The sequence below is a fragment of the Parasteatoda tepidariorum genome, chromosome 4, assembly GCF_043381705.1.
Source record: "Parasteatoda tepidariorum isolate YZ-2023 chromosome 4, CAS_Ptep_4.0, whole genome shotgun sequence".
Taxonomy (NCBI): Eukaryota; Metazoa; Arthropoda; class Arachnida; order Araneae; family Theridiidae; genus Parasteatoda; species Parasteatoda tepidariorum.
Window position 1 is genome coordinate 59,845,762 of NC_092207.1, and position 61,733 is coordinate 59,907,494.

The window sequence follows — 61,733 nt, forward strand, 5'->3', positions numbered from 1 at the left end:
TCATGCCTAAACCAGTTATAGAATTTAAATAATTAACTGAAATTTTCGTCGCTTCTAGGTATTGAAAATCTGATCGGACAGGCCTGGTACCCTAGCACCTCCATAGTATAGTGTTTAAATAGGACGGTAAGTTGATAATAACCCTTAAGAAGTGACAGCTATAGATGGTCTGAAAAAAAAGTAATTAAATGTCTTGATGCATCCCCGGAAATTTATTTTATGACAACGTGCAATTATATTAACTTGAAAAAGATTAAAGTACTTAAAATAATTTTCCAATCATCTTAAAATGTTTTCATTAAATAGTTCTGTTACAAAATACTATTTTCGTACACGTGAAATATAGGATTGGTTTAAAAAAAGTGCAACATACGAATCTTCTTCCCATTCATTTATTGTTTAAAGATAAATGTCTTGAAATTCGATGAAAAAAGTTATAAGAGTGTTAATTATATTTAAATAGAATCGTATATTACATAATTAGTGCATATAACATTAACCTCTGTAGAACTGAAAATTACAGAGAGATTATTATTCTCACATACAGAGAAATGTCAATTGCTTAATCCAATATGCTAACTTTCTTTAATTATTTGCACTAATTATAAATAGATTTATTTCTTGAGTTATTAATTTGACTTATATTTTCCGAAAACTTACTTTTTAATTTTAAATATGAAGCTTTCTTAATAAGGAGAGAATCAACAAAATATCTTAAAAGGAATTGTAAAAATGGTTACGTATAGTTTGAACCTTTCAAATAGTTTTCTCAGTGCTATTTTTATGAGTATTGAACACTATTACAGTACTCATAAAATATTTTATTCATGTTTAAACTTTTGATGCAATTACTTCCTTTTTAATGTTTAGTGAATAGTGACACCTACAATAGAATAGTGAAGCTTGCTTTTGAAATTAACAAACAAATTTAAGTCTTTAGAGATAACCCAAAGATTACTTGCCGATAAAAATATTTTTTTAATTTTACATTTTATAATCGTCGTTGAACAGTCGAACCAATTTTTCGGGCTTACGACTACTAATGTTCAACTCCGTAGTCTTGTAATTTTGAACCCAACCCAGAAGGCAAGGGAACTCCTGGATCAAGTATTGGGAGAAAATTGCCTTCTTGGAGAACTTTTTCATGGAACTAACCTGCATTTGCGTTTCATGGAGAGGATGACCACGAGAACCTCCCACCGTCAGCCTGGCAGTAAGACATCGGTGCAAACCGGATGAGGAATTCATATTGACCAGCCATTGCGGGATTTGAACCCGGTTCACCTAATTGGTAGGTGAACTCTCTATCCCCTGAGTCATCGCTGCTCCATAAAAACATTTTTTAAAAAAATATTTATTAAAGATTTAAAAAGAGTTGGTTGGACTCGAATAATTATATGAGATTATTTATTTTGAAGCATAAAAGGTCGCTCTTCTTCTCTCACCTTCATACTTTTAAAGTATTAGTTTAGGTTATCGTAGAGTAAAGTTTCAAATGCTGAAGGAAAAAAAATCCAATTTCAAGCAAATTACGCAAACAAATTAAAAAGCAAAAAAATTAGGATAACTCAAGATTACACAGTGAGTTAGTAATCCTGAAATAGTTTATTTACATTATGATTTTTTGAAAATATATTTTCAGTATTTGAAACTGCATGGTTTAGCCGAACAGACTTTTCTCTGAACTTTAAATGACCAATGGTAGTGAAACAGAAAGCGTCATGAAAAGTTTCTCTCATAGCGTCCTCTTGTTCAGTAATATCTTTTAAAATATGATGCATTTTTAACGGTAACAAACCATGTTGGATTTAAAATTCATTCGAATTCATTATTAGAAGTTGTTTATTTAATATATATACAATTAATAAGTTGTTTCATCAAATATAAGCAGCTATATTTCAAATAAGTGCACACCCATGTTTAGAACAAAATTTATTTTAATCAAGATTAAAAATTGTGTAAATAAATATTTTTTGATGATACTTTAATCTGTTATAGATCATTGTAGTCAACATGCTAGGTACAAAAATTTAATTATAGTTTCCTATCTAAATGTTTTAATAATGTATTTTTCTTCTTAAAAGCCTGTTTGTAGATTGTAACAAAAAATTAAAAAGCAGAATTACAAACTTAGGCTTTTTTAAACGAAAGTATTGATTTGTTTTGACAACTAAAAGAACTCCTCTGCAACAAAGTATTTTCAAAGTTCATCAATTTACCTAAAGCACCAACTCACGTAAGCCTTTGGATAGTTGAATTCTTGTATTTATTTTCATACTCCTGATCCTAACAGTAATTAGATAGAAAGTATATGTTTTTACTTTAAGATGGTCTGGAGATAATGAACACAAAGAACTTAAGAACTAAAAGAAATACGTGAGGGAAAAAAATGAAAAGAAATAGAAAAAGGTTTCTTCAAAAGGAATTTCTGCAGCTTTCATTCCATTACAGATTTAACATTTCAAAAAGTATAGCTAAATAGTAATTTTTAACTGAACAAACTTTAGTAAAACTGTTTAATTAAAACGTATTTTAAAACTAAAAGTAAGCATTGTTTTTCGAAAAACATAATTTAAAATCACTTATGAAATCCTCCCAATAGAACTAAAGCTTAGAAATCATATGAAATTCTAACGCATAAGGTATTCTAAATGGAGTTTCCAAAATTATTTTGAAAGAACTCTTCCTTGAAACTAATTCGTAAAACAAGTCTTAAAAATTAATAGTTTAATTTTTCTTATCAAACGCTGTTAAAATTTTGTCTGAAATTATTAGTTTTGACGTAATTAGAATAATAAAGAAATTTCGTAATCATAAACTGTGTTTTTCGTCCGTGAAGTGATCTTTATAACCAATAAGCCGAAAGTGTTGACTTATTATTGATAGAGTATAAAAGATCTTTTAAATACCCTAGAAAACAAAAGATTTGCTTCCCTTCTATTATCTTCTCTTGGTCTGTGATAATATTTTAAATAACTTATTAGATAAATCTGCAATAAACCTTTTAGTTCAAAGAAATAAAACCCTTTTGGAAATTTTAAGTTTAGTTTATTTAAGAACCGTTGTCCATAAAAGTGAACGAAGTAAAGCAGTATTTATAATTTTAATCATTAATCTGGAAGAAAGAAAATAATTTTTTTTTTAATTTTTACATGAGTAACATGAAAAAAATTAAACTGTTGAACAAAATAAGAGTGTTTTTTTATGTCTTTTTGTTCATATTTTTGAGCCATTTAATTCAATTAACATAGTAGCAAAAACTGCCCTCACTATTACACAATTAACATAAAAAATTGTTCCTACTAAAAGGGCAATTTCTTTTTCTTGTTTTTTTAACACTTAAGAGTGAAAACAATAATTTCCATAATTATAAATTTATAGTCCCGCTATTTTCCCATCTAATGTATTTTGGTAATAGAGAAATCAAATAAAACAAATTCCACTTCCAAATAATGCCAATTAATACTTCACGTATAACTAATTATTTAACACTGCTTAAGTTATTACTTAAGACAACTTAACAAAATGAATAATATCTATTATGTTGCCGTTTGCCAATAGAAAAAGAAATGCCCCAGTTCATGGTGACACATTAGAAAAATATATATACATAATTTGGGTAGGGTGAATAGTTAATTATACGTTATGTATATTTATTTAGAATAATTTTGTACTTTTACACATATAGAAACTTAATGACAAACTAATTACTTAGTTTTATTTTTGATTCTTTTCTAAAATGGGTGTGGAACTTTTAAACATGAGCAGTGTCATGATGCCGCAAACTGTCATACCAAATATTCGTAACTGAGCTTGCTTTTTTGAAAATAACATGCATATATATTATACGATACTCAAGTTATGACTTGAGAGGTGCGTGAGGAAGTAGTGCAGCACTTAATGGAGCATTGGGATGAACTTATCTCACAACAGAGATGGAATTAAATTTTAATATTTCTGCTGCCCACTATACTAAAATATTGAGAACTTTTGCGTAATTTAATCACTGGCAGACAGATTTTAAATTATTACTAAATTCAACACAAAAAGAAATGAATGGCAATATTGCAATATTGGCAGGCATTTCTTGAAAATAGTTTAAATGGAAATCAAGATCTCAAGCAAAGTCGCGGGCAATAGCTAGATGGAGAAAAAATGTGGTTAATACATTGTTTACACCTAATTAAGGTGTTAGGATTGAAGGGGGGGTTGAAGAATTAGAATATTTAAATTCAGCTCTTCTGCGAAATTAGGCTTGGTTACCATTAAAGTTAATATGTGGTACAAGATAATTTTGAACGGAGACTAAGCTGGTCACCAAAGGCGGCCATTAAATGTTTAGTATTGTAATTATTCATAACTATAGTTATAAGTCTAAAACATTTATTTTAAAGGAGATAATTTAGAAGCCTCTAAGTCAGTGGATCCCACTTGGTGTTCCATAGAGCTCTAGGGCTCCGTAGACGGGTCACAGATGTTCCGAGAGTTTATATTTTTTATATCAGTAATGATTTTTGAAACCTGTAATTATATTCATATCTGAACCATTGTTTATTTGATGTTTTGATTATTTTTCTTAATTATTTAAGTAAAATGCCTATAAAAAACAGCAAAATTTATAAAGAAATGCATCAGTATTTCTCGTCTAACTTTTCAATTTAAAATAAAATGATCGAATTCAAGAATAACGAAATATGTTTCACCGATAACTATTCTTAACGTTTATAAGAACTCTTTTCAAAAACTATAATTCAGTTCATTTTATTCATGTTTAGCTAATGTATGCACCAAAGAAAAGAGTCCTGCGTTTTTACTATTTGACATAAAATCTATTTTTGCAAGACGTTTATTGATAAAACGATTATTAATAAAGTATTCCTCACATTAAATGTTATCAAAATAATTAGTAGTCCTTCTTTGATTAGTATATTCACTACTGCTATTAAATTTTCTTTATATATTTGGGGTTCAGCTCAAAGATGTGCGATCATTTAGAGTACCGTAGTCGTAAAAAAATTGGGAATCGCAGCTGTAAGTCACCCAAAAGCAGTGAACTTGTGCTAGGCAAAAAATGCTTTTTTTAACTTTTTTTTACAATTTAGAGCGAAGTTTCCCAAAACCCGTTAAAAAAGAATTGTTAAGATATAAAATCTTCAGAATCCAACATTTCAATTTAAAAAAGATATCGTAGAAAAACCTTAAAAAAATAAAAGCATAAGAAGAAAAAAAGCAAGGAAGTAAAAAATATAAATACTTTTTTATCTATGATTAGTACAAATAGTCTTCGATGAAGTGGATAACTTAACTAGTTATTATAAAATCGTGCGTCTAAAGAAAACTATGCTCAAATTCGTCCTATTTTCTAGACTGAACTGTTTTAAAAATCGATGTTTTATAATTTTTGGAAAATGTATTTCAAAATATGCGGGAACCACTATTAGGGAGTGATAAAAAAATTTAATAATTTTTTATTCTACATTTTGGTAAATACACTGAGAAAGAAAAAGAAATGCTATTTATAACAATAACAAATGCTCTTTGGGTTTGTTTTTTTTTTTTTGTAATGCATATGCATTCATTTTAATATAAAAGAAAAATGTAAATCACACAATTTTTATAAATAGTTCCTCGATGTGTTAAGAGACATTTTGACTAGTTATCACAGAAATGCCATTTTCTATACATATAGAGCAGCAGACTATATCAATTGGTTGGGAAAAGACATGACAGCTCGCAACTTCAATTTTGAATGTTGAAAAGAAGAAATGTTTCAATTTTCTTACCTTTTTGCATGATTTATGCATAGCCTTGTCAAAAATATTCAAATAAGCATCTTTTCTCTGGAAGGTTCTTACTGCGAGAGCATTTTTACCTTTATTGTCTCTCTCTTTTACAATATTCGATGATGTTTACTTTTTAAAAAAAAGCAGCTCAAAGTAGAGTAGCTTTTAAATTTTTACGACAAAATACTAGAATCTCTCATAATTGTCAACTTTCAAGTTTGTTAAAAAGTAAACCGAAAGATGAATAAGTAATCCATTGAAAGAAAAATAGATGTATGCATTTTTTCAAAAGTAATCTTTAATGCTTATATGAAATATGATAATTTTTATTTTCAGAAAAAGTATATCCCCTTGTTAAATCCCTTATTCTGATGCTTCATTTAGTGTTAATAAATTTCAACCTCATGACGTCACTCATTCAGATGCATATTACTTTAGAGTTATTTAGAAAAATGCCAAGCGGATTTAAACCTTAACGAGTAGCATACTAAACAAACATTTCTTTTTATATAAACTGCCACTGGTGTGCAAAATTAAAAGAATTTTCAGACATTTTTGAAAACAGGTTTTTATAATACAAACAAAATAGCTATTCAATAGATGTAATGTATAGATACCCAGGTAACACAGCGATATTATTTAACATCAGTTAGGGGGAATGCAATACTGAAGTGCTAGATAACGTAGACTTCTTAATTTTATCTAATAATATTAGAGCTAATGTTACATAAGATTAAATAATATTGTATCTAGCATTCGAACTTTTAAAATTATTATTTTCTCGTTTTTTTTTGTCAAAGGTAATTTTGTCAAGCATTATATATGTTATGAATAAATAAAGATTTTATATGAAAGAAAACAATAAATTAAAATATTACACGAAAAATAATTTTTACAAATGCAAGATATTATTAAATGCTACTTCGGTTCACAAAACTAGAAAAATATTTTTCTAACAGCTGTTGTCAAGGTTACAAGGATTGTTTACACCATCTTGAGTTGCCAAAGTCAGGGATTCCAGTAAAGGCTTGGTTTCTTAGGACAGGACGCCGTCAGCTGGAAATCAGCGCTAACCTCTGATTGGTCCATTTGTGAGTTTGATAGTATGCGTCATCGAACGCTCATCTTGAACTACAATTGCCGTCCAACTCAACTGCAGTTGGATTACAACGTGACGTTAACCACAGAAGCAATGGCGGACAACATCCAACAGCACATTGAAATCAGCCAAGATTTTGATTTTGACATTAAACATAGCTTCTTCATTAAACATAGCACTCTTCATTTAACTCAGCTATAATGTGTTTTTTCTTGGACAAAGTCATTATTTGTTCTCTAAAACACTGGTCGACAATAACAAAATCAATACAAATTCAAAATAAATATTTGTTTACGTTATTAACGCATGCGCAATGAGAGATAATGTCTGCGTAGGACCGACTGCTCACGCTGAGCTAACAAAAAAGTATTTTTTTGGCGTCAGCTCTACGTTAACTTTCCGCTGACGCCCAGATAAGGTGTTAGTTCTAAGAAACCAGGCGTTGAGCTAACAAACCAGTATTTTGTTGGCGTCAGCGGGACGTTGACGTCCCGCTGACGCTGAGATAAGGCGCTTGTCCTAAGAAACCAGACCTTAAGACTTCTTGCAACCTTTTTTTAATAATTTTGCGATTTGTAAGAGATAGCACGAATTAAATTTTTGTCTCACGTGTTTAACTTTTAAAAGATTTTAAATTGTTCTAAGACCATATTCGTATAATTTTATAATGAAATAACTATATGCAGTAGGGAACGTTAATTAAATCCTATACCGCAATGGTCTTTTCATAACTTGCAAACAGACTATGTAAACAGACTTTTGTTTTAAAACTGGAAATGCAATATATAAATCTTGCAAATACAATACTATAATGTAAGCACAATGCTGTTACAATACTATAAAATAAGACTGAAATAAATATAGCACTATATAATGATTAAATACAATACTGTTTTAATTTTCAAAGTGAAAAATATAAAAAGTAAGCAACAAGTTTAACTGAAAATAAAAAGTAAACAGAATATCTTTGTAAAATCAAAATCTCAACTTTCAATCGTTCGTCAAAATTCTAATCTTCAAGAGTGTAAATGATCACAGAAGAAAAATCTTGCATTGTTGCGTAGACAACAGTCTTAAAAACAATATTTTAAAGTACTACGTGAAAAACTTCAAAGAAGATTTTTGCGTTGTACTTTTAGCTAGATCTTAAAAAACAATCGGAAAACAAGGCTTTACGCTCCTTTATTTGCTTTCTCTAGCATGAAACTTTCTGCTTAAGATTTTTTGTTTTGTTATTTATTAATATTTTTTGAGGAAAATATCCTTTTCGGTCTTATTCCGTCTTATTTAGAAAAAGGTTTTCGGAATGTAATTCTGCACACCTCATCATTACACAAAATTACAAAAAATGCAAAAATAAGGTTTACCGTTTGCTTATTTTTTAACCTAAGTAACAATATTTTCCTTAAAAAAACTTTAAAAATTACTTATTTATTTTTTAGAGTGAAATACTTGAAACTCCAGTACTTTTGCTTTATTTAAAAAAGCTTTTTTACAGCAAACCTTTTCATTACTATAAAAAGAAAACTCAGACACATCTTTGCAAGGTTTAATGCCTTGTACGAATCAATTTCTCGGCATTTTTCGGTTAGTCGGACTCAAAGAAATTCAACGATTTTTTTTTAAATTTTTTTATATGTTTAGAAAAAATTAAACAAAATAAAATGAAAAGTTGGATAAAAGTCTACATTCCACTAGCATCCGGCTAACCGAAAAGTACTTTATTCTCTAAGTGGTTACATTCATGACACAGTGTGATCATCAGAGACACCTTCGCAATAATATTTGATTTCTGGTAAGACTAATTAATATTCGACGTAATTTCCTGAATAAGAACATAGTGAGAGATCTGTATATTATTGAATAAGGGTCGATAACTAGCCCGCTCCCTTTCTTTTGTTCTGTAACCAGCATGTTACGTAATGTAATGAATGAATGTTACGTAATTTGAATATAAGATAAATCATGTGCATTACAAATGTTGAATGGGCGATTAATTTAACCTATCTTCAAACCAAATTTCATTTAAATTGGTTTAGTGGTTCTGAAAGAAATAATGTATGAAATATGAAAATTCTCTTCCTTATGAAAACCAGTGCAATATAATGAAAAAAGATTTCTAACAAGTATCACCAGACATACTTTTTTCTCTTAGAAATATTAAAATAAAAGAAACCACCGAGGCTTCTTATGGCTTCAGGTCCCGATTGTTTTATCTCTTTTTAAAACCAGATGAATGATGATAGATACTGAATAATAGCTTCAATTTTATTGAAGCTATTCAAGTTTGTAATATTTATTTATATTTATAACCGTCGTTGAACAGCCGACCCAGTTTTTTAGGTTTACGACTATTAATGTTCAACTCCGTAGCCTTGTAATTTTGAACCCAATCCAGTAGACAAGGGAACTCCTGAATCAAGTATTCGGAGAAATTTGACCTTCGTGGCTGACCTTTTGATGGAGCTAACCCGCACTTGCGTTACTTGGAGAGGAAGACCACGAGAGCCTCCCACGGTTAGCTTGACGGCAGGGGACTTTAACCCATGATCCGTCTACCACTGAGGATATTTCACGTCAGCACTGTAGTCGGTGCAAGCCGGATGCGGAATTCGTATCGGCTGGGATTCGAACCCGGTTCGCCTCATTGGAAAATGAATGCTCTATCCCCTGAGCCATCGCGTCTCAGTTTGTAATATTTGAAAACCTCCTTCTAATTTGTTCGAAATTTCAATCGTGTTTAAGATAAAACGAAAAAGAAAGTGGACCAAGGTGACTTCAAGCGCACCTTCATTTTAAATATTTAAAATTTGCATCGCAGATAATTAATGCCGTTTTTATTATTATAGTTATTTTTAATTTAAATTTCAGGAAATCTTACTATGCAACTTCTCTTTCGCTATCATTTATTTTTCTCATACGGGATAGTCAATATGAATAAAAATAAATGTTTCAAATGTCTTTCAAAAAAAAAAAGAAGACATTTTTCATCATTTTCAAGAAACGAAACTTAGTCAGACGTTCATAATGTGGAAGTCTTAATACTGAAGATTACACAGGGCATGACTTTCACTCGATGAATTTCGTTAAATGTCAAACATTTCTTTCGTGAAATAAAATCCTTCGAGGCATTCTAAGGCTCTTTTAATGTTGGTTTTTGTATTTATTGTTTCAAGACAGTTTCTTTTCATTTTCTGGGAAAACATGACGTTACATACTATAAAGATGGATGACCGCCAAGCATATAAGAGTTTTATAGCATTTAAAATTTATTTGTGTTGTGTAATAATTGAACCGTGAATTTGTAGAATGCGCGAATGCTATAAATATGATGCATTCACGTTCTATTTAAATATGAAAAGTTTCAACTCAGATGAAAACTAAAAAATCAAGAGCTATGTATGAATCTCTAGGAAATCATGAGTTAGATTCCTCCAGTCGTCAGGCTAACCGTTCGAGATTTGCGTCGTTTTCCTCTTCATTTAACTCTTACGTTGGTTGGTTTCACGCAAAAAAATTAAGTCCTCCACACTATTCCAATGAGATTCAAGCGTGCCCTTTTTTTTTCTAAGTTGTGTTGAAAATGACAAGAATACAAGTTTAGAATTTAACCACAAATCCGGTATCGATCGGCTGTAAAGCCGCCTATTAAGTAAAATAAAATTATATATAATAACGACAGTAGTAATATCCGGGGTATAGGGGACGGAAGTGACGTCGTGATGGAAAGTCAAGACGTGCTTACTTTTCCCCGGGTGAAAAACGAAAATATGTCGTAAACCGGACGTTTTTTTTTACTTTTTTGAAAATATACATTTATTTTTAAAATAATTATAATGCCTGTTGTATGTATTTATATATAATATATATATAAATACATGTTGTATGCATTTATCTATAATATATTTAAGTACAGCAACATTACCTTATTCCAAAATTATTTGAAAGCAAACTTTTCATTCATTTAAACTTTAATCTCCAAAGAATCTAAAGACATCGAAACACAAATATCTAACTCATTTAGAGTCAATTCGAATTAAAATTACTAAATTTTGAAAACATCGTACAAAAACATTAGCCTTATGTTTAGTTATGTGTATGAAAAACATTTCATTTTAAAAGCAATTTTTTAAACCTATGTTTAATATTAATTCAGTTTGTTGTTTTTTTTCAATAGTAAGAGAACTGAATTGCTTGGAAAAATAAATTATGCGATTAAATGTGAAAATGTCAAGACTAAAGATGTTCATTATTAAAAATAATGTACAAAATTTGTTTCAAACGCATTGTTTGTTTTTCACCGTTTGAACTATTTACTGATCTTTGTAATAAGCATCCACCCATCCAACTTTAAGTTAAGACACATATTCTCATTCATAAAATCAATTGAAAAATAAATGATTAATTAATGTTTCGTTACTTTCACTGTTTCTTCAAGAAACATATTTTTACATGTTTTGAAAGTCTGTGCTTTAAAATAAGATAAAAAATAAAACTAAAAAAAACTACTTTTTTTTCCTCATTTTGAAGTCAATTAAGGTAAAGTATATCATCTATCAAGCATCAAGTTCCTCTGACGCCCACATATCTCGAGGCATTTTTTTTTTAATTTATTTTATTTTAAATAAGTTAATTTATCATATTGGAATAGATTAGATGATATAATCTTGCCTAATAAGAAATTTAAAAGGAATGATTTAATAATGAATGTATAGCCGATTCTCCTGAATAAAAGAATGAATATATGCAGTCCAATTAGAGAAAGATGACGTATCAGAGAAAGAGATGAAAGACTTTTGCTTAAAATTTGTCTTTTTATACTTTTTTGCGTAATTGACAATTTAGTTTTCATCATTCATTTTTAAGTTCATAATCTCACCTCAATACTCTTTCAAATGAAAGTCCTAAAGAATCTTCGTACGTTTGAAAAATATTTTATGGAGCAAAGCAGGTTTTCTCTTTTTTTTCTTTAATTTTGCTTTATTTATTTATTTAATTTATTCATTTTATGAATTTACATAATTTATTGAATAATTTATTTGCTAAGTATATATATTGATTTATTTCCTTCAATTAATTAATTAACCAATTAATTTATTTATTAGTTTTAATTTTTTTTTCATTTTATTAATTTCATTAATTATTTTACTTATTCATTTTATTTATTTATTTTACTTATTTATTTTATTTTATTTATTTGTTTAATTTTTAACAAACAAACAAACAGAAACTTTATTAGGAACAAAAACAAACACATAAATACAAAGAATATATATTCGTCGCCAAGAGGAAAATCCTGTCCAGGCGACAAAGAAAGGTAATACAATAAATTTAAAAGAGAAATTAAGCACAAAAAAAAGAGGAAGAGATTACAATCATAAATTATTTTGCTCATCATAAGGCATCATATATTGTTGGACACTGTAATAATGGAAAAAAAATACATGAAACTATTTAAAAAAAATAACAAAGGTAACAAAAGAAATTCATTTGGATTGGCACAAGACTGGTATAAAAAATCAAATGCTTCCTTTAAAATGAAAAATAGAGATCTAAATCGTTAGTGTTCATCACAAATTGAAATAAAGCACGCTTAAAAGAAGAATATATTTTTTTGTTTAATTTCCTTATTTAATTTTTCCAATTTATTTGATTGATATTTTTTGAAAAAAAGTAAACAGTGCCATTAACATAATTTCATTATTCACATTATTCTTGGTAAAGTAAATCATTTGTATTCACCATTAAATATTTATAACAAAATTATTTATATGGATGCGAAATTATGTAAGGTTTTTTTTTCTTAACTTAAAGTGGTCGCTAATGTTCATTTAGTTTAAGAGTAAACTTATAACTACTTTCTAAATGAGAGAATTTTTCGTATAATTTTGGAACTGAGAATCAGGTGCTAATGTAAGCAATGCAATTGAAACTTCCTTTATTATTATTTTTTATTACAAAATATGAATAACAAACTATCGAGATGCAAACTTCTCATTTTTCTCGAAATATTTACTGATCTACGAATAGTTTATTAATGTAAGTTTTGTTTTTAAGGAAACGTTTGCCATATTTATCTACATTCCTCACTTCATTAATTTGAAAATTATTATTTTAAATTTTTCGTCTAAAGAAGTTCATTCCATCGCCCACTCGAAATGTGCCAATTTTATATTTAGGAAATTAAATATGATCACTGAAACGTTTATATTTATTCAAATAAATATATAGGGCTTTTAAATTGCTCTCTTCTAAATCAGCATTTCATAATTGCATTTTTATTTTGAATATGATAAATTCTACGCCCATATAAATCAAACTATTTTTTTTATATGTGGTGTTCATTGTTTCTAAACACTGACTGTCAAATGTCAAAATAATAGGAAAACTTCTAGATTACTAGATTATCTTTTTGTGAGCAATCTTTCTTTTAGCAACAAATGCTTTTGAAGATTTTACGTTGCGAAACTGCTACTTTCTTCTGCTTGGGCAGTACAACCGGTTACGGCCACAAGATGTGCTTTTTTTACTAATACAAAATTTAAAGAAACTTTCCTTACCGCTATTATTCTAAAAGCATTCTTATATGAAAATCGCCAATCCTATGGAATGAATTTCAAATTTGCTGATATTAAAGGTAAAAAAAAATCATAATTTTCTTCTTCTCATTTTGGTCGATCCGAATTTTGCATTTGCAAAAATTATCATGCTTCATGGTCTTTAAAATTGTGCCAGTAGTTTTGTCACGTAAAATCTTCCAAAACATTAGCTGTTAAAAAAAAATTACTTACACAGAGTTAGTACAGAAGTGTTTCCGTATTTTTGTCCAACCCATGTACAATTGCTGCAACTTTTAATAGTTTTACCTGATCCAGAAAACGTAAGCCCGTAAAACTTTAAGGAAATAGCCTTATTTTGAGAAACAACTTTTTAATGAATATGTTACTAGATCATTTATGAAGACGGTTGGATGTATATTCTAAAACTAAAGCCACATAATTTAAACTAAAAAACTTTAAAAAAACTGAAACACATAAATATTGAATTAAAAAAATAACTATCTACCAGTTTTCTATCCACAAAATTCTTAAAAATATGAGCGTTTCTTAATTTCACAGATATAAATAATTAAAAAAAGGATTAGCCATTTCATTAGTTAGATTGACTTGAATGATGCATAACATGAAGTACTGTATGGGAGTCATTTCGATACCACTTCATAATTAGTTTTTATGCAGTTTTTTACTGACCAAATAGCACAAAAATCTAGATTTAGTTTTTTTTTTTTTTTAAATAAAATTCTAAATATATAAAAAATTTTACACCCTGCAATTAAATTTTTTTTTCCATCATTAAAAGTTTATTCATAAAAATTATTCACTCTATCGTTATTTTTGTTACGTTTTTGTCTTTGGGCCGAGGGCTTATAACGTTTTGTGAAAGAATTATGATTGGTTCAATCTTTTTCACGATTATTTTAGTAATCAATTATAAGATATGAGGAGGAACGTGACACATTAGACTGCAGGGGTCCCCAACCCTATGCCCGCGGGCACCATGGTGCCCGTCGATCGATCTAGGTGCGCCCGCTGCTTGTGCCCAACGATAAAATATTTCAGTTTTCCATTTTCGCAATAAATGCTATGCAAATTTTATGCTATGGAATTACATACTGAGGTACGCTGACTCAGTAAAGGTAAAGTACTTGATAGATTTCTACATTTAATTGGAGAAATAAAAAATTACCTTGTAACCAAAAATCAAACATTTTTGGAACTAAGAGATCTTTTTGGACTAGCAGATTTGTCTTTCATAACGGACACAATGGAAAAACTAAATAATTTGAACTTGGAGCTGCAGGGAAAGGACAAACATAAAGCAAAAATGATAGAGGCTATAAACTCGTTCAGAGCTAAGCTAGTTTTGTGGATATCACATTTGAAAGTGAAGTCTCTTGTGCATTTTCCAAACATGAAAAAAATGATAGGTGACAGTGAAATTGACTTATTAACATTTGTCATCAACTTCCAATTGCTTGAAGATCAATTTAAAAAGCGCTTTCAACAATTTAATATCATTGAGCCTTTGATAACTTTTTGTTAATCCTTTTACCAACCAAATAAACGTAACCGTAATAGCAACGTACATTTCAGAATTAGAAATTGTGGATCTTCAGAATGACATTATCCTCAAAACTATTATATCACATGAGAAATTCTGGAATATAGTTGAAGGAATAAATTCCATTCTTAAAAAGAGCATCATATTCTCACAATTATATAACGCTGGCCAGCGAAATGCCATGCCAAACACCACACTGACTGTATTTTATAAATAATTTTTATGCTTCGTATGTTTTGAAAGCAATTTAGTAATCATTTATTTTACACAAGAATATTAATACTAATTATATTCATATGTTAAATTAATTTTTAGAACAACATTTTTTGTGCACTATATGGAGCACTATATGCACCTATGTCTATCAACTATACATTTATCTTGAAAAAATAAATGGTGCCCGCCATTCGACCGATATTCTGGTATTTGCTCTTAGGTACAAGAAGGTTGGAGACCCCTGCATTAGAGTAACAAATTTTTTAATTGTTTTGGTGGTGCTTCCATTCTTTTGGGACTGATTAATCCGATCTTGATGAGAAAAAGAAAGACATCATGTTTCCTCAGGAAAGTACGGTTATTGTTAAGTGTCATAGGGGAGAGGGGGGCACATGTGAACATGGTATGTTTCGCCAATATGATTTGAAATAAAAAATCTTGAAAAATTTTCAATTGAGAGCAGTACTAGTCCTACCTCTCTGCTAAACTTTCAGAACAATGAGCTATTTTGTTGTTCTATTCTGACAATTTCTTTGTATCAGCTGGTGTTGTATATATTATAATCACTCGCTTCTTTAAGTGAAAACATAGTATAAATCAACTAATAAGCTAAAATTAACTATTGCAGACCACTATATGAACATTCAGGTAAGTTCATGACAATTATTTCGTTTTATCAATTAAAAATTATTTATTTTTAAAGTTAGTTTTAAGAAAGATGATGGGGCACTTGTGAACAAAACATCTGGGGTAGATGTTAAAGTTTTCATGTGCCCCTACATAGTATTAAGATTATAATCCTCATGATATTATAAAACTAAAAAATATGTATGCATTTAAAATTATTATTATTTAATTTTCATGATTAATTTATTAATTGTTAATTTTTTTCTTTAAAAAAGGTTTTTTTATTAAATGGTTGGTCAACAATTTTGTGTTATATAATGATTACAAGAAGTAAAATGAAATGAATGAGAGTAAAATGAAAAAGAAAGCATGAAAAAGTATCAGAGAATAAAGAAAAAGGCCCATTACTACTCCTGAGGAACATCAAGTTGCGAAAATCCCAACAGCGAAAAAAAATTTTGTACATCAGAAAAATTATTTTCTTATTGACAGTACTGTTGTACAATTTAAATTCACTATAACCCCTTCAGTATAATATGCATCTATATCTGTTATATTTAAGAATTTTTTCCTTTAAATATGATGATTGCTTTGTGTTTTTAATCTTTTTCATATGTACCCCCCATAAGGACACATGGGAACAATTGAAGTCATTTTTCTAAAATATCATAAAGTAAAGAAATATTTTATTGAAAAATCTCAAAAAATTCCATAAGGCAAAGAAAAGACTATTTAAACATATGAACTTCTTTACTGTGAGACATTGATGATATTTCTTGAAAAATGAAGAAATAAAAAAAAATTTCACATGTGCCCCCCTCTCCCCTACATATTTGATTAAAATATTACCAAAGAACTTTAAAGAATGAAACGTCATAAAAGTTATCAGCTTCTTTTCTTTTTTTGCTGACTGTATATTACTGTATAGCATATAAGTATCTATTCATTTGAGTCTTATTCACTTTATTTCATGATCAAGATATCAATAAATGCATAACATAACATAAATTCTACAGTAAGCTGGAATTACGAAAAAATTTTAATTAACCAATTTTTTAACAGTAAGCTGGAATTACGAAAAAATTTTAATTAACCAATTTTTTAACAAATGGTTCAGTACTTTTAAACTAAGTTTAGTTAAATAAAAGTTGAAAGAAAATATATTTTTGTTGATACTGAGATTAGTTTTTGTAAACTTTCACATACTTTTAAGAAACAAAAATTTTCAGTCATTTTTTATTGGAAATTCCATTATTTTACCTACTATAATTTTATGATAAATACAATAAAATAAAGAAAATTATATGAATAAATTCAATTGTTCTGGTAGTTTTCACAAAATTTAATCACCATCGCTAGGTTTAGAAATTAAATCAAGTATTACATTATCCAGACCTTTTCCTTCTGCATTTTATAAATGATGCATGGCGCTTAAATTTCATTATTCGGATCAGTCTTCTTTCATATTTATTAGATAATGTCTCTAATTTAAACAAAGATAACAGAATGAGGGATGTCATAGAATTTTGAACAATAATAATATTAATTTATTAACTAAAAACTTATAAGATTAAAATAACTATTATTATTATGAAGAGATAGTTAATTGAAAAAAAAAATTTCACTTGATAGTTTCTTTCTGTATTAAAAAATCGCAAGCCGCTGTTTTTAGTGTTCAACTTGAGGTTACATTTTGTTCTGCTGCTCGAAAACCACAAGACTTAGAAACTGAATGTTATGAAGGTGTGTAGAAAAATTTACAGAAAGTACGATGAAATAAAGAAATTATTTTGTGAATTATTATGTCGTCGTTATATCCGTCGTTGAACTGCCGACCCAATTTTGAGTTTACGACTACTACTGTTCAACTCAGTAGCCTTGTAATTTTGAACCAATCCAGAAGACAAAGAAACTCCTAGATCAGTATGCCCAGAGATATTGATTTGTTATGGGAACATGGAGGACTTTGCGACTCGACCGATTTAACGTGCATCGGTCACCATTTACTGCAAGGGGAGTCTTCGACCGGTAGGGATCGAACCCACGAACGCTTGGACATGGACCCAGTGCCCTTCCAACCAGGCTATCCCGACCGATAGAGAATTATTAACTGATAAACTATTAGTAAAAAAAATATCCAGTGGGCCAGTCTGCAACTCGCAGTGATACAACTACAGAGTTAAATTTTGAAGCGCTGAAACGGTATTTTTATTTGTATACTAAACGTGATGTTTTAAAAAATTCCACTTTGTTCTAAAATTATTTCAATTTCAAGTATTTTTTATCTCGAATACTTTTTTTGCCTTAAATAATGATTATGATTGAAAATTTATTTATCATCCTAGAAATTTTTATTTTATAAGTTGAGTTACTTGAATTGATATCGAAAGAAACAAAAAAAAGAGAAAGAAATTAGAGCTTTCCAAATATAAATGCCACCACGTATCGATAGTCGCCGACAGTGCATAGAGAGATATTCCTTAGACAGACACACTAAAAATATCCCCCTCGCTATTTAGTCAATATCGCATACTAGTTAATTTGACACATCGTTACAATGATTGAGTGAAATAACCAAAGCATATAAATTAAGGTATAAAATTTCTATAATCACAACTGTACTATATGCAGCACAAATAGAAATAATATGAACAATGTATCAATAATTCCTATGAGTTTCAAAGTGACATCAAGTTTTACAAATTGACTCATTTCATGATGATAAAACTTAATAAAAGCAGTTCTACCTCACTCCAGTCAACATTGCAACCAAACAGCCCTGTTTTTTTGCAAAACACTCGATGGCGACGTTCTCCATTTCCTTAGATCACTTAGCACTTTTTTCTGAAAATTAGGTTCTAAAAGACGACTCTTAGATATTAAGATTATTCTTACAAAGATCACAAAAATTTTTAATTGTAGTATTAGATTAACGTTATTTGAAGCCACTTAAGTGTTCTAAATGCGAAGATATGCCTGACATTTGTAATATACTCAGCCATCCAAAAACCGGGAATTTGTCCCGTAACGATTATGTTGAGTACAAAATTCTTCGTTTAATTTGAGTTCTGTGCATTTTTTTAATTTCGCACTTCGAACTGTGTTCAGAATAAAAACCTCCCCGAAGAGCTACTATTTGCAACCCAGAATTAATGAATATAAAATTACCCCGGCAGTCAAGATTTGACGGTTTGTTTCAAAAATATGATTCTAATTGAAACAGGAAAATTTCAATAATTTAAAACTTGTATATGAAATTATTAATTGCGAAAACGGAAATAACTTTTGAAGATAACAAAAGGATTGAAGATTACCATTAACCAAGCAAGATAACAGCTATTAGCTGACTTAAAGTCGATTATATACTTACTAATTCACTACAAATTACCAATTAAAATTTAAAACTGAATAATAATTATTAAATGCTAATGAAAACTTCCTAGTTTTCAATCAGGTAATGCAACAGTAAAGCCAAAACAATAAATCAACAAATGTAAAATTGTAGCAAAAAACGAGAAACAGTTTGCAACAAAACTTTTACAGGCTCTTCCAGTTCAGCGTTTGAAGATATTTTTGTTTGATATTGTTTAGTACATGTTTTAATAAATTATTCAATTGTTTAACCCATGAAGAGAACATTGTCTAAATTATGAATACCAGAAATCTGAAAGGTTATACCATACGGGAAGTTTATTAATGTTTCAACATCTGAAAATGGTTTCTGGGATGTGAAGAAAAAAAAATAAAAAATACCCTGTTAAAAATAAACATTCAAGAGCGTTTTTTAAGCATAATCTGAAATTAAATCATATCAAAACCTTATAACCTTAAAAACGTAAAACCAACCTACATTTTAATTTTATGGAAACATTTTAAAAGATTGTTTTAAACGCACAAATATTTATTTCATGTGCTGAAATTTCCACTTGATTTTGTTGGAAGCACATCCATTCGGGCCAACTTAATTAACAATATCTGAATAATTCATCACAATACTTGAACAACTTGAATACAATAATGAAGAACAATGTCTCAAATTCAACGTATGAAGAAAATTTAGCCTGTTAGTTATTCTGATGACCTAGCTATTTGGCATTTAGGAACAATGCTTAATCTGTGCTTCAAGCAATCTAGTTCATCAAAGATTTGCATAAATGAATACTTAAAACCTCAGCGGTATTCATTTTCCTCCACACAGCTATCAAAGGAGTTGTGCAGTATTAAGTCACTGTTTGATTTTTAGGTAGCAAGCATAGACTGATCCATATATTATCTCCCATTTGTACCTTCTCATGGGATGTGGAGAACCTCAACCCTACATCTCGAGAATACTTATAATCCCACAAGACATTATCGTTTACAATGAATACTAAATTTTTCAGGATTCAGATTTCCCCTCCAAAGTTAAACATCAATGAATACTCAACATGCTTAAGGAAAATAAGATAATTTTGTGTGATAGGAGAAATGATTACGAATAATTGGGAATAAAATAACTTCAAACGATTCTGCTTTAAGCAAAGAATATTGTACAGTAGATAAAAAATGTGAGCACGCTAAATAACTTTTGATCTCATGATCGGATTTTCACTTACTTCAAAAGCCTTAAATGTGTATAAAAAAAAATAAATGTAAAATATTATCTTTAATTATGACGTTTGACCCGTCAGCTCTAACTTTGGTGAATCCATGTCCACTAGAAAAAGTAGATCCCAAAGATCAACGCATTTGAGAACATTACGAGTCGATTTAATTAAAATGAAAGAAACCAAAGTTGAGAACAAAGTTATGTGACAATTTATATAGCAGAAAAAAAATTCGTTTCTCTATGTCTTTTGCACCAAATTTTTATATGCAATGATTTTACTTATCCAATATACAATAATTTTACTTTTTTTGATAAGTAATGTACAATAATTTTACTTATCAAAAGAAAATTATCATTTTTTACTGTCCTCTGCTCTGAAATCATCCTATAATTAATAATGCTGAATATATATATAAGTCAAAACACAATTTGGCTCAATTTATAAACTCTGTCGAGAGAATAATCTTTAACACTTTTTATTTAACAACAAATTTAAACTTTGAAAAATTACAAAACTAAAAGCGAAATTTGAGCGCTATGTAATACTGATCTCATTGAGTAGCAATGAATTAAAATTAATTTTTATTTTTATTTCAAATTTTTAAAATTTATTGATTTCTAAATATTTTAGTGATCCCCGGAGCCCAAGGTCAAGAAAACTGAGATGGGCACAGTAGGCCTTAGCCCTCTATGGGCTGTCGCGCCACTGAATTTAGTTTTTTTTTTTTTTTTTTTTTCTTAATGAATTAACATCACACCAAATTTTTTAAAATTCTATTGTGCAACTTTATGCATATTCCAGTTGCTTTAGAACTACGATTAATTAAAGTACGTTTTTCGTCTAAGTTTAAAATCTGAAATGTAATACTAAAACATTACAACATTTTGGTTATGTATCAAAATGAATCTTTTTTTCTTTGTGCTAGTCTTTATTATTATTAGAACAAAAAAAAATAATCTCGTAAAAAAGGTCTTTTTTTCTGTAGGAGTGTTCATATATTTAACCAAATTAAAATGGTTAAATTTATGATTTAACCAATTAATCGAATTAAAGTTGACTAACTCTTTTTATATATAATATTGATTCGTTCTTTTTTTCTGCACTTCTAACTTTGAAAAATGGGTCCAAATAAAATTTTAAAATGAATATGCATCTTTTTTCTTACGTATGTTTAAAAAAAATTGAGAATCTCATCTGGTTGAATTTTCTGCATCTTTTTTCCACCCATGAAAATAGCATTTTTTCCCCTGGCATTAATGTTAGAAAATAAAGAATACATAGCTAACTGTAAAAAATTATAGCGATTCATGAAAAGTATGTGGTGGAAATGAAACTAGTGAAATACTTCATTATTTTTTAGCTCGAAGATTTAAAAGTTCTTTTCCGCTCATTGGCCTGCAGCAAAATGTTCTTCTTCGTGTTGCCATGGTGCGAGAACGAAATATTTGAAAAGTTACTTTCATGAATAATGAGAAAAGTTTTGGGAAAGAGTGAAGTCGAATCTTCTGTAATTTCATGTTTAGAAAAATGTGACTGGAGTCAATGGAATTTCGCAATCTTTCGTTTTCTTTTTAAAAAAATATTTTCAAGCATTTAATAATTGCTACCCATTTTCAATTATTTATTAGTTGCACATTAGGCGTACACAGTAAGAATTATATAATGTCACACATTATTTCCAGCAATCTTACAGGTTTTCATCAGATTCCTGAGAAAATATGAAAAGCGAGAAATTTCCTGAACTCAGCGATAAAATATTTTTTGTGGTTGGAAACACTTCTTCCTATCTATGCTTTTAACTATGGGAATTCTACATTACATTTGTTTACATTAATGATTAAACCATGGACATCAAAGTAATCTGATTACTTAGTTATTCTAAATTCTGTGATGAAGCCGGTGTTAGTCTTTTACACCTACATACATTAACACAGAGGGCTAAGCTTCCAATCTCGTGATCGGCAGACCGGGAAATTTGACTCCCAACGCGGACTACACAGGTTTTCATATTTCCTTATATAAGTGTGGAGTTTCTACTTTATACAATCTTCCATTGGTGAACCTGGACTACTGGAACACACAACTCTTTCAAGCAGACACTGTTATATAAATGTCTGCTGATAGCTCTCATGGGATAGAATCATGGTTACGATCATACAAGATATGATTGGGGACGAGTTGTTCAGATTCCCAATTTTTTTCGGCTACAGAACCGTAAATAATCAACCTTCTTCCAGCGGAGCTTCGACTTTATGAATAAAATTTATTAAGGTAATTGTGAATGTTGTAACCTATATAAGACTATTTTAAAATATTTATTTAGAGGTATGAAGACTTTTTATTTTTTACAATAAAAAATCCTAACTTCTATTTTATGTCTGACAGAATTTGCACCCTTTGTTCTATGTCTAGACCAGTTATGGATTTATTTTCCGCATTTATACGTTAATTGAAAAGAAATAAAATAAGACTAATTATGGTTTATTTCGAAATGAAAACTTACAAGAACTACTATAAACATTAAGAAAGGTAATTAAGGAAACATGTTTCTTTATTAAAAATATTAGTTATTTTGTTTTGATATGAAAAGAGTTATATTTAATAAATCCTTGTTCTTTGCATAATTTGTTGAATATATTTTTATTAGAAATATTATACTCTCTTTTTAAAAAATGTCCTTTCTATTTCTTTGGCATTTTACTTGAAATAATTTCTTAAAAGCAACTGAAAGATTAAATAAATAGGAATTATAGGTTGCATCTAAATATAATCTAAGTTTTCAAATCTCACCACTGTTTATAAAAAGTATTAATTCGCGGAAACTCCCTCTTTTTATCTCTTCTATGGAGTCTTAGATTTCTGCAGAACATAATTTGGGAACCACTGGTTTAGATAACAGTGCATAAACACTATGTTTCTCTACGTGAACGGCATCATATCTACATGAACATTAGACAGCTTGCATCCATGGTATAGCTTACATTCATGCTTGATATGGATATTCGGCGTGTTTCTGGAGGTCACATAAAGAAATTCGAGTGCAATGTAAAAATTAGAGGGTGGGAAAGTAATAATACTAAAAATGTACTTGCCCGTGAATTTAAGAGATTTAGCTTTTTGCAAATTAAGGCCCATGAATTTTAATGGGCGAAATCATTTTTGATGGTATTTTTTACAATGTAGATCAACTAGACACATTTCATAGTTAAATGTGACTTAAAAAGCTCAAAGTTGTTGATTTATTCCTGAAATGCTACTGGCTTTTGCTGGGAATGTTTTTGAGTTCTTCAAAAAAAATTCCAGGTTATTCTCAGGAAAATTTCTACTTTAAGGTGGAAACTATCCGAATTCTTAAAATTGCTTATTACTTTTGTCGCAAATATTACTGGTGCAAATGAGCTGCTCAACATTTTCCAAGAGCATCCTGAATTCTTTTTATCGTGTGAAACACTTAACAATATGAATGCAGATAACTTATTTAGGAAGTAAAGTTTAAATTTCATGTTAGTAAAAACTACATCATAGATTCCATGTGACTTAAAATACAAAACTGGATAATAAAAATTAGAGAAAATCTTTGTTACACATTACTGTGTATAGTTTAAGAAAATATTTTCATAATAAACCTATCAACGGAGATGTTTGACTGACTCTCTCTAACTCATATTCATAGTTCTAAATGTGATGCCAGACTTATCTAAGACTTGTGGAACATATACATCTCTTTAAGGTGCTCAAAGTCTTCTTTGATGTCAAGAAAATCTACAATAATTCACTCCAGTATGATTTAATCTAAATATACTAAAATAATTATGATCTGCATATAAATCTTATTTTAGACAAAATTACAAAATTGCACAGTAAAATAAAATTCGTTATTTTTCAAAATCAACAGACTATTCTGGAGAGGCCTACAGTTCTTCATGTTTTTGACAGAAAGATCTTAATTTGTTCATTCGCCCACACAACAAATCAATGAGTTTCTAGAAATTGAGGATATATCATAAGGCGGACTCTGAGTACTCTGAAGCACATAATCTGAATTCGGGAGATCATTGCAACTTGCCCTTCCACTCCCATTGCATGTATAGAGCTTTCGACTCCCAATGAGATGACGCAGGTTTAAATCCAAGCGGTGGTTAGTTGATTCGAATTCTACTCCCGGCTCGCACCGACTACAGTGCTGACGTGAAATATCCTCAGTGATTGACGAATAATACGTTAGAATCCCCTTACCATCGTTCTAAGCTTAGAAACATTTCGTGGTTTTCGTGGAAACGAAAATGCTGATTTGTTCTATCAAAAAGTAATTCACGAAAGCTAGTTTGCCCCAATGCTTGATTCAGGAGTTCCCTTGCTTTCTTGGTTGGGTACAAAATTACAAAGTTTCGGAGTTAAACATTGCTAGTCATAAACTCAGAATTAAGTCGGCTTGTTCAACGCCGATTATAAAATAATAAAAAGTAAACAAGTAAATAAGTAGAACCAACTAGAACCTGTAGATAAAACAAGCAAATAGTAGAAAAATTAACTTATATGTCACAAGGATCTCTCATTTCCAGTACGAAATTAGGAGAAATACAATGCATGATATGTATATTGGAACTCATTTTAGATTCATCTTGTTATTACCGATCAGACGGAGTGATGAGTAACAACTTGTTCTAGTACGTCTGGCTAATTGATCGACTCATTTCTATCGTGTCTTTGTGGCTCGAAATCCTCTCAAACTAAATGTCTTCTAAACGTTCGCGCAATGTTGAACGGTTTGGAAACGTGGTGTGGAGGCCGAGTAGTTACAATCGCCCTCTGCCCTCCCATCTAAATTGTGACAATATAGTAGTACAGTGAACCTCGATCGCTCAGTTGTTAAAGGGCAATGAGCTGTCATTGCGACGGATCAATCCTCAGCCATGGCTTGAAATCCATCCAGCTTCAAATCGATGGGACTTTGTCTGAGAAGTAAAAGCAACGTGTAAGTAATACTGATCGCATTACCACAATCATGCCCTTATTCTCGAAATTGAGGTCTTTACCTCGAATTGAAGTTCATGACCCTCTTGGCTCATAGCGGGCCGTTGCGGGAATGGTTTACTTTTAATATCATAATAGCACATGTCATACGCATGAGCAAGCATTATCTTCAGTTAATCATAAAAATATCTTAATTCATCGTTAATAACCCATTAGTGAAGCTCTAGTAAAACCAAATCGTCTTATTAACAATATATACGCAGAGATATTATTATGCTCAGCATTATAGGATAATTTATGTTTAGTGTTATAATAGTTTTATTGAAATCAATCCTGTAGCGGTTGGACAAAAATTGGAAATTCTCTTAACTTTGATCATTACTATTGTAGTTTACATCTTTCTATCCTATTTGCTTAATTTTAATTTAAATATGGATATTGACATAATTAAGCAAGAAAAAAAAATTTCTTCAAATAAAAATGTATTTCGCAAGAAAATATGTCAAAAAATTTTATTACATAAATATGATTTAGACTGAAACCAGCATTGTTTCTAGACCAATAAATCTTGTGCTTGCAACTGCGGGCGATACCAATGTTTGAAGAATTTCTTGAAAGAAAAGTTAAATATCAGAACATTCTTAACTTTCTGTTCCATCACTTTATCTTTCGTTACACAAGTCTACATTTACAAGAATCGAAAGGGAACATTTTCTTCTTTCCAAGCCTATCTGTCGGCAAGAAGAGTACCTTTCCCTGTTTTTGTTTTCTTATTTTTGTTCCATTTGCAGAAGTTGAGGAACGGCCGACTTGGGAAAAAGGGAGTAAGAGGAAACCTAGAGATAAATGTTGAGGAAATATCTGAAGATAGCAGATACTTCCAAAGAAAAGAAATAAATTTGAAAATTAAAGTTTCGCTTTCATAAGTACACGTTTACCACATCATAAAGAATATTCTTATTTTCTCTAACACTGATCTTTTCGCTATTCTTTTTTTTAACTTCTAATCTATTTCTTTAAGTTGTTTTTATTCCTAAGGTAATTGAAAAGTTTGACTCGGAAGGTAAATTACAAAAGTCAAGAACTTTTTCAACAGACTCACTAAATGGATTTTGAACTAAATTTAACTTCACTGGTAATAAACTATGTTTTTCAAAGAATTTTGAAAAGCATAATCTAAACCAATGGTACCCAACACATCGGCCGAATGGTACTGGGCTGTGGACGAGCTGTATAACATGCTAAACTATATAAACTAGCCCTTTCACTTTTCTTTTTTGAAAAATAAATATAGAAATAAATCAAGTTTTGAGAGGGATTTGAGACTGAAATTATCCAGTTCAAATTCAGAGTGAAATTTTGTTTTTCTCGTGGAAAACAATATACATAAATTCCTATTAATATTTTCTAAAACTTGTTTTTGAGTTTTACTACAGTTGTGATACCTAAGTAGTTGCAAATGAAGTTGTTTTCTTTAAGAGATAAAAATATTTTTTTAAATTCTTTTTAAGCATTTGCTAATGTCTATTGGCGTATATCTTATTCGGCATATGCTTATAATCGATGTCAATTGTCATTACTTTTTTCATTTGTATATTTAACAGTTAATAAATAGGCTTCAGGGTTAATTGTTTTTTACTTGCAAAATTGGGGGTCAGCTCAACTAAAAAAGCTGAGAGTCTGTGTCAAGGCTGAAAAAAGATTTTACGGACCCCAGAACGAAATTTGCATTTGATCCCTTCTTTAAAGAATTAAAAAAACTTATTTTTATGTATTGCAAAATTTTCGAAGAGCCTTTATACGAAATTGAACTTGAAACCATACCCTTGAAACTACAAATTTTCTTTCTGGTTCGAAAACAATGCTCTAGCACAAATTAATTGTGTAAATGTTATTTTTTCAATAATGATCATTATGAAATAATGAAATCAATAATGAAAATGGTGACAATTTCTATTCACGACTTCATCCCATTCTTATGATTAGTGTGATTTTGAATAAAGAGTGCCACAAACTTTTTTTTTTTTCCTGTCCTTTCGTGGGTGGTGTATACTAGCTACGCTCGTATATTAGTTTTCTGAATAAAAGTAGAAGTTGAAAGATTTTTTTTTAAGCTAATTTTTTTGAAGTTGGCCGTTACTATTAAAAACGCTCATAAAATCGTGATCATCTATAATTTGAAGCTTTGTATAAGAACTATGTAGCATGTATGATAGATTTTAATTATTATTTAATTTTATAGACAGTTATTTTAAACATAAAGTAAAATTTGTTTAAAATACGAATAAAATGTGTGTTCGAAATGTTTTATTATGTTATGCAGATAAGGTTATTTTATTAATCCCGATTTATCTTTTCTTTTTCTAAATATTTATGATTATTTGTAAACCACATAAGTACTAGTATGTGCGTATGTACAGTGAGCAAAGTAAAAAAGATAACCTAAATAATTTCTGATCTAATGATGAGATATCCTTATACTAGAACTTAGTTTAAATGATTCAATGGCTTCTCCTTAAATTTGCTGTGTATATGTGCAGATTAAACGACACAAAAAACGCACTTCTCTCTGAATAAAAATGCCTTGATTTTTTTTCGTCAGATTTGGATTCTTTTTTCTAGAAATACGGTCCCAATAGCTTGGTCACGAGAGCAATCAAAAGTTTAGATGCCTTAAATTTTATTTCATTTTTGATGTATTTTGCTTTACCTCGAGAACAATTTAAACGAAAGGAAAATATTTCACACACAATTATAAAAATTCATTTATCCTAAGATATTTCCATTTAAAAAATAATTATTTATGATTATTATCTTAGAAAAAGCATTTTGATATGTAAGATATACAAATTTCTACGTCATTTTAAATTATTAAATAAAAATTCGAACAAAATCGGTCAAATAGTTCCTGAGTCATCAAACTTTAAAAACGAGAATAAAGTGGCTCTCAAAAGAGTTCGCACACTTATGACTTTTAATAAAATATTGCTTTATTCATTAATGAAAATGAATATCTCAGAATAGATATTAACTTTTGCTTTGTTTTTAAAATATCCCATGCAGTTTTGTTAATATATTAAATATCTTTTATAAAATATCTTTTACTAAATAACCGTTTAGAAATCTCATCAAAATAAAGATAATCTGTATTCAGGATCATGCAAACATTCATGAAGTAATAATTCAGTCTCTTAAAGAAATAGAAAGAGTATCTATGGTACCAAATATGTTACAGTGTTCCAATATTAAATTCTGAAAAACGTAAAGGAACTTAGAATAACTTAGATTTGAAACGGAAGGATAATATTGCATATGTTTATAACCTAGGCATTATGGAATGCCCGATGTATTTCGTACTACTTTGTCAGTTTATTATTTGAAGTTTCATAGAATGCCTAGGCAATGTGCGAAACTTTTGATCATTTGATACTCTGTAAGAATTGAACATTCAAAGAAGAATTTCTAACCATCCTATAGAATGCAGGATTTCAAATTTCATCAGCAATGTACATAAGATTCTGTTCACGTTTGAAAAAAAAAATTCTATCAGATTTTGTTCCCTCCATAAAGAGATTTTGAATTTGGGAGGGAAAAAAAGTGCATTATAAGTGTGAGCGAGATACCGTTCTATGGTTCAATGAAAAGACACAACTATTTCAATAAATATATTTTAATTGAGATCAATCACAACAACATTTTTGAGAGAACAAATAAGTTTACTTGAAAGTAACATTTATAACATACGTAATAGTCTGTTTTTATTGAACCTAACATATTCGCAATACTGAGTAATGATACTTTCACAATTTTTTTTTTTTTTTTTTTTTTTTTTTTTTTTTTTTTTTTTTTTTNTTTTTTTTTTTTTTTTTTTAAAATAGGAACTAAATCAAATGTAAATACATGTTTTTGTATGATAAAAATAATGCTCCAAAAATTACACGACTAATATCTTTTATTGTAAACTAAATTGTTATTCTTCAACTGATTAAAAAAAAATTATTTTTCAATGAGTAAATAATTATTTATCTGAAACATGAAAGTGTACGTTAAAGACATTACATTTATGTGGAACATTTTAAATACAAACTTAACTTTTATTGCACATATAGAAATCCATAAACACACATCCGTTTAACAATTGAAGAGTTTAGAGGAGGAAGGTGCTGAGTAACATTTTTGAATTTTGGAATAAATCTTATTGTCTTATTTAACTATTTAGAAAAATCTCTCAATTTCTCTCTCAAAGATTCTCAGGTACTAAGAGACAGTTTTTTTAATAAATTTCATAGTGGTAGAGGATTACAAGAAGTAACTATCAATCAACAATAACCTTAGAAGGTCTCTTTTCCTAACACCAAGAACGATATGACAAACATTTTAAAAGTAGGTTGTTGTGGAGATTTCACACAGGTCATGAAGACAAGGCATATGCATCTTTCAAATAATAATTAAAATTCAATAAAATATTACAATAACCTTACGAACCTCTTTTCATTCATCTGCAGCAGAAAAGTGATGTGCTTTATGAACTAGAAACTGGGTAAAATGTTCATGGTTAGTTCCGTATCTGGACTTTCGTTGTCTCAAATGAAACTTTGGTAAAGACGTAAAAAAAAAAAAATTGCATATAAAAAAACATTACATTTTTCGCTTTCCAAATTTCGTATAAGTGAATATATTGTGGTGAAAGACAAAAAAAAAATTATAAAACTCCTTAAAATACATAAAAATTTAAATTGTTGGGGGAAAAAAAAGAAAGACGTTATTCAACAAAATATAGAATTTAAAAGAGTCACGACTATTGTAGATAAAAGCGTACATATCAATCAATCCTACCTCCTTCTTGGACAGGTTTCTCGTTAACAAACATGTTTATTTTTCATTTTATTTAAATTCATCAACATAGTAAACCTATTTTGAGGTCCTAGTTGGAAAAAAAACATTTAAAAAAAAACTTTTTATAGATATTTTATTAAACAAAGCAGAAATACCATTGTAAATATTTACCTTATTATTTATAACTCATACATTGTAAGCTTAAAAAATTACTAGCAAGTTGGAATGATAAAATCCGAATAGTTACTCAGCATTGTGAATATATATGTTTTTGTAAATATTGCACTTATGTACACACTAGGAATCGCAGTGATTATATTTATATTACATCTTTTAAACATAGTAAGAACCTTTTTGCAAGAAATAAAGTTTAAACTTATATATATATAAATACATATATATANCTCCTGTCTATTATTATTATTATTATTATTATATGTGTATATATGTAATTTATCAAAGTTTAAAGGAAAATGTTATATTATCATTCTATAAAACATAAATATGATGGCATCATTTGCAAATCAATCAACAAAATCTTCTAAAATGTTATCCTAGTTAAATTAAATCTATGTTACAAATCATTTATAAATATTTAAATTTATTTTCAAATAATGAAAAGAAAAGCTGGATTGAATAATTTTGATTATTGCATAATAAAATTTAAATAATAAATATTTTTCATTGAAAAAAATAGTCAACATACCTAACCTTAAAATTGTTAACATTCATTATAAAGCATTTCATATACAAAAGTAGTATGGCATGGTAGTTTTAACAAACAAAATTTGTTAGCATAGGTGGAGAAAGTTTATAAAAAATATATACAAAAACTAAACTAATTACTAAGCAAATTATAATCTGAGCACACACTGTACGTTAGTTTTGGAAAATAGTTTAAGTTATATTTCTATGATAAAGGGAATTAAAAGAAATAAATTTTAAAAAAAGGGGAATAATATATACTAAGCAATTACTTACACATTTTTTAATCACAAAATTTTAAATAACTTTTTTAAAACTGAATTGCATAATTTTGAAGATTTATAGAAAACAGCGTGCAAATTAAATATATAGCAACTTACAATATCTAAAACTGAATGTTTTATTTTAAATAAAATTATAATTGCTAAAAAAAAAAACACTTTTTCTAATTGTTGAAGGAATAGCATCTAATAAGTTATGTTGACTAATTTTAAAATCAGAAGTTTTTAAATAAATTCTCCCTTATTATGATCTAAATATATAAATATTAATAAGTATTTTTGATTTTTTAGAAATTTGAATTTTTCGAGCTTAAATATTTTAAGTAGTATGCCCATCCCCAATTTATAGAATAAAATAGTTATACTTTTAGAAGAATATCAGAAAAGCATTATTTCAGTAACTACTATTATTCTAAACAGAAAATTGACATTAAGACTTATGTTTAGTCTTTCGACATGAAATACAAATAATTTTGTCATATAAGTTTTTTGAATTATATTGATCATGTAAATCAAATTTCTTGAAGGTAAAATGAGGCAGCAAAAGTATTAAAATAAGGTAAATAAAATACAGAATAGTATTCAGACATTCTTTGACTAAAATGAAACAAGACAGAACTAAAAAAAAAAAAATTATAGTAATATAAATAAAAATAGACATACAATTATTTATTTTTAAATACAACATAAAAATAATAGAAATAAAGCCCATAAAACGAATATACAATTGTAAAAGAGACAATAAACATAGAATAGCTGCTCATACAACTATATCACATAGAAATATGAAAGAATATAGTGCTAAATGCAATTTGGTTAGATATATTATATAAATGAATGGCTAAGATTACCAAATCATATAGATGTTTCAAAATTCAAGAAATACTTCGCAGGAAGATAATAAAAAATGTTTGAAAGAAAATGAACATTAAATTCTTTCCTCATTAAATATTCATAAATTCATGTAACAAATAAAATAAACAATATAAGATGGTTTAAAAGAAAAATACCAATACTTCTGTACACACTCTTACTACAACTGTTCTTAATAATTTAATAGAAAAGGAATGATTGTAGCCTATGTATATGTAATGATATTTTATGACTGCTTTAAATGCAAATTTTGATAATCCTTGTTAAAAATTAAATTAAATAAAAGCATACATATTAGAAATCTAAATTCAATATTTTAGCTAGGAAAAAAAATTTCTATTGAAATCTAACAAATCACTACAGAGAAAGATGGAGTTGAATACTTCACAATCTGTTAAATTGCCAGAAGAAACACAGAGTTGTGGAAAGATATATTTTTGAAACAGTTACAAGTTTTAATATCTGATACATTTTTTTTTGATGATGTGTATATTTAACATCATTTTTAACAAGGATTCAAAGAAAAATTAAAGGTGGTCATTACAAAGCAAATTATACATATTTAACACACACACAATATGATTTCAATAAAAGTTTAAATTTCAAAATGCTATAAAATAAAAATAAAAAAGAACCACTCAACAAAACATCAAATTTGAAACGAATATTAATGAAGAAGGGGGAAAGCGTATGGCATAAGGAAAATTTTAGCAATACATGTACGGAAAACTTACATCTATTTACATTTTTTTTAAAACACCGAGTAGGCAGCTTTTCATTGATTGGCATCTGGGAAGGATGCCATGACTGTCTCAATGAACTATCAGACTCAGCTTATAAAGCTTTAATAATTTGATAAACAAGAACGATGGCTGTGAACCAGCAGCTTTGCATAAGTTCTAGACATTCAAGGGTATAAAGAGAAGTGGCATGATAACAGATGCGGGTCTGAAGAAAAGTATTCAGAAATTACAAAAAACAGGTTCTTTTGATGTGCAATCAGATAGAGAGAAAAAGAATTGGTTCAACATCAACTGAAGAAGTGGTCACAGCAAAGTGGGAGGAATCGATCAGTAGTGAACAGTGCACAGGATATAACCGAACATTCATTATGCCTGTTAGCATGATGCATAAAATTTTACGAAACGTCCTTGAGTGATATTCTTCTAAACTTACCCATGTGCATGAGTTGCTTCCTGATCATCAGCTAGCAAGAGAGACTTTTGCTTAGAATTTATTTACATGCGAGTGGACAATGAATGGCTGTTTAACAGGCACGCATGACACAACAGATTCTGAATGTGTCCTTGGAGACACTTTGGTCAGTTACAGAACATGTAATTTCATCATTTCAACTTATAGCAGGAAACAGAGGACAGAATATTGAACATGTTTTGAGAAAGTCTAACAAAATTTAGACTGATTTGATTGATGCCTTTTATGTGGTTTTTGGGCTCTGGACAATTAAAAGCAGATTTTTCCCATCTTATGTGATATGATGGTGAGTTTAACAGTATCACTTACAGTATCTGTAAAATCATGATCACTGAACAATACTATTGGTTTGACGTTAGCCATTGTTTTACAATTTATTTGCCATTTGTTGTCAAACCCTTTTAAATTATTGTGTTTACAGGGTCATTAGTTGCTAAAATTTTTGAATATTTTTTTCATAAGCCATACGTTTTCCCCCTTCTTCAATAATATTCCGTTCAAATTTGATGTCTTTCTGATCAGTGGTTCTTTTTTATTTTATAGCACATTAAAACTTAAATTATAATCCCCCTGTGTGTGTATATACATAAATATATATACATACTTTTCATTGTTTCAAATTTTTTGTTAATTACTTAGAACAGCATGTCAAAAATATTCACTTAAAAAAAAAATTCTACAGCATGCAGTAAAAACTAAAACTTTGCTGGAAAATATATTATGACTGGTATTAACTTAGTAATGGGTTGAATGATAAGAACTTAGCATTTTCTTTAAACCTTAGCCTGAAGAATTAAGAGTTCTTCAATTTCAAAATAAGAAATAAAAAATATAGGGTATCACAGTATCACTACATAGGGAAACCAGCATTAAAAATACTTTGATAAATAAAATAATACACAGCATAACTCTACATATCTAGTAAGCACATCGAGCATATCAACAATCACATTTAATATACAACAACAGTAATAACACAAACTTCAGGACTTGAGTCCCACAACATTTTCAGTTACTTCTTCTGTCTTACCCTTTAAGATATTCTATCTTTAATTTCATCATACATTACTTCCATAAGAGAGACAAATGTACCAAAATAGTTGGGTTTGAAATCGCAATGTGAGACTATTTTTCACTTCAAAAAATAATAACGAATTTTGAATAACAAATAAAAGTTAATAATATAACTGTAAAAACTGAACCTTAGTAAGTTGACTTACTTAATAATTTAGTACAGCTTAAAATGTACATTCCTAACAGTGAAAATCAAAATATAGTAAAAGATTTTATTTTTGAAGAAGTTTTATTTATAGAGGCTTTAAATAGTGAATAGTTATTCTAAGATGCAAAGTTTTTTTTATCTGTATAATCCTTAGGGAAATGTCACTCAAACTTTTTGGCTCAGCAACCCCTTCATAAGTAAACAAAAATGTGACTCCTCCCACCCGAAGCTATGCAAGGAAAAAAAATAAGGAGACAAAAAGAGAGTAAAAACTATTATTTATCATAATGAATGCTTCTTTTAAACAAATTTTGGCTTGCTTATCAAAGTGAATAGATAGGCCTGATCATTGAAGCCTTAAAAATATTAATTCCCTTTGCTACAACTTTTATCTGCATTTTAATAATGGCATTATATACTAAATACAGAAATAGCCTGTTATCGCCTTAAAACAATTTTCTTTTGTCTTTTTTTTTTTTTTTTACTAAGGAGCAGAGTATGAAAAAAATGAAACAAAGTCGGCCATCCCCTTAACTATATAGATAACAAGGCAAAATGTATTCAGTAATACAACAATAGCTTGGACTGTAATGTTTTCTTTTCGTTTTGAGTCCGACAGAATCCCTTGATAGAGAAGTGCTGAACTAAGATGGCATTGAGATACAGTCAAGGACATTTGTAGAAAATCGAAATAAGAACTTTCACTTAAATTGAGATTGCATGCAAGCTAACATTCAAATTTTCAAGACATGACATTTTTATACAACTTATAGACATTACTTGTTTTATATATTGACAAATAATAGCGTCAGTGAAATTTTTTATTTATTATTATGATACAATTTACAATTAGTAATTTTTATTAATCTCTATCAAAATTGTAACTTTTTACTTTTATTTAACTAGTTTTGTTTTTTTGTTTACTGCATTGTAAAATGTCTGATTAAAAAAAGTATTAAAGGTATACTTTTTTATAAGGTCAAATGTGTTCATTAGAATTGTGACAACTGCTTGAGTGGTGAAAATTACATAAATTGTCTTAATAAAACTGAAATTGATAAACTATATAATCCACTTTAAGAAGAAAATAAACAAATTCTATCAACATTTAAAAAAACTATCAACATTTTTACAAGTAAACAAAACACCAAAGAAGTAAATATAATTGCAGACATAACAGAATGTATTAAATAAATACTCTTTAAAAAACAGATTAAAAAAGCAATCAATATACAAAAATGATATTAAAAAAAACTAAAGCATCAAAAATATACAAATGACTAGATGACAATAACAATGTGCAGAAGACAAGCATATGTTAAAATGTTTATATAATTATAAGAATAACTTTTTAGCTTCCCATAATCAATAACATTTAAATTCTGTGCAAATCTTGAAAACATATATACATGGAAATATTTGATCTGCTTGAAATTTTGCTGGACTGCATATTTTATGCACTCTTACTTAAGTATTTCAAAATAAATTGCCACAATTTACTCATAGCAAAATAATAAATGTGATTATTCATAAAATTATCAAATTTACTGGAATAAATTATAATTGTAGTAGCTGGATATTCTTGAGTCCTTTGTATTCAAATATAAAATTAAAGTTTGACACTTAAGAATGTTATTCGTTTTTTTAGTTGCTTTAAATAAAAATTAAAAAAATTAGAAATCAGTAGATTTTCCAAAATTTATTTTGTTCAGATTTTAGAGTGAACTCTTTTTAAGTATCTTCTGCACATAAGAGGATGAAAACAAAGAGATGAAAAACCAAAGCTTGTTCTACTGAAATTCATCATCAGAGCTGAGAAGAGTAGACTTTTCATTATAATTATGACTTATAGTAGATATTTGGCGATGTTGAGAGTTGTTGCTGCGTCGGGGAGCAGGATTATCTTGAATGCTGCCCCAATGACTCACAGGAGCGGCTGGGGCAGTATATTGAGTATATTGTTGGTATTGAGGATGAAAATTATGTATGGCATCATTCATAATATCTTTAGGATTCATTGTTTCCTGAGAATAATAAATAAAAGTATTGAAGAAAATAGTGTGAAACAACATTTGCAAGTAAAATAAGTTCAAATGGTATTATTATATTAAAACTAAAAAGAGTCCTCTTAATTTTTTTTTTAATTAACAAAAAAAAAATTATAATTAAATATTACAATAAGCTGAAAAGACTATTTGAATACAATAACTTGAAAAAGAATGAAGTTGGAATTTCTAATGCACAAAAAATCAAACCTGCAACTTTCACAAAGCCTTTGATCAAGAATAGTATTTTGAAAATTCAACAAATTATCATTTTTGATGCACAAATATTTTCATGATACTTAAAAAACGTTAGTCAAGAGACGAATTGCGCGACTTCGTGATATACATAAAGATCTTAATAAATAAAAGAAAAATTCACAAATTAATGTATTTTATTGGCTGAAACTGCACACAAATGTTGATGCTACATGGAAGTATTATCTTCATTACAAAATACAGGAAAAAGGCAATGAAATACTTTTCATTACCATTTTTCTGTATTTTGTAATGAAGATGATACTTCAATGCAGCATCAAAGTTTGTGTGCAATTTTAACTAATGTAATATACAAAGCAGGACGTATCAGTCCCTTTAGTTTCTTTACTGTTCCAACTTTTCTTTTTAACATATTGAAATTCTTAAAAAAAAATTTTACCAAATATACAACACATTCTAACGTAAGATCAAAGATTAAAAGGTCTACTAGCTACCAGGAAATGACTCATTACCCAGACAGATTTTCATTGCTCAGTTCCGGCAGATGAATTTCATTAACTGGTACCAGTGCCGGGTAACATTCTTTACATAATTCCATTTGATTTACAGGTATTGGGAATTTAATACACAGCTGTTGGTCTTTCTACCAATCAGAGAGTGCTGTTTTTCAGTATTCAGTTGGCAAACTCACCGTTGCAGATATTATCGATTTTAGGTAACGGCACAGGATTTTAAGCATTAGCTCTTGGTGTGTCTTGTTATATCATGACTTAGTTAGAACACGTGTACTGGTGAGTTCAGCTTTTCTTAAAAACAATTTGAACATTTCATAAGATAAAAATTATTATAGCTCATTATCTATTGAATTTATCTTTATGCAAGCCCTTAAAAATTTTATATATAAGTTATTTTCATATCATAATGTGAATAAGATGAGATGATGTGATTGGGGTGGATATAATACTAGCATTATCAAAATTGAATTTATGTTCCAGATTCCAACAATGTGCAGAAATTTATGATCTCTCGGATTCTTAATAACGGACATATCTATCTAGTTCAGTAAATCAAAGTAAATCAAATGAAAAATGAAAGAATTTTTATCTGCATCAGCAATCTTTCCGTAGCTAAGTATTACGCCTGTCATTCAATAAATGACAAAGTTTTCCCAAATTTCCACTTACTTTTTAAATATGGTTTAAAAAACGTATAAAAATTATCAAAGATTATTGCCTCTTTTTAAACAACCAGCACAATTAGACTGCAGATTATATTGGAAGGCGGTTGTAAAGAAATATAAATCCTTCTTTTCCTAGACTTAATATTTTAGAGATTTAACCTTATAGCGCTCCCTTTTGTAAAATTTGTGGAAATGGTAAGCAGTAGTCTCACAGGTGACGTATGTGCATAAACCTATTTTAAAAGTGGATAAGAATTAAAGTAAACTATCTGCATACTTTTATGACTCTCAATCTTCATGCAAGAAAAGAAGTATCATTTATTTATCTGCAACGTAATTTTTACACATATTAACATGATGTTCTCTACCCGTTGCTCTGGAACATGCAAAACAAAAGTGCTGATTTATTCTGTGCCATGTATAAAGGCAAATGCCTCTTTTCCACATTGTACATTCTGAAAGGATATATTAATATTTTAGGGACTTAATATTTTAGAGACTTAACCCTAGAGCGCTCTCCTTTGTAAAATTTGTGGAAATGATAACCAGTAGTTTAAATGATGACGTATGTGCATAAACCTATTTCAAAAGTGAATCAGAATTAAAGCAGACTATCTGCAGATGATTTCATGACTCTCAATCTTCATGTAAATTTTAAAAAAGTATCATTTATTTATTTGCAAAGCAATTTTTACACATATTAACATGATGTTCTTTGCACATTGCTCTGGAACATGTAAGACAAAAGTGCTGCTTTATACTGTGCCATGTATACAGGCAAATGCCTTATTTTTCACATTGTACATTCTGAAAGGACACTTAGCATGAAAAGCCATTAACTGTTCATTAACAGGAAGATAGGATCCCAGTTTATAAGAATGAATTTATCCCCAATTCCTCTGAATGGTGCAAATAAATATTTTTCTCTTTTTTCTACTCTAGTTTCTTTTGCATTAAAACGTAGGTGGCTTCAGCCGAAAGGGAAATCTCACATCACTCTTTCCAGCTTTCTACCATTGACTGCTGAATATTATATCAAAGAATTCATTAATGCCAAAATGATTATTTTTCATAGTTGCTGGAAAAAAAATTCCAATAATACTTTCAATAATGCAATCAATAATGTTTTCGTTACTAAATATTTTCATTCAAAATAACGATCATTTTCGTCCATGAATTTTTGAAATTTTATGAAAAACAATAATTCCCAGCACTTCAGGAGTCATAAATTAATTGAACAAGACAAGACAAGTGTAAAGATCTTTTGCTGTGTCCTATAGACCTTGTATAAAATTAATGCTATTTCTCTGTTTTTAAATGCAATCCTAGTGTTGCTTGATTAAGGAACAGATGACCACTTTGATTTGCCATTGAGCTGAAATTTGCCTAGGTATATAATAGGTATATCACAAGACTCAAAAAATCCGTTTTTGTTATCTGTAATTCGTCTGAGCTTTGTTCAGGAGATGAATGGTACAGGCATGAAAGTGGTCAAAAATAAAATTAGTTAAATATGAATCGATAAATCAGTTAAATCTGAAAATCGATGATTTATATTAAAATCGTATGAATAAGAATCGCGATTTTAGCAGAGTCCAGCGCAGTTCCTAATATTTAAAATTCTGAAAATCAGCCAAACAAAAGAAATCAAATATCAGCAGCCAAAACTAAACTGCTTAGAACTCCACAGAAGTCGTGGTTGTCGAGTCAAGGCAACGGCATACCTGTTGAAGCTCCAACCATTTTCTTCTGAAGATCATTTTCTCAGGCGGCTGCAGGGGATAACAAATTCGTTCCAAGTCCGATTAACGACCGGGCGGCTTTGTTTTTTCTTATTGGACTCCCCAAAAATTTAAGTTTTTGGAACAGGGTTGGAAATTTTAAAAATTGGGAGAAAAAAGTGAATTTCCGCTTTTTTGCGGAAGTCTTTCATCCCTGATGGTAGGCATCTTGGGTTAATAACCATTCCAAATTCATGATTTTTCTAGCACTAAGAAACATATTGAAATGTTAGTGTTCCCTATATTTAATAATAAACTAAAAAAATTATTTTTCTACAATTTTAAGAAATGGAATAGACTATCTAAATTAAATCACACAAATCAAACTAGTAATGAGACCTACACAGCAACAGGACATAAATATCGTGAATGAAACACATATTGATTTGAGGATTTTAATATAAGTTTTTATCTCTATTATTATCTTCACAAATTTTTTATCATTAACAAAAGGAAAAATCTTACTTTTAGGCTACTTGATATGCTTTGCATTGTAACAGAACGTCCTTGGGAATCAGTCACACAATCCTGCATGTATACCCTATAAGGGAAAGCATAACGCAGAGCAAGTGCAGCAAAAAACATCTCAATGCAGATCAGAAAATTCTGAATACCGGCTGAAACAGTGCCAGCGCTTGCAGTGTGAGTACTCACTCGAGTTGCAAATATTGGTACAATCACGCCAACTTTTTCAAGAATTGCCAACACGAACCCTGCAAAAAGAAAGGTAAAAAAAACTAACGTCAAGAGATATCAAATTAAATAGAGCTTAAAACATATTAAAATAAAAAAATTTTAATGATTTTTGAATTTTTTGTCACAAATATCCAAAGCTTGAAAAAGAAGATCACAGCTTTAAAAAAAAATCACTCGCCAAAAGTGCTTTTTCTTCAGAGGCAAAATTATTCGAAAGATTACTAGGGCTAAATTTAAGTGACATTTACCTCCTATGAAAAATTTGCATAATGACAATTATGTCAATTAAAAATGATGTTATAATCACTTTGTGTATATGCATTCAAAGTAAAACTTTTTTTGCCAAACAATAAAATATTTAACATTTTCAGAGACAAAATATGCATACATAGACATAGTTTTTTTACTTTCAGATGTAAAACTACTCCACGAGATTAATTTATTAAATGCACTTACAAAAACAGCTACTTTTTGTTGAAAGATTTTACTCAAATTGAAAGAGGTTCAAGACAACAAATAAATTATTGATAACAGATATATATATATAGAGAGAGAGCATTATTTCTCAATGGGGTGGTGGGAGTGTGCTAAGGGGCGGTGAACTTGTTTTGGGCAGTAGGGGGTAATGCTTTTTCAACATCCTTGTGATCTGCTTTTCTCAACTTTTCTCTGCCATGTAAATTTTTTTCATGAGCAAAAATTATTAATTGCCCATTTTTCCATATGTTACAAACTGCAGATTTGGATAGTTTATATTCCCTGCAAATATCAGCTTGATTGCATCCATTTTCAATTTTTCTGATTATGCCCATTTTATCATCAATGGAGAACGTTTTACGTTTACTGCTCGCCATAGTTAAATTTGAGACACTTGTTTGCAGGATTTTTTAAACTGAACTGAGAGCAAAAAAGAGCTGAAATGAGGGCATTATCAACACATATTAGTGTCCAACCCTTTGACCAATAATGAATAATTGCTCATTCCCTCTGACAGAAAATGCATATTGATCCGACTGACACCTTACATCGTCTGCCTGGGTTGGAAACATCTGCTTTGTTTGTTTAGGGATGGGAAAGTGAGATAAAAGAAGCAAACAAGAAAAAATGCTATCGCTACATTCCCCTCTATAGATGGTTTTGAAAATCGTTATCTGTATTTTTTCTTTTTAAGTAGAAATTTCAAAATTATTACAACAAAAAAATCAGTTGAAGACAGAAAAAAGTTCATTATATCCAACTTCCTCACTTTTTTGGTTTACTATATCCTCAAAAAATAACATTATCCGGGTATAGCAAGGCACGGGACCAAACATTTTGTTCACTGTATCCGGGAGTTCACTATAAACAGTGTTCACTATAGCGGGGTTTGACTGTATATATATGTATACCGTTTCAACAAATATTTAGTCTACTTATTTGAAAAGAACAATGTTCAAATGAAAACTTTCTTCAATATGAATAGTAAGCGAATAACTTAAAAGGCTTAAAAATTCTTATAGATTTTATTACATTAATCAAAATGATAAAAAGGAAACCCTTTTGGCAAATAAAACTTTTTTAACTTTATAACCCCTCAGTAATCTTAATGCTCTTGAAATTACAAAAAAAATCTATAAATATCCTATTTTTTAAAATCAAAGTTTGAAGTGGTGGGTGCTATCACTTGATGAATTGATATAGATAATAATTGGATTAAGAACTAGACCTTACAATAAATATGATATGGATTAGACGTTACATTACTAGTTCTTACTGATCATGAATTCATAAGATCTGCTAAAACTAGTATTTTTAAAACACCTTTTTTAATTAATTAATTTAGACCTGAAATCTGTAATGCTGAAAATATGTAAAAGATAAATAATGAATATTAGTGAGATAAAGATAGCACAAGCCTGCGAAATTGAACTTTTTAAAAAATACAAGAGGAGTTATTGTTGATTAATATGTTATTTGATGTGCTGATTTCGAAAATGACCTTCATTTTCCCCAATCACATCAGGATTTTTTATAAAATCGATATTAATGTTTTTACAAAAATCTTATTTGGAAAGGAATTCTCTCAAACAATTTTGCATGTACTATCCGGTAACTGTTCTCTTCATTCATTTTGATCAGCTAATTTTTTATAGGTTAAAATAAATAAAAAATACTGTTACCAGACCACAGAAGTCACCTCTGGTCAAGAAAAAAACAATAAGTTCCTTGTGTTCAAACTTTTTACATCAGTTTCTAGAAGAAAATCCCCAACATACCAATTTAATTTTTTATTGAGATAACTTACGTAAAATTGACGATTAACCAAGAATAACAAATATTGTGAATGTGTATATGAAAGTTTGAAACAAAAAACAAAACAAGCAAAAAACAAAAGATAAAAGTTTCTATTTAAGTATATACTCGTTTTCCTCTGAAACTTATTTTTGATGATCTTCTTTTATGCTTAATCTCAGGTTTATCTCAAGTTATCATCCAACAGTAGTCAGCGAACATGTTCTTGTCCCATCTTCCTTGATATTTACGCTCCATATCTCTGATATCTTGATGGAACCTTTCCCCTTGTTCTTTGCTGACTGCTCTTAAATTTTCAGGGAAAAAGTTCACATGTGAACCAAGGAAATGCATTTTTACACTCATGGAGAAACCCAACGTTTTAAATTTGTCCAGCATTTTAATTGCAATTTCCTTATAATCAGGATCCTTGTAATTACCCAGAAATTTACTGACGACATCTTTGAAAGCAACCCAATCTTCTTTTTCTGTTTCTGTCTCAAATTCTTTATCCTTCATGAATTTTTTCGTATATCTGGACCAACAAATATTCCTTCTTTCAACTTAGCTTGGGATAAACCTGGAAACTTTTTGCACAGGTATTTTAAACAATTGCCCTCTTTTGGAACAGCCTTGACAGACTGCTTCATTATACCTAATTTTATATATAGCGGGGGCATCAATACTTTTTTCGGATCAACTAAGCTGTTTCGAATAACTTTCTTGGTGCCTGGGTCAAGATTTTGTCTTTTCGGCCATTCTTTTTTGACCCAATGTTGAGTCTTGTCATGGCTGCCCCACTCACAAATGAAACATGGATACTTTATAAATCCCCCTTGTTGACCAAGAAGCATGGAGATAACTTTCAAATCACCGCAAATGGTCCACCTGTGGTCGATATATTTTATTTTGTTCAGGATGAGAGCCAGGGTTTCGTAGCATTCTTTTAAATATACTGAGTGTCCAACTGGTACTGATGCATACTGGCTCCTATGATGAAGAAGAAAAGCTTTGAGGCTTCTTTTAGAAAAATCTATAAACATCCTCCACTCATCTTTATTGTAAATGACATTAAATTTACTCATCAATCCAACAGCATCAGAGCAATAGACCAAGTTCTCTTCATCAAAGTACTTAATAAATTCCTTTTCATGCTTCCTGTACCAATAAAAAGATGTTCCATTGGCCAATAAGTTTTTTTCTTTCAGTCTGGAGCCTAACAATTCAGCTGCCTCTTTCGAAAGGCCAAGATCTCTAATCAGATCATTAAGCTCAAGCTGACAGGAGGGCTGAGGTAAACCTGCTAGAGATGGTTTATATTCGATATCGGAGCCTTGAACTTCTGGATGTTCCGAGTCTGAAGACTCTGAAGAGATGATTGGTAATTCAGTTGGAGGCAAAGGCACAGGCACATCAGGTTCATGAGGAACGGGGCGTATGGCCAATGGAATGCTATCAGGATAAGATATTAGTCTTTGATTTTTCCGGTTATACCCACGAACATGGCAGGAGCAAAAATAACAATCATCAAAATGGTTTTGGGACTCTCTCCACGTCATAGGAATTCCAAATCGTAAAGCAGTCTTCTTTCCTAGATGCCATAAGCGTAGATCATTGAGACACTGGACACAAACTTTATGAGGTGCCCAAGATTTGTCCTGATCTCCGAGTTTTATGTCAAAATATGCGAGATAAAGTTGTTTTACATAGTCTGTAATGCTCCTCATGCGATTTTTAACAACATTATATTCGCTGCATGTATAACAAAAGTCATCTGGGAAATTTTCACAATGTCTTGAACTCAAAGCCATGTTTCACGAAACGCCCAAAAAGAAGCAAACTTTAAAATGACTCCCTATTACGCTTGCTAGTGTTTCTCAGAGGTCAGCGGACCTAGATATGGATTCTCGCGGCGTTATTGGTAAAGAGAGATTGTTACAGAGAGAGGGACAGTGACAGGAAGTAGTGATAGAGGGGTACTTTTGTAGATTTGACCAAAGTAGAATGCTGATCAGTCAAGAAGGGAAGAAATTCAAAAACGAAAATTTTTTTATGGTAAATGTTCATAAAAATTCCAGTAAAATTGAATTTTTCTAAAAAATGTGACGTGATGGACATTTTTCATTATTATTATTAACCAGTTCAGCACCAAAAAATACATTAAGTTCAGCTATCAGACCCCTTGTATTTTTTTCATCGCAGGCCTGTGTAGTTAAAGATTCATATATAAAACTTACCTTGCCAAAAAGACAAAAATATGACAGACTTGACTGTACAAAACTTCCAAACAGGTTCAAATGGAGACAAAAGCTCACTTGTCGCAAAGTAAAATAGAACAAGCCCATAGAGAGCAAATGTTACACTTATATTATAGATAATTGTGATGTATAAATATCCACTATTGGGCCTGGAAACAAAAACAAAAATACACTTTTATATATATGAATATACATGAAAATATAACTTATTTTAACAAAAAATATAAATACAGTATAAATCCATTATAACCACGATCAAATGGCGTTAGACATAGCCAAATTGAGTTGACGTTATGGCGAACTTGTTGTTATAAGCAAATTCATATATTAATGTTAGAATTGCAGTATGAAAAAAATGAAATGTAGCATAATAGACATTATTGATAATACTGAATATTGATTTTAATAATAACTGGCTCAAAAATAAACTGGAAGTGCTAGCAAGCAAAGATATAAGAAGGTATGGTAGATATTTGGTCAGCAAAAAATACTTTTTTTTTTCAGGTATGCAGCAGGATGTTTAAAAAATAGCAGAAGAATATTAATTTTGTAAGGAGGAAGTAAACTTTGCTGTTAGTCACCCATAACTTTACAAATATAGGAGTCAGGATTGCAAAAAGGAAATAAAGCAAAATTTTGATACCGGAAATAAGTTAAAATATCTTATTTTTCTCATTTTAGTGAAGTAGTTCCCCTCAGAGTGAAAAAAAATGTAATTCCGTAAATAAATAAAAAATGCAATAATGGATGGCTAGTAATTGTTTAACTTGTTATAAACATAGCGTTTTCTGTATCATTAAAATCAGCATTTTGAATAGCAAAACTGTTGTAATAATGGACTGTTCACAATATGCCATACTTAATACATTAAACTTTTGCAGCATATTTCACAATACTAAAGATTGGGAAAACTTTTTTTTTTTCTCATCTTACCTCCAATCTCCATCTGAATATTTTCCAAGAGGTTGCAAAATAAGTATAATAACAGACATCATGGGTTTCACGGCACAAAACTGAAGTGTTGCCTAGAGTCATAAAAAAGGAATAAGTAATAATAAAAAGGAATAATAAAATGTAAAAACTTATTATTACAATTGCTGAACAATGTGATTGAAAATAGAATAAAAAATTACCTGTTTACAAAATCGTAAGAAACCTATACTATATTGTTTCCCGCCTAAACAGCAAGTTCCATATAACCAACTAGACCTGTTAAATGAGAAACATTTAATAAAAATTAAAGTTTATAAATTAACAAAAACAATAAAATACACTAAGGCACGTGAGAAAGTAATCTAAAAGTATAGCATACAATTGCTCATGTAATAATTACAGTTATTGTAATTTAATTATTCGTTACATTTATTTCAAATCTTAAACTAACAAGCAAACTGGAATTAGAACTCAGATTCTAATAATCGGACTAATTAACATAAACTTTTAGAAGTTTAAAAAAAAAGTTTTCTTCCTTTTTTCTATTATTTTTCTTTATATAATTTTTTTTTTAATTTTGAAAACAATTATTCTTTACAGGGTTCCCACTCTATGATGAGATTGAAATTCAAGGACTTTCCAGGACTTTTCAAGGACCTCAACAAAATTTTCAAGGACCTTAATCTAAGACCAATTTTAAAAATTATTCTCTTCTATTTTACTAGAAGCAACAATGCTTGTTGTGGCAATAATTAATTTCAAATATAATACCTAAATGCTTTGCCTATATAGAGAGAAGAGAGTATATGTATTATGGACTAAAATTTATATTTTTTTAAAAACAACCCTACTGGTTTTACATATTAATTCACAAAATCATTTTCAGCACAATCTATAACTAATGGTAATGAGGTGTTAATGGTGAAATCCTTTAATCCTGTGTATTTCCATGTGAAGGCTGCATGAAAGACAGAGCTAAATCTTAGGTATTCCATATTCCATGACTATTCCATAACCCCCTCCTCTCCTCTATTAAACATCGTTTCTGAAATTATTCATCCATAATTTACACAACCTTCTCTAAATGTTATGCAGCAACAATTCTTTCTGAAAATAAAAATTAGAAGGAACATATCCCATTTTCACCATGTTTAAAAGCATTATTCGTTATGTGTAATCCACAACTGCCAATGAATATGACCTGGTGGGAATATTTCTCTTTTAATTCACACTGAAGCTTCTAATAGAATTTCCAATTGACATAGGGTCCATCCATGGATAATTGAAGTATTTTAGAGAGCTTTTAACCATCATCCATGCATTTGTAAAAAGAGGACAAAATATTTTCTGCAGTTCCATGACCCATAAATTGGGAGGTAAGATACTTAGTGCAAACTTTATTATCAATTCCTTACCATAATGTCCATCTGCTTAGATTGTAGAGACTGATTTAACGTCTCATCAAAGAGTACAGTGTAGCAATCAACATTCTTCAGCTCATTTATAAGAATCCCTTTGAAGTATAGTGCCAATCCAAAGGAGCCCAAATAGGCTCACTTTGTGGCACTACAAAAAAATTGTCTCGCTATACAGCTATCAGCAAACATTTTGGAGAACAATTTACTAATCCCTTCACAGGAGTTACATGAATAATTACTAGTGATGCACTTCAGACTCCAGAGAATTTCAGCATCAAGCACATTCCTTTTGACCAGATAAGAAGACAATGTTACCTCGGCCACTAAAGTTTCTGTTTCACATGGGGCACACGATGTTGAAGGAGTATTTACACCAGATGAATTAGATGTTGATGTCTTTGGAAAAAGAGAACTCAGGGCATGAGACTGCTTTTTTGTTTTACCTTTCTTTGATGTGTGATTTCAGAGCAGATTCTTCCATTTTCGCGATATCGATCTCCTTCATGCATAATCGGCACTTGGCTCTGAACTTCTTTTCGGGCATCGATAAAATCCATTCTTTATAAGCTTGATTATCCATCCATTGGGGATTAAAATAGCACTTCCCAGGCATAACTAGTCTAAACTACATAACACAAATACGAAGCCGTGCCTTTGCGAATACGCTTTACAATAAAGTTTTGAAATGACGCAAACGTAAGGACAAGTGCGGATGGTAAAACGGCAAATTTATTGAAAACTACAAGGTACATATTGTTACGAAATTCGAGAGTATTCCAGTTTCGATAAGAAAAAAGAAGATCTAAGCATATGCGACAGAAGATGAAGTGGAGTCTCGCCCCGAACGCATTGATTGTCTGCTGTGCTCCGCGCGCTTGGCAGACACCAAGACGCTAGGCCCGGTTAGAAACGGTGGCGTTAAAAACCACGTGAGAGAGCTCGGGAACAAAACAGAAAGAACGAGGAAGATCTGCGGGTGTTTTATGAAAAGGGCCGCCGGCAGTATTGGACAAATTCAAGGACCTATCAAGTTTTTCAAGGACCTAAGACGTTTTTCAAGCACTTTCAAGGACCTAAATTTAGCAACAAAAAAAATTCAAGGACTTTCAAGGACTCTCAAGGACCGTGGGAACCCTGCTTTATAAATTGGATAAGTTTTACAAACAGCGAATGCATGCTTTGAAAAGAACATATTAAAAACTCACGATCACATTTTAAAATCTGGCAGTCTTAGTTTACTTCACTTGCACATAAATATTCATTTCAATTTTTTTTATTTACTGGTTCTATGTGCCTCAGGTGTTGACTGACTTCAGGAAATAATAGTAATTTAGTACACATCATTACAAAACATAGACTACATTTCCCTAAGTGGCCCAAAGAAAAGATTAAGATATTTCACAGTAGGCACAGTATACACATAACAGACTACTTTTAAAAAGGACAAACAACAAACCAGAAATTAGTATTATTCACTCTATTTAATTGTAACAAAAACAAATTGTATGACAAAAGAATAATGAAGCACACTATCACTAATTTCAGAGTTACTTTGTTCAGAACAGGAAGTTTTATTTTCCAGAATAATTTCATTAATATAAACTGAACAACTCTCATATATATATCATCAGCAATAAGGGTTTTAATATGCTTTATGATACCTGTTGTGACCCGCCTAGAGTACTGCATTTTGGGTAGATTAAATCTAAATGCCTTTAACCCTGTCAACTTCTTCCATATGGGCTTAGTTGTTGTTAAGGTAAAATTTTGTAACAAAGATTCAGCTCTTGACTCTGTTGCTGTTTCGGCTTATCGCCCTTTTGAGGAGGACACACTGGCTGATGCGGCTAACGCAGTAATCAACTAATGTAGCTCTGGCTGTAGGCTCATCTTCGGCTGTGATGTGAATGCCCACCACATCGTGTGTGGTAACAGTGATTGCAACCAATGGGAAGGGGGGATGTGTTAATGGACCACATTTTATTCAATAATTTATTTTTCTCTGATAAAGGCAATGAAGCTACCTTTGTTACAGGTAACAGAAAGGAAGTCATTAGGCTCACTTTATGGAATTCTATTTCTATAGATTACATATCTGGTCACTAGGTATCTTATGCACAGGTTTGGTTCACCAACTAATTACTTTTTCTATTAAATGCCTCATTGCAGTGAAGGTTACGAGGAGGAACACCAGAACAGCTGATTGGGATTTTTGATGTAGCTGCATCACACTTGAGCCAAATAGTTTTCTTATTTTACCTGGCTTAATTCAGTTTTGTTATTTATCATTTGCAAGGAAAATTTTGTTCAGTTATTTCAGTTCTGGTTTTCTTAACCGCAGTGGTATTTCTACCTTTAAATTGATTGATTGATTGATATTTTTAGTGTGATTTTTTATTTAACTGTAACAGGGCAATTGTCTGATATGGAAGCCTTGGTTTTCAAGGCTTGGTTTTAAATCAGAGTCAAGTATTTACTGTTCCAATGATGTTATCAAGCTTCACTTTCCTCTTGGTAATTATGCCACGTCTTTCCAGTCAAAAGTCTATGCTGTCAGATATGCCGACATTCCAATAACAATAATATACCAATTTACATCTGTTCTGACAGTCATGCGACTCTTCTGTCGTTAACAAGGTGTAAATTCACCTCTTCTCTAGCGTGGGAGTGCTTATCGGTCCTCTGTGACCTTTCTACTCATAAAAAGACATACCGACTCTGGGTGCCTGGACGAGCTTGCTCCAGCGCAATTTTCTGGGGCCCTGAACCAAATTTGGGAATCTTTCTCACATCCTACAGGGTTTCTATTTTCAAGCTCGATGGCAAGCTTGCCTATGAACAATGGCACAACTGGGACGGTCAGAGACAAACTAAGGAGATAAATCGTGACTTGGCAGTCACAAAAAGCATGGTGTGCATCAAAAAGAGCTACTCAAGCTACACTGGAATGGCTTGAGAAAGACAATTGGTCTTCTTACTGGTCATTATACCCTCAGGAAACACACCTCCAAATTATGAGTATTGCATCCTATCCACTTTGTTGTGGTTGTCATCTTGAGAAAGAAACTTCACAACATATTGTTTGCGAGTGTGAAGTCTTTTTTACTCAAAGATTTGAGCATCTGGAGAAACATTGTTCTAAGGCCTGGGAATTACAGAACATGTCATGTGTTTGCTAAACTTTGTTTAAGCTAAAAAGCACTAGGCGCAATAATACTCTGGTCCATGTACCTTGCTCCTCGCAGCTGTCCAAAGTCTATGTCTAAGATTCTTAAAAACATCATTTGTGTTGGTTTAAATAATGTTAGCAGTGTCTTCAAACGCCTCACAGCATTCCTTAATGTATTTTTATTTGAGGAGGCAAATCATAGTATCTTTATTTGAAAGCAAATATATCACACTCAGAAAAAAACAATGTGAAATATTTTTAACTTGAGAAAATTTTTTAAACTTAATAATTTGTTTGGTTATTAAATTTTACAAATTTGGTTTTTTTAGGAGCTGACTTATACACTGACATACTAGAAATTCAATATCTCGTAATCAAATCATAATCTTTTTTACTAATATACTTGGATATATACAGTATGCAAATAAAAATAATAGTGAGTAAAAAAGTTTCAGAATTATGATTTTTTTTAAAAAACAGTCAATTTAAATTCCCAATTTAATCATGATTTAAATCAAGCTTAAATTATTTCATTTACAGAAATAAAATTTAAACAGATCATACCTGATTGGTTTTCCACGAATTTCTGACATGATATTGCCTTCTCCACCCAAATACTCATAGCATAAGCTCAGGAAATTATAGATAACAAACGCTAAAATAAATACAGCAATTATTTATCTTATTTAATTCAATAATTTCAAATACAATAATATTTATCATAATTTTTACTAAATCACAGGAATGCAAAAAATTCTTAAAACCTAATATTTTTTAGCACTTTTATTTTAGTTATAATAGGACATATTATATATACAAAATATTTTCAGAATGAAAGTAAAATTTGCATTGCATAGAAATTTTTTTTTTCACAAAAAAAATTCACTTGATTCCACATAAGCCTTGAATAAATTAACACATGTGTTAAAAATTATACAGGGATGAGAGTAGTCAGAAAGTAAAAAAGAGGAAATCCAAGAATTTATATATATATATATNATATATTCCGATATGAGGGTTTTAAATCACATGAATATGAAACTCAATATCGAATTTAAAAAATACAAAAATACAAATCATGATGCATAACTTTTAAATCGCGCGAATACGAATCCCAATGTCTAATTTTTAAAGCACATATAAATACGAAAATCGATGTTTGATATTACAACCGCAAAAACGAATCACGACATTGGATTTTAAGATCGCATGAATACGAATTGCTACATAGGGTTTTAAAAGCACGTAAATACAAATCGCGATATTGGATTTTTAAATCTCGTAAATAAGAATAGCAATGTACGATATTTAAATCACCTGAATAAGAATCGCAACATTCAACTTTTAAATCGGGTAAATACAAAAATCGATGTTTGATAATAAAATCGCGATTTTAAAAATACATAAATACAAAACGCGAAATTGGATTTTTAAATCTCGTAAATAAGAACCATAACATATGATATTTAAATAGCGTAAATAAGAATCGCAATAAGCAATTTTTAAATAATCAGGCCTAATAACAATAATAAATATTTTCATCGCAAATCCACCTGTATTTTTTTTTTTCATTTGTATTTACACCAGAATACAGGAAGCAATAAAAATGTGGAAGGGATAGAAGCAAGGACGTAGTTTGAATTTTCTGTTTATCTCTGAAAATAGTAAATAAATATAATTATTTTATTTCAACAACTGAATTTTCACAAAAAAAGCGGGATATTTATTTTTAAAAAAAACGAAACTTTCAGAGAATTGGAGTTTTTAATAAAAAGGCTAAAATTCGAGAGGTAAAAGCGAAAAAATCTCATCCCTGTATAAAGATCAACCAGTTTTATCCCAAGGAAATGATTTTTAGAGAAACTTCAAAGGGAGGAATGAGGACTTCAATACTTTCGCTCCAAGGAAAATTAAATTCATCATAAAATATTTTAACTTGCTCAAAAAAATATTTTCGCAGAAAAAATGGAAAAATCAGAAAAAAAGCGGAAATCAGCGAGTCCGCGTAAGAATCACATCCCTGATTATAGAAATCATTGAAATAGCAATAATTTATAATTGCAATTTGTAAAGCAACACATTTTTATTACAATAAAAAATTTTGTGGCAATTTTTCTTAATTGTATTAGACAAAAAGTTTCCCAAGAGCTGTCTAAACTTCTTAAACATATTCTACACCCTTTCTAATTCATTATTAACTTTAAATATCATTAGAATGTAACTATCAAGTTTCTAAACAGATAATTCAAGAAAATATCCAAGATAATAAAAAGAACCAAATTGCAATATAATACATAAAATTCAATAAGTAGAGAGATAACCAATAAAAAGAAATGAAGTTTTCAACTATAATTGATAAAAAAAAATTTCAATGTAATACTCCAGAAGTAATAAAATATCATGTCTATATTTGTAGACTTTATCTAAAGAAATGTAAAATCATAGCACATGCAAGTTTTAAAAAAATTAATAATAGAAAAGAATAAACAATTTTAATGATTGTGAGAAGAAATCAACGTTAAAAACTACAGTATAACCTCAAAAATCTAAAAACTCTGAAATCTTCACAAATGAAACAAGATGCACATGTTGCAATATTATACTTTAAAAAAAAAATTTAAAAATCAGTGCGGAAATCAATAGCAGATGGATCATAACAGATGTGGAGATAAAATTCATGTGAATTTACAATTAAATGGTCACAAATCAAACATGTCAAAAAGTGATTATCCAAACATGGGAGTAAAATAAGGAATTTAGAAAATCTGTACCGATAACTGCAGGATAAAACAAGAATAAGAACATATAAGTAACTAGGAAGTCGAAACAATTAAATGGAATTGTATTATCTATTACTAACATAGTGGAAATCAGACATATTTCAGTGATTTTTAAGAAAAACAATTTGTTTCTTAATATTTGTTACAAACTTATATAAACAAGAAATAAGTGTAACTGCAACAAAACTTCTATATTGATGTACAGAAACTAAGGCTGATATTTTTGAAATTCAGCGTTAATCAGAAGTAATTTTTCAGTACCATGAAATCATCAAGAATATACAAAAGACTTTTAAATGCAGTAAAGTTTAGTTTCAATTCATTATGATCATGTGAATCCATTTAAATAAATAGTAGATTAAAATAATCACTTTTTTAGTAGTTAGTATAAAGATATAATTGAATGAAAAGATTTAGATGATGTTGATGTGCAATTTCTAATAATAAAATAGTTTTTTCTATGATGAAAGAAAATTGGTAATTCAGTCAATTTATGTGCAATAAGCAATTTTTAAATTTAATGTGTATAAAACTTTAAGAACACAGATATATGGAAACATACGTCAACTATTTTGGAAACATTTTAAAGCAGTTAAAATTATTCAAATGACTGTTAAAATGTAATGATGAGGAGGAGAATCTTACCTTCATACCAATCCCGAACACTATCAAAATATATATAATAATTGTCATGAAAAAACAGCAAACTCAGCCAAGAATCAAAAGCATAAATGGGTACGATGAATAAAATTCTCACAATCCAACGTTGCTCAGAAGGACTCGTGTAATAACGTAGATGCTGGTAGATCTGTAATAAAAATGTTGTATAAAGAAAAAATTTTCAATCGTTTTAATAAGAAATTTAAACCACATATTCATATCAGTGTTTACATTTAAAATAAAACTGTTTGCATTTTCAGAAGTTAGTTTTCTTATTTTTCAAATTTCATTGCATAAAAAATAATTTGTCGAAATTATTGAAATTATTGCAAAAAACAAAAAAATTCAACATAAGAGATCAACATTATTCTGTGTAACATTAGTTTTGTAAAAGAAAATAGACTTTAAATGACAACTTTCATCAATGTAGTGATGAAGAAGAGTCCAGTACCTATGTATAAACACAAAAAAACTAACGAAGTGTGCCTTCGCATTGGAGAGAAATATTGCATCATTTCAGCTTCAGTGAACTACAAAACAGATATGTTAAGCTACCATTAGCAGGAAACTAATAAAAGTAATTAATCAGATATGTTAAGCTACCATTAGCAGAAAACTAATAAAAGTAATTAATTAAATTAGTAATCATTGGATGTTCTTTAAAATACGTAATTACTAACTTGTACCAGAAATGGGATGAACCTTTGGCCTGGCCAAGTAATGAGCTGGGATTTGGCCTGCAACAATTTATGTTATGAATATTCTTTTTACAATTAATTATATATATATATATATATATATATACACACACACACACNTATATATATATATAAATTAATGTCTGTGCATACTTTAAGACTCCTAAACTATCCAACTAAGGATTTAATAAAAAGTTTTCTTTATGAAATTTGTTTACATAACCTTTTTGAATAAAATTTTGCCTATTTGTGTCATAAAGTAATTTATTAAATTTTTAATATATCAAATTCTCCAGTAAAGCAGAGTATTTTTCGTTTGTGATGACGATTTGAGTAATCCAAGTTTGATAATGCAATTTGTAGATAAAAAAGAATAAATTGATACCTGATGGCAAGTCAAGAAGAGTGCAAACCAGACAAATACTCCTGAAATCACTTGGGCACCAGTCGTTTGAAGAAAAGTTGGCGGCACATCTATGTCGGAAGAATTAGTAGTAGCATTATCTTTCACTATCATTCCTTGCGTTTCATTACTCATTTCAGGAGGAATGGCAATTGTTGAAATGTTAGTTACATCTGTAACATTAAATACAGCTGAAATAATAAATTAAATATCATTTATCAACTAATATTTTTTCAGAAATAGAAATATATATGAGTTCAAAAAGTATATAATAAGGCTAAATAAGATTCAAAATTAGTTAAAATTCTATTTTGATTGTTAATGCTGCAATATTGGGGGCGGTCAGGGGTCTATCCTCATTGATGATCCGAAGACCACACTGATATGAATAACAGTACCAGAGCGTGATAGTAATGAGCCACAACTGTATCTTTTCCTCCCTGCCAAGGCTGTTAGACACACATTATAATTCTCTCATTCCAATGAAACCGATTAAATATAATTTTAAATTTTATAATTTTTTAGTTAGTTTCTAACATTGTGTGCAAATTTCTCCACTATTTCATTAATAATATTTCGTAGAGCCACATTTTCAAGAAACAAAATTAACATTACAGATATGGGTAATTTTAAGTAGCTTGGAGGAACACAGTGTTCAAACATAGGGATCATAGTGTTTTCTCTAAAGTTGTTTACGAGAGGGGGCATTATTAATTGTAAATTATTTTGACTATTTTAAAGAGTAAAAAATACATATTTAATGAAGCTTATAATTTCTTCTTGAAATAATGCTTTTGGGATTCCATGAATTTTGGAAAATTGAAAATGATTGCTTTGTACTAGGATTAGCTGGTTTAAACCAATGTGGTTTAAGCCAAATAGGTTTTTTTTTAAAAAAAAACTTTTTTGAAAATAAAATATTTTGAATAATTTAATTTTATATTATTCATATAAATTCTTTCAATTTGATTGTAACAAAATAGAGAAAAAAAATACAAGTTTTTTTACAATTTTTAATTTAATTGATGATAAGAAGCTACATTATTTTTAAAAAATCATAAATCTGCAATTTTAAAATGCTTATACAGAAATTGTTCTTTTTTATAAAAATATCTAAGTTAAACAGGGTTGGAATTTTTTCCTAGATTTAAATAATTTTAATTTCATATAGTGACAGAAAGTTTAAAGTTTCTAACGTTTATTTATTTCATTTTTTTTAAAAACTAGCATATTTTTTACAGAAAATTTGAAAAACAGTCTCATATTATTTAAGAGTTGGTTTGAGGTATTAATAAAATTTTATTATGCAATTTTAGCATTTCTTCATATAATTATAAAATAAAGTTTTACTATACTCTTCATCTTAAAATATTAAAAAAAAAAATTTTTGGATCATTGCTCTGTAGATCAAAGCATCTTTAGCTCGTTTCACTTGAAAGCAGTCTAACACAGCTTGATCTATGTCATCAAAATTTGTTTTTCTCTTTCTACTAAAGCTTATACCTATTACTTGTGTATTCCTTTCAAATGCTTTCTGCATTTTTTTTTTCTCTTCAAAATTTGAGCTTGAAAAATTATAAATTGATTAGCTATTTCAGTTTGGGTATTTCTGAAATGTATTGCTTCCAAGACTTATTTTTATTTTCGAAAAATTCAAATCATTCCTTTTTGCACTTATCCTACAACCAAATCAGAGTTATACACTGGAGTAAGTAATGATTATCTTACTTTAGAGAAAGACACACTGTACACTAGTGTGTAAGCAAGTTTTTGAAACTTTTTCTTATTAAAGCAAATAGTGCACCATCCCTATGGCAGAATTTTTTTGAGCTATCTGTGACAAACATCTCTAGCACTAATATCTTTCTGTAAGATACTCTTAATTATAACAAACATACATATTACTAATTTAAAATAACAAAAGAGCTGTGTTTACAACAAAAAAAATAATAATAATTATAATCTTTTTTAATTGAACGTGTAATAATTTTTTATTCTAATATTATGGATGATATTCTAGCAATTTATTGGGGGGGCGCACAAATTATTTCCTTCTTCGCATTTTGCAAATAATCATCACAATGAAAAAAGTAATTAAAAATCATGAAATCTGCAATAGTAATTGCCGAAAAAAAGATCGACAACAAAATCACGCAAATTGGACTTCTCAAATGAGTGTTTAGTTTTGAGATTAGGTTGTTGTCATAAATAATTTTGTATCAAAAATATTGAATTTAAAAATTATGGAGAAATCAAAAGCAATAGCTGCCAAAAATTTGATAGAATTATTGCCTTGAAAAGTAAATACTCAAATTCACAATTCGAATTTTCCATATTGTTTGAAATATATTAGGATATTTGAAATCCACGTAAAAATCGAAAATATAATCTTAACATTTTTACGATACTAACGGCATGAATTGAGTGTGTCAAAAAGTTATTAGCGAAATGCATGATTTAAATAATACATGCAAATTTCTGTAGAAAAGATTTTTTTTTACTTCTCAAAAGAAAAATCTCTTCGCAACAACTCTGACACAATGTCACCTTGTCGCTGTGATTCTGGCACGGGGTGCACCATAAGGGGACTACAAACCTTGATCCTGAAATAAATTACTCTGTAGCTTCCTGATGTGCAAGTGAAATGTGTCAAAAAAAACCTTTGCTTACTCCAATATATAACTAGCAACAAGATTTATTTTATTCTTACACCACTCGACTAACACTTATTTAGAGCAACAAATGAATAGGAAGTCTCTATTGAAATGACCACCAATTGCATTCTATTCTTCTCAGCAAAAAAACAAAAGTTCCATTTTGGCCAGTGAAAAGTTTCTTAATAATAACATTTTTCATTTCAATACTTCTTGTTTATGTAATTAAGTGACGATTGGAAACAACAAATAAATGTTTAAACGAGGAAATGTAACATCAGTTTCAAATAGACGGTTTGGATTCGATAAAATTTCTTTCTTATAAAAGAGTTATTCAATTATCGGATATCCATTTAAGTGGGAATAACTGTATAATATTACAACATGAAAATTAGTCTACATTTGAACAATCACTTCTAAGAGTGTTTAACTAGCACAAATTTCATTGTAAATCCATGATTGTTGTGATAGGTTTTTTTATGGGGGAATAGATATTGCTATATTTTTTCTGATAGATTTAAAAAATAAAAATTCCTGATACTTTTTATTTAACATTATAATAACACTCGAAATTTGAATTGCGCATTTTATTATTTGAGATGATGCAAAGTAATTAAATGCTTTGCTTTCACTGCTTTTACAATCAAATTTGAATTTCCCTGATTTTTAAATGGCCATACATATAATGTCATTATAACATGAAAATTCAATCAAATTGTGCAGCTAAGTAATCACTTTCTACTGCCTACATTAGATTTAGTGATGATTCAATGGTAGATACAAGTGGTGATTTAATAGTTTTTCGGCTGTTGTTAATTTTCAAATGAGTTTAGTTTTTAAATTTCTTTCACATATATTTTTTTTTTAAAAGTCTGATATTTTTACATATATCATTTTAACTTTTTGACAAAACAGTTCTGTCGTTTAACGGATGATTTCTTGCCGTTTCTGTTAGATTTTTACTAGGTTTTTAAAATCCAGATATTTTTAATATATATTATTTATTATGTCTAGCAAGTCTCAAACCATTCATTTGAATAGTTGCTTTTTGACGGAGTCACAGTTCACATGATTTTATTGCAATTTACTTGATCCCATTTTTTAATAATGTGAACATATTTATCATATTATATTAATGTTAACATAATGTGAACATATTTGTCATAATATTATATTGATTTGTATGTTGAAGAGAAAAAAATTATTACAATTAATTCAAATTTTATGAATGTTATTTTAGTATATACAAAAAGATAATCTATTAATATTTTTCATTTCATTGAACAAAAATAATCTTTGATAAATTTAGTATTAAGAAATTGCTCTTTCTTGACTATTGTTTAATACTGTTTCTCAATTAAAAATGTAGTGTTTGAACAAAAAAGGCATAAGATAGAAAAGTCATTTTAATATTGAAATATACATTCTTAAAGTTTATTTTAACATATTTTTTGATTCTTTATGCCATAGCAACTTACTGACAAAAAAGAATACTTTTTGTATTGTTAAAGAAAAGGCATATAACTTGTAATTTATTTAATAAAATATGTAATTTACTTAGTCATTTGAGTTGAAATTCAGTTTTATAAATTATCATAATTTCAATATATTTTGATTTCCTTTATTTTTAAAACACATACTGACTTATTCAAAAAAATGTGCAAAATCAAATTATTTTTTTCTCCTTGTTAAAAAAATTACCCACAAAAATTTTAAACACTATACAAACTTTACTTTCAAAAAATAATTTTTAAAAAATGCTATAATTTTAGGAGAAATATTAAGCTCTGAGAACTTTCTGCCCCTGATTTATTAAATGGTCATATTTAAACTAAATCTATATAGCATAAGTAAACAATAAAAATTAATTAAAAACAACACCAGTTCTATCATTCAAAAATTTTAATTATTAGAAGTAAGTATGAATCCAACTACTTTAGAAAATCCCATTGTAATTTCAATTGGAAAAAGTAATAACAGGCTACCACCACAAATTTAAGGATATTTATTTTAATAAAAAGTTTATAAAATTTTATTAACATGTTTATAAAATTAATAAGAATAATACCGAAGACAGAATTCTATTTTTCTGACCTCATCACAATTTTGACACAATAACGGCGAGTTGACACTCCCAACTATTGTCCATTTCTATACACTGTTTAAGTGTAATACTTTATGAAAACCCAGCTAATTTGCACAATAAATAAAATTTAAAAAATAAAACATATTTAACCCATATTTTAAGTAAAATTGCTTGTATAACTGTCAATTTTCAATTACCGTACCTATTATATTTAAACAATCAAGGGACATAAATATCGGTACAAAACATTAAAATATCAATCAGAAATAATAATAAACCAATAATCAGAATAAACTATGTAAATTTAATTCATTAGGATACAATTTTACCCAAACAACTAGTTGTTTTATTTAATAAGTAAAATTGTCAACAAACGGAAATGTGGAAGATTGATACATACATTAACTCCATATTGAGAAGTTTAAATTGAATAATAAAATGATGCTTTCAACAGATATTGTGAAGAATTTAAGCATTTTTTCATTAAATTAATAAAAAAGGAAATCAATCCCCATTATGTATTTTTGGATTGCGTGAAGAAATGACATACCCATCATTAACACAGATTCCAGATGTTAAGAGCAATTACTTGAGAAGACATACAAAACCGTTTCTAAACTAATCGTATGTTACAAAAATGACAGTCGAGAATGTCATGCTGAGTGTAGCACAACAATTACAGAGATTTCTAAAATATTATTCCCATTTTTTTCAATTCATAAATCAGAAAGGATGTCAAATCAACACCGATTAGCGTAAACGTAAGTATCTCTATTTATTTATGACGTCACAGATAGCACAAAATCTTGATTGCCAGGTCTAGCATTCAAAATTAAATAAAGATTTGACAAGCACTTTGTCTTGAATGCCGGACTTTTAATAACCCTATATTTTGTTGATCAACTGAAAAAGATGATCGCCAAGCGAATTCTATCGCCAAGTTGACGGAATTTTGAACGGAAATGTCGGAAAAGTTTGAGCGGGAAAGATCATAGAGAAATATATATTTTCCTGTACACTTTCTTGAATATCAACAATATTCTAAAGATCAAGAATATCTGCAATATCCTTCTCAATAAAAGAGATTTGTGGCCCTGTTTGGCACTAAATTTCTTGCTGAAATCTGCCGTATTTCAAAAGATATTAGTGTTATTAAGTAATTCTGGAGGGTTTGAAGTGAAAATTTGTTTTAGTTATTTATAGATATATTGTTAAAAAATGTGACATGGTTGCTGGATTTTGAATAACTCGCTCTTTTGGCAGTCCTGATTTGGCCTCTTTCCACTTATTCATTACTGTTGTTCTTATTGCAAGCTGTGCACTATCTTACGTTACTGTTAGCACCTTTAGCATTGTAAATACAAGTAATAAGTAATCAAATAGCACATTTGCAAAAATCACAAAACACATTGATCACGTTATGAGCCAAATGGCTTTAAAATACAACGGAAACGGTAGGAAATATAGGCGATATGGAGGGAGCTTGCAGCGTTCCCTAGTGTAGAAAAAACCATCCGTACATTTCTTTTTACTAGATTTCAGTTGCTTTATTTTTGTTAGATGGCTGTGGTCAGTAAGCGGGTGGGTGGTATCGGTCCTCGCTAAACTGTTCTACCGTAAAGTGCTGAACTTCATGCGCTGTCCGTCGAGCTACCAAAGCGGGGAAGTCATTCCTTCTGCAGATAATCAAAATTGAGATGGCATGTCTTCGGATCATCCTCGGGGATGTTTCCCAGACAGTCGCAAATTGCCCATTGTGGAGCTCTAGTGCGACGTTAATAAAGTACATTTGGTAGCAGTGTTGCCAGAACTTAAGATTAAAAAGTAGCGAATGGGAGCTCCAAAAGTAGCGGATTCGAACATTTTGTAGCCCAAAAATAAATCATATATATATATATATACACATATATATATATATATATATATATATATGTGTATATATAT

The 61,733-nt window shown here is 29.4% G+C and overlaps 1 protein-coding gene across 2 annotated transcripts; it reads right to left on the bottom strand.

The window, feature by feature from the left end:
• Nucleotides 1-34,685: 34,685 nt before the first annotated feature.
• On the bottom strand, nucleotides 34,686-60,623 carry LOC107450187 (transmembrane protein 184B). 2 transcript variants are annotated; one of them, XM_016065934.3, is made up of 9 exons: nucleotides 60,340-60,623; nucleotides 55,032-55,240; nucleotides 53,934-54,096; nucleotides 51,073-51,163; nucleotides 46,122-46,197; nucleotides 45,922-46,013; nucleotides 44,968-45,137; nucleotides 40,229-40,476; nucleotides 34,686-36,565 (listed from the first exon to the last, which is right to left on the bottom strand). In XM_016065934.3, the coding sequence occupies exons 1-9, from the start codon at nucleotides 60,344-60,346 to the stop codon at nucleotides 36,332-36,334; spliced, it is 1,290 nt and encodes a 429-aa protein (XP_015921420.1). In that variant the 5' UTR covers nucleotides 60,347-60,623; the 3' UTR covers nucleotides 34,686-36,331. The 2 variants fall into 2 exon arrangements, with proteins under 2 accessions (XP_015921420.1, XP_015921421.1); XM_016065935.3 differs by having other exon boundaries at nucleotides 55,032-55,222; nucleotides 60,340-60,589.
• Between the last annotated feature and the right edge of the window lie 1,110 nt (nucleotides 60,624-61,733).

What these genes read in the sequence shown, in the direction of transcription:
- LOC107450187 (XM_016065934.3), bottom strand. An exon ending in TGTTCGGGATTGGTATGAAG is followed by an intron (nt 51,164 to 53,933) that starts GTAAGATTCTCC and finishes TATTTATTTTAG; the next exon opens with CGTTTGTTATCTATAATTTC. An exon ending in TATTCAGATGGAGATTGGAG is followed by an intron (nt 45,138 to 45,921) that starts GTAAGATGAGAA and finishes TTTTGTTTCCAG; the next exon opens with GCCCAATAGTGGATATTTAT.